The sequence below is a fragment of the Camelus bactrianus genome, chromosome 29 (assembly GCF_048773025.1).
Source record: "Camelus bactrianus isolate YW-2024 breed Bactrian camel chromosome 29, ASM4877302v1, whole genome shotgun sequence".
In the NCBI taxonomy this organism is placed as follows: domain Eukaryota; kingdom Metazoa; phylum Chordata; class Mammalia; order Artiodactyla; family Camelidae; genus Camelus; species Camelus bactrianus.
The window spans coordinates 30,188,676-30,260,563 of NC_133567.1; positions in this window are offsets into that span (position 1 = coordinate 30,188,676).

Consider the following 71,888-nt stretch of genomic DNA (forward strand, 5'->3'; position numbering starts at 1 on the left):
GTTCCCAACAAGCTAGGTGAAGGATGGCTTTCACACACACTTATCTCTCAGAACTGAGCAAGAGGAGAGACGTTCTTTCATCTAGCACCAAGGGAACGGGTTGCAGGAGACACTTTTTCTCTGCTTTCTCAGTCTGTTTCCTATTGCCGGTTTGAAGTTCCTGCAGTTTTCACTGTAAAAGCGAGTTGGAGCTAGTACATCCCCATATATATGTATGGAATGGAGTTTGCAACTGAAAAGAAACTTTGTGTTCCCAGCAAGCTAGTTGAAGTTCGGCTTTCACACACACTTATCTCTCAGAACTGAGCAAGTGGAGAGACGTTCGTTCATCTAGCACCAAAAGAACGGGTTGCAGGGGACACTTTTTCTTTGCTTTCTCAGTCTGTTCCTGGTGCCGGTTTGAAGTTCCTGCAGTTTACACTGTAAAACCGAGTTGGAGCTAGTACCTCCCCATATATATGTATGGAATGGAGTTTGCAACTGAAAAGAAACTTTTTGTTCCCAACAAGCTAGGTGAAGGACGGCTTTCACACACACTTTTCTCTCAGAAGTGAGCAAGTGGAGAGACGTTCGTTCATCTAGCACCAAGGGAACAGGTTGCAGGAGACACTTTTTATCTGCTTTCTCAGTCTGTTTCCTAGTGCCGGTTTGAAGTTCCTGCAGTTTTCACTGTAAATCAGAGTTGGAGCTTGTACCTCCCCATATATATATATATGGAATGGAGTTTGCAACTGAAAAGAAAGTTTGTGTTCCCAACAAGCTAGGTGAAGGATGGCTTTCACACACACTTATCTCTCAGAACTGAGCAAGAGGAGAGACGTTCTTTCATCTAGCACCAAGGGAACGGGTTGCAGGAGACACTTTTTCTCTGCTTTCTCAGTCTGTTTCCTAGTGCCGTTTTGAAGTTCCTGCAGTTTTCACTGTAAAACCGAGTTGGAACTAGTACCTCCCCATATATATGCATGGAATGGAGTTTGCAACTGAAAAGAAACTTTGTGTTCCCAACAAGCTAGGTGAAGGACGGCTTTCACACACACTTATCTCTCAGAAATGAGCAAGTGGAGAGATTTTCTTTCATCTATCACCAAGGGAACGGGTTGCAGGAGACACTTTTTCTCTGCTTTCTCAGTCTGTTTCCTAGTGCCGGTTTGAAGTTCCTGCAGTTTTCAATGTAAAAGCGAGTTGGAGCTAGTACCTCCCCATATATATGTATGGAATGGAGTTTGCAACTGAAAAGAAACTTTGTGTTCCCAACAAGCTAGGTGAAGGACGGTTTTCACACACACTTATCTCTCAGAACTGAGCAAGTGGAGAGACTTTCGTTCATCTAGCACCAAGGGAACGGGATGCAGGAGACACTTTTTCTCTGCTTTCTCAGTCTGTTTCCTAGTGCCGGTTTGAAGTTCCTGCAGTTTTCACTGTAAAACCGAGTTGGAAGTAGTACCTCCCCATATATATGCATGGAATGGAGTTTGCAACTGAAAAGAAACTTTGTGTTCCCAACAAGCTAGGTGAAGGACGGCTTTCACAAACACTTATCTCTCAGAACTGAGCAAGTGGAGAGACGTTCGTTCATCTAGCACCAAGGGAACGGGTTGCAGGGGACACTATTTCTCTGCTTTCTCAGTCTGTTTCCTAGTGCCGGTTTGAAGTTCCTGCAGTTTTCACTGTAAAAGCGAGTTGGAGATAGTACCTCCCCATATATATGTATTGAATGGAGTTTGCAAATGAAAAGAAACTTTGTGTTCCCAACAAGCTAGGTGAAGGACGGCTTTCACACACACTTATCTCTCAGAACTGAGCAAGTAGAGAGACGTTCGTTCATCTAGCACCAAGGGAACGGGGTGCAGGAGACACTTTTTCTCTGCTTTCTCAGTCTGTTTCCTAGTGCCGTTTTGAAGTTCCTGCAGTTTTCACTGTAAAACCGAGTTGGAGCTAGTACCTCCCCATATATATGTATGGAATCGAGTTTGCAACTGAAAAGAAACTTTGTATTCCCAACAAGCTACATGAAGGACGGCTTTCACACACACTTATCTTTGAGAACTGAGCAAGTGGAGAGACGTTCGTTCATCTAGCACCAAGGGAACGGGTTGCAGGAGACACTTTTTCTCTGCTTTCTCAGTCTGTTTCCTAGTGCCGGTTTGAAGTTCCTGCAGTTTTCACTGTAAAAGCGAGTTGGAGCTAGTACCTCCCCATATATATGTATGGAATGAAGTTTGCAAATGAAAAGAAACTTTGTGTTCCCAACAAGCTAGGTGAAGGACGGCTTTCACCCACACTTATCTCTCAGAAAGGAGCAAGTGGAGAGACGTTCGTTCATCTAGCACCAAGGGAACGGGTTGCAGGAGACACTTTTCCTCTGCTTTCTCAGTCTGTTTCCAAGTGCCGGTTTGAAGTTCCTGCAGTTTACACTGTAAAACCGAGTTGGAGCAAGTACCTCCCCATATATATGTATGGAATGGAGTTTGCTACTGAAAAGAAACTTTGTGTTCCCAACAAGCTAGGTGAAGGACGGCTTTCACACACACTTATCTCTCAGAACTGAGCAAGTAGAGAGACGTTCGTTCATCTAGCACCAAGGGAACGGGTTGCAGGAGACACTTTTTCTCTGCTTTCTCAGTCTGTTTCCTAGTGCCGGTTTGAAGTTCCTGCAGTTTACACTGTAAAAGCGAGTTGGAGCTAGTACCTCCCCATATATATGTATGGAATGGAGTTTGCAACTGAAAAGAAACTTTGTGTTCCCAGCAAGCTAGTTGAAGTTCGGCTTTCACACACACTTATCTCTCAGAACTGAGCAAGTGGAGAGACGTTCGTTCATCTAGCACCAAGGGAACGGGTTGCAGGAGACACTTTTCCTCTGCTTTCTCAGTCTGTTCCTGGTGCCGGTTTGAAGTTCCTGCAGTTTACACTGTAAAACCGAGTTGGAGCTAGTACCTCCCCATATATAGGTATGGAATGGAGTTTGCAACTGAAAAGAAATTTGTGTTCCCAACAAGCTAAGTGAAGGACGGCTTTCACACACACAGATCTCTCAGAACTGAGGAAGTGGAGAGACGTTCGTTCATCTAGCACCAAGGGAATGCGTTGCAGGAGACAATTTTTCTCTGCTTTCTCAGTCTGTTTCCTAGTGCCGGTATGAAGTTCCTGCAGTTTTCACTGTAAAAGAGAGTTGGAGCTTGTACCTCCCCATATATATATATATGGAATGGAGTTTGCAACTGAAAAGAAACTTTGTGTTCCCAACAAGCTAGGTGAAGGACGGCTTTCACACACACTTATCTCTCAGAACTGAGCAAGAGGAGAGACGTTCGTTCATCTAGCACCTAGGGAACGGGTTGCAGGAGACACTTTTCCTCTGCTTTCTCAGTCTGTTTCCTAGTGCCGTTTTGAAGTTCCTGCAGTTTTCACTGTAAAACCGAGTTGGAACTAGTACCTCCCCATATATATGCATGGAATGGTGTTTGCAACTGAAAAGAAACTTTGTGTTCCCAACGAGCTAGGTGAAGGACGGCTTTCACACACACTTATCTCTCAGAAATGAGCAAGTGGAGAGACTTTCGTTCATCTATCACCAAGGGAACGGGTTGCAGGAGACACTTTTTATCTGCTTTCTCAGTCTGTTTCCTAGTGCAGGTTTGAAGTTCCTGCAGTTTACACTGTAAAACCGAGTTGGAGCTAGTACCTACCCATATATATGTATGGAATGGAGTTTGCAACTGAAAAGAAACTTTGTGTTCCCAACAACCTAGGTGAAGGACTGCTTTCACACACACTTATCTCTCAGAACTGAGCAAGTGGAGAGACGTTCGTTCATCTAGAACCAAGGGAACAGGTTGCAGGAGACACTTTTTCTCTGCTTTCTCAGTCTGCTTCCTAGTGCCGGTTTGAAGTTCCTGCAGTTTTCACTGTAAAACCGAGTTGGAGCTAGTACCTCCCCATATATATGTATGGAGTGGAGTTGCAACTGAAAAGAAACTTTGTGTTCCCAACAAGCTAGGTGAAGGACGGCTTTCACACACACTTATCTCTCAGAACTGAGCAAGTGGATAGACGTTCGTTCATCTAGCACCAAGGGAACTTGTTGCAGGAGACACTTATTCTCTGCTTTCTCAGTCTGTTTCCTAGTGCCGGTTTGAAGTTCCTGCAGTTTTCACTGTAAAACCGAGTTGGAGCTAGTATCTCCCAATATATATGTATGGAATCGAGTTTGCAAATGAAAAGAAACTTTGTGTTCCCAACAAGCTAGGTGAAGGACGGCTTTCACACACACTTATCTCTCAGAACTGAGCAAGAGGGGAGACGTTCGTTCATCTAGCACCAAGGGAACGGGTTGCAGGAGACACTTTTTCTCTGCTTTCTCAGTCTGTTTCCTAGTGCCGGTTTGAAGTTCCTGCAGTTTTCACTGTAAAACCGAGTTGGAGCTAGTACCTCCCCATATATACGTATGGAATGGAGTTTGCTAATGAAAAGAAACTTTGTGTTCCCAACAAGCTAGGTGAAGGACGGCTTTCACACACACTTATCTCTCAGAACTGAGCAAGTGGAGAGACGTTCGTTCATCTAGAACCAAGGGAACGGGTTGCAGGAGACACTTTTTCTCTGCTTTCTCAGTCTTTTTCCTAGTGCCGTTTTGAAGTTCCTGCAGTTTTCACTGTAAAACCGAGTTGGAACTAGTACCTCCCCATATATATGCATGGAATGGAGTTTGCAACTGAAAAGAAACTTTGTGTTCCCAACAAGCTAGGTGAAGGACGGCTTTCACACACAATTATCTCTCAGAACTGAGCAAGTGGAGAGACGTTCGTTCATCTAGCACCAAGGGAACGGGTTGCAGGAGACAATTTTTCTATGATTTCTCAGTCTGTTTCTTAGTGCCGGTTTGAAGTTCCTGCAGTTTTCACTGTAAAACAGAGTTGGAGCTTGTACCTCCCCATATATGTATATGGAATGGAGTTTGCAACTGAAAAGAAACTTTTTGTTCCGAACAAGCTAGGTGAAGGACGGCTTTCACACACACTTATCTCTCAGAACTGAGCAAGAGGAGAGACGTTCGTTCATCTAGCACCAAGGGAACGGGTTGCAGGAGACACTTTTTCTCTGCTTTCTCAGTCTGTTTCCTAGTGCCGGTTTGAAGTTCCTGCAGTTTTCTCTGTAAAACCGAGTTGGAGCTAGTACCTCCCCATATATATGCATGGAATGGAATTTGTAACTGAAAAGAAACTTTGTGTTCCCAACAAGCTAGGTGAAGGACGGCTGTCACACACACTTATCTCTCAGAAATGAGCAAGTGGAGAGACTTTCGTTCATCTATCACCAAGGGAACGGGTTGCAGGAGACACTTTTTCTCTGCTTTCTCAGTCTGTTTCCTAGTGCCGGTTTGAAGTTCCTGCAGTTTTCAATGTAAAACCGAGTTGGAGCTAGTACCTCCCCATATATATGCATGGAATGGAGTTTGTAACTGAAAAGAAACTTTGTGTTCCCAACAAGCTAGGTGAAGGACGGCTTTCACACACACTTATCTCTCAGAAATGAGCAAGTGGAGAGACTTTCGTTCATCTATCACCAAGGGAACGGGTTGCAGGAGACACTATTTCTCTGCTTTCTCAGTCTGTTTCCTAGTGCAGGTTTGAAGTTCCTGCAGTTTTCAATGTAAAAGCGAGTTGGAGCTAGTACCTACCCATATATATGTATGGAATGGAGTTTGCAACTGAAAAGAAACTTTGTGTTCCCAACAAGCTAGGTGAAGGACTGCTTTCACACACACTTATCTCTCAGAACTGAGCAAGTGGAGAGACGTTCGTTCATCTAGAACCAAGGGAACAGGTTGCAGGAGACACTTTTTCTCTGCTTTCTCAGTCTGCTTCCTAGTGCCGGTTTTAAGTTCCTGCAGTTTTCACTGTAAAACCGAGTTGGAGCTAGTACCTCCACATATATATGTATGGAGTGGAGTTTGCAACTGAAAAGAAACTTTGTGTTCCCAACAAGCTAGGTGAAGGACGGCTTTCACACACACTTATCTCTCAGAACTGAGCAAGTGGATAGACGTTCGTTCATCTAGCACCAAGGGAACTTGTTGCAGGAGACACTTTTTTTCTGCTTTCTCAGTCTGTTTCCTAGTGCCGTTTTGAAGTTCCTGCAGTTTTCACTGTAAAACCGAGTTGGAGCTAGTACCTCCTCATATATATGTATGGAATGGAGTTTGCAACTGAAAAGAAACTTTGTGTTCCCAGCAAGCTAGGTGAAGGTCGGCTTTCACACACACTTATCTCTCAGAACTGAGCAAGTGGAGAGACGTTCGTTCATCTAGCACCAAGGGAACGTGTTGCAGGAGACACTTTTTCTCTGCTTTCTCAGTCTGTTTCCTAGTGCCGGTTTGAAGTTCCTGCAGTTTTCACTGTAAAACCGTGTTGGAGCTAGTACCTCCCCATATATATGCATGGAATGGAGTTTGCAACTGAAAAGAAACGTTTTGTTCCGAACAAGCTAGGTGAAGGACGGCTTTCACACACACTTATCTCTCAGAACTGAGCAAGAGGAGAGACTTTCGTTCATTTAGCACCAAGGGAACGTGTTGCAGGAGACACTTTTTCTCTGCTTTCTCAGTCTGTTTCCTAGTGCCGGTTTGAAGTTCCTGCAGTTTTCACTGTAAAACCGTGTTGGAGCTAGTACCTCCCCATATATATGCATGGAATGGAGTTTGCAACTGAAAAGAAACTTTGTGTTCCCAACAAGCTAGGTGAAGGACTGCTTTCACACACACTTATCTCTCAGAACTGAGCAAGTGGAGAGACGTTCGTTCATCTAGCACCAAGGGAACGGGTTGCAGGAGACACTTTATCTCTGCTTTCTCAGTCTGTTTCCTAGTGCCGGTTTGAAGTTCCTGCAGTTTTCACTGTAAAACAGAGTTGGAGCTTGTACCTCCCCATATATATATATGGAATGGAGTTTGCAACTGAAAAGAAACTTTGTGTTCCCAACAAGCTAGGTGAAGGACGGCTTTCACACACAATTATCTCTCAGAACTGAGCAAGTAGAGAGACGTTCGTTCATCTAGCACCAACGGAACAGGTTGCAGGAGACACTTTTCCTCTGCTTTCTCAGTATGTTTCCTAGTGCCGGTTTGAAGTTCCTGCAGTTTTCACTGTAAAACCGATTTGGAGCTAGTACCTCCCCATATATATGTATGGAATCGAGTTTGCAACTGAAAAGAAACTTTGTGTTCCCAACAAGCTAGGTGAAGGACGGCTTTCACACACACTTATCTCTCAGAACTGAGCAAGTGGAGAGACTTTCGTTCATCTAGCACCAAGGGAACGGGTTGCAGGAGACACTTTTTCTCTGCGTTCTCAGTCTGTTTCCTAGTGCCAGTTTGAAGTTCCTGCAGTTTTCACTGTAAAACAGAGTTGGAGCTTGTACCTCCCCATATATATATATGGAATGGAGTTTGCAACTGAAAAGAAACTTTGTGTTCCCAACAAGCTAAGTGAAGGACGGCTTTCACACACACTTATCTCTCAGAACTGAGCAAGAGGAGAGACGTTCGTTCATCTAGCACCAAGGGAACGGGTTGCAGGAGACACTTTTCTCTGCTTTCTCAGTCTGTTTCCTAGTGCCGGTTTGAAGTTCCTGCAGTTTTCACTGTAAAACCGAGTTGGAACTAGTACCTCCCCATATAAATTTATGGAATGGAGTTTGCAACTGAAAAGAAACTTTGTGTTCCCAACAAGCTAGGTGAAGGACGGCTTTCACACACACTTTTCTCTCAGAACTGAGCAAGTAGAGAGACGTTCGTTCATCTAGCACCAAGGGAACAGGTTGCAGGAGACACTTTTCCTCTGCTTTCTCAGTCTGTTTCCTAGTGCCGGTTTGAAGTTCCTGCAGTTTTCACTGTAAAACCGATTTGGAGCTAGTACCTCCCCATATATATGTATGGAATCGAGTTTGCAACTGAAAAGAAAGTTTGTGTTCCCAACAAGCTAGGTGAAGGACTGCTTTCACACACAATTATCTCTCAGAACTGAGCAAGTGGAGAGACGTTCGTTCATCTAGCACAAAGGGAACCGGTTGCAGGAGACACTTTTTCTCTGCTTTCTCAGTCTGTTTCCTAGTGCCGGTATGAAGTTCCTGCAGTTTTCACTGTAAAACAGAGTTGGAGCTTGTACCTCCCCGTATATATATATGGAATGGAGTTTGCAACTGAAAAGAATCTTTGTGTTCCCAACAAGCTAAGTGAAGGACGGCTTTCACACACACTTATCTCTCAGAACTGAGCAAGAGGAGAGACGTTCGTTCATATAGCACCAAGGGAACGGGTTGCAGGGGACACTTTTTCTCTGCTTTCTCAGTCTGTTTCCTAGTGCCGGTTTGAAGTTCCTGCAGTTTTCACTGTAAAAGCGAGTTGGAGCTAGTACCTCCCCATATATATGTATGGAATGGAGTTTGCAAATGAAAAGAAACTTTGTGTTCCCAACAAGCTAGGTGAAGGACGGCTTTCACACACACTTATCTCTCAGAACTGAGCAAGTGGAGAGACGTTCGTTCATCTAGCACCAAGGGAACGGGTTGCAGGAGAAACTTTTCCTCTGCTTTCTCAGTCTGTTTCCTAGTGCCGGTTTGAATTTCCTGCAGTTTTCACTGTAAAACCGAGTTGGAGCTAGTACCTCCCAATATATATGTATGGAATGGAGTTTGCAACTGAAAAGAAACTTTGTGTTCCCAACAAGCTTGTTGAAGGACGGCTTTCACACACACTTTTCTCTCAGAACTGAGCAAGTAGAGAGACGTTCGTTCATCTAGCACCAAGGGAACAGGTTGCAGGAGAAACTTTTTCTCTGCTTTCTCAGTCTGTTTCCTAGTGCCGTTTTGAAGTTCCTGCAGTTTTCACTGTAAAACCGAGTTGGAGCTAGTACCTCCCCATATATATGTATGGAATGGAGTTTGCAACTGAAAAGAAACTTTGTGTTCCCAACAAGCTAGTTGAAGGTCGGCTTTCAGACACACTTATCTCTCAGAACTGAGCAAGTGGAGAGACGTTCGTTCATCTAGCACCAAGGGAACGGGTTGCAGGAGACACTTTTTCTTTGCTTTCTCAGTCTGTTCCTGGTGCCGGTTTGAAGTTCCTGCAGTTTTCACTGTAAAACCGAGTTGGAACTAGTACCTCCCCATATATAGGTATGGAATGGAGTTTGCAACTGAAAAGAAACTTTGTGTTCCCAACAAGCTAGGTGAAGGACGGCTTTCACACACAATTATCTCTCAGAACTGAGGAAGTGGAGAGACGTTCGTTCATCTAGCACCAAGGGAACGCGTTGCAGGAGACAATTTTTCTCTGCTTTCTCAGTCTGTTTCCTAGTGCCGGTTTGAAGTTCCTGCAGTTTTCACTGTAAAACAGAGTTGGAGCTTGTACCTCCCCATATTTATATATATGGAATGGAGTTTGCAACTGAAAAGAAACTTTGTGTTCCCAACAAGCTAGGTGAAGGACGGCTTTCACACACACTTATCTCTCAGAACTGAGCAAGAGGAGAGACGTTCTTTCATCTAGCACCAAGGGAACGGGTTGCAGGAGACACTTTTTCTCTGCTTTCTCAGTCTGTTTCCTAGTGCCGTTTTGAAGTTCCTGCAGTTTCCACTGTAAAACCGAGTTGGAACTAGTACCTCCCCATATATATACATGGAATGGAGTTTGCAACTGAAAAGAAACTTTGTGTTCCCTACAAGCTAGGTGAAGGACGGCTTTCACACACACTTATCTCTCAGAACTGAGCAAGAGGAGAGACGTTCGTTCATCTAGCACCAAGGGAACGGGTTTCAGGAGACACTTTTTCTCTGCTTTCTCAGTCTGTTTCCTAGTGCCGGTTTGAAGTTCCTGCAGTTTACACTGTAAAACCGTGTTGGAACTAGTACCTCACCATATATATGTATGGAATAGAGTTTGCAACTGAAGAGAAACTTTGTGTTCCCAACAAGCTAGGTGAAGGACTGCTTTCACCCACACTTATCTCTCAGAACTGAGCAAGTGGAGAGACGTTCGTTCATCTAGCACCAAAGGAACAGGTTGCAGGAGACACTTTTTCTCTGCTTTCTGATTCTGTTTCCTAGTGCCGGTTTGAAGTTCCTGCAGTTTACACTGTAAAACCGAGTTGGAGCTAGTACCTCCCCATATATATTTATGGAATGGAGTTTGCAACTGAAAAGAAACTTTGTGTTCCCAACAAGCTAGGTGAAGGACGGCTTTCACACACACTTTTCTCTCAGAACTGAGCAAGTGGAGAGACGTTCGTTCATCTAGCACCAAGGGAACTTGTTGCAAGAGACACTTTTTCTCTGCTTTCTCAGTCTGTTTCCTAGTGCCGGTTTGAAGTTCCTGAAGTTTTCACTGTAAAACCGAGTTGGAGCTAGTACCTCCCCTTATATATGTATGGAATCGAGTTTGCAACTGAAAAGAAACTTTGTGTTCCCAACAACCTAGGTGAAGGACTGCTTTCACACACACTTATCTCTCAGAACTGAGCAAGTGGAGAGACTTTCGTTCATCTAGCACCAAGGGAACGGGTTGTAGGAGACACTTATTCTCTGCTTTCTCAGTCTGTTTCATAGTGCCGGTTTGAAATTCCTGCAGTTTTTACTGTAAAACCGACTTGGAGCTAGTACCTCCCCATATATATGTATGGAATCGAGTTTGCAACTGAAAAGAAACTTTGTGTTCCCAACAAGCTAAGTGAAGGACGGCTTTCACACACACTTATCTCTCAGAACTGAGCAAGAGGAGAGACGTTCGTTCATCTAGCACCAAGGGAACGGGTTGCAGGAGACACTTTTCTCTGCTTTCTCAGTCTGTTTCCTAGTGCCGGTTTGAAGTTCCTGCAGTTTTCACTGTAAAACCGAGTTGGAACTAGTACCTCCCCATATATATATATGGAATGGAGTTTGCAACTGAAAAGAAACTTTGTGTTCCCAACAAGCTAGGTGAAGGACGGCTTTCACACACACTTTTCTCTCAGAACTGAGCAAGTAGAGAGACGTTCGTTCATCTAGCACCAAGGGAACAGGTTGCAGGAGACACTTTTCCTCTGCTTTCTCAGTCTGTTTCCTAGTGCCGGTTTGAAGTTCCTGCAGTTTTCACTGTAAAACCGATTTGGAGCTTGTACCTCCCCATATATATGTATGGAATCGAGTTTGCAACTGAAAAGAAAGTTTGTGTTCCCAACAAGCTAGGTGAAGGACTGCTTTCACACACAATTATCTCTCAGAACTGAGCAAGTGGAGAGACGTTCGTTCATCTAGCACAAAGGGAACCGGTTGCAGGAGACACTTTTTCTCTGCTTTCTCAGTCTGTTTCCTAGTGCCGGTATGAAGTTCCTGCAGTTTTCACTGTAAAACAGAGTTGGAGCTTGTACCTCCCCATATATATATATGGAATGGAGTTTGCAACTGAAAAGAAACTTTGTGTTCCCAACAAGCTAAGTGAAGGACGGCTTTCACACACACTTATCTCTCAGAACTGAGCAAGTGGAGAGACGTTCGTTCATCTAGCACCAAGGGAACGGGTTGCAGGAGAAACTTTTCCTCTGCTTTCTCAGTCTGTTTCCTAGTGCCGGTTTGAATTTCCTGCAGTTTTCACTGTAAAACCGAGTTGGAGCTAGTACCTCCCCATATATATGTATGGAATGGAGTTTGCAACTGAAAAGAAACTTTGTGTTCCCAACAAGCTTGTTGAAGGACGGCTTTCACACACACTTTTCTCTCAGAACTGAGCAAGTACAGAGACGTTCGTTCATCTAGCACCAAGGGAACAGGTTGCAGGAGACACTTTTTCTCTGCTTTCTCAGTCTGTTTCCTAGTGCCGTTTTGAAGTTCCTGCAGTTTTCACTGTAAAACCGAGTTGGAGCTAGTACCTCCCCATATATATGTATGGAATGGAGTTTGCAACTGAAAAGAAACTTTGTGTTCCCAACAAGCTAGTTGAAGGTCGGCTTTCAGACACACTTATCTCTCAGAACTGAGCAAGTGGAGAGACGTTCGTTCATCTAGCACCAAGGGAACGGGTTGCAGGAGACACTTTTTCTTTGCTTTCTCAGTCTGTTCCTGGTGCCGGTTTGAAGTTCCTGCAGTTTACACTGTAAAACCGAGTTGGAACTAGTACCTCCCCATATATAGGTATGGAATGGAGTTTGCAACTGAAAAGAAACTTTGTGTTCCCAACAAGCTAGGTGAAGGACGGCTTTCACACACACTTTTCTCTCAGAACTGAGCAAGTGGAGAGACGTTCGTTCATCTAGCACCAAGGGAACAGGTTGCAGGAGACACTTTTTCTCTGCTTTCTCAGTCTGTTTCCTAGTGCCGGTTTGAAGTTCCTGCAGTTTTCACTGTAAAACCGAGTTGGAGCTAGTACCTCCCCTTATATATGTATGGAATCGAGTTTGCAAATGAAAAGAAACTTTGTGTTCCCAACAAGCTAGGTGAAGGACGGCTTTCACACACAATTATCTCTCAGAACTGAGCAAGTGGAGAGACGTTCGTTCATCTAGCACAAAGGGAACCGGTTGCAGGAGACACTTATTCTCTGCTTTCTCAGTCTGTTTCATAGTGCCGGTTTGAAATTCCTGCAGTTTTTACTGTAAAACCGAGTTGGAGCTAGTACCTCCCCATATATATGTATGGAATCGAGTTTGCAACTGAAAAGAAACTTTGTGTTCCCAACAAGCTAGGTGAATTACGGCTTTCACACACACAGATCTCTCAGAACTGAGGAAGTGGAGAGACGTTCGTTCATCTAGCACCAAGGGAACGCGTTGCAGGAGACAATTTTTCTCTGCTTTCTCAGTCTGTTTCCTAGTGCCGGTTTGAAGTTCCTGCAGTTTTCACTGTAAAACAGAGTTGGAGCTTGTACCTCCCCATATTTATATATATGGAATGGAGTTTGCAACTGAAAAGAAACTTTGTGTTCCCAACAAGCTAGGTGAAGGACGGCTTTCACACACACTTATCTCTCAGAACTGAGCAAGAGGAGAGACGTTCTTTCATCTAGCACCAAGGGAACGGGTTGCAGGAGACACTTTTTCTCTGCTTTCTCAGTCTGTTTCCTAGTGCCGTTTTGAAGTTCCTGCAGTTTCCACTGTAAAACCGAGTTGGAACTAGTACCTCCCCATATATATACATGGAATGGAGTTTGCAACTGAAAAGAAACTTTGTGTTCCCTACAAGCTAGGTGAAGGACGGCTTTCACACACACTTATCTCTCAGAACTGAGCAAGAGGAGAGACGTTCGTTCATCTAGCACCAAGGGAACGGGTTTCAGGAGACACTTTTTCTCTGCTTTCTCAGTCTGTTTCCTAGTGCCGGTTTGAAGTTCCTGCAGTTTACACTGTAAAACCGTGTTGGAACTAGTACCTCACCATATATATGTATGGAATAGAGTTTGCAACTGAAAAGAAACTTTGTGTTCCCAACAAGCTAGGTGAAGGACTGCTTTCACCCACACTTATCTCTCAGAACTGAGCAAGTGGAGAGACGTTCGTTCATCTAGCACCAAAGGAACAGGTTGCAGGAGACACTTTTTCTCTGCTTTCTGATTCTGTTTCCTAGTGCCGGTTTGAAGTTCCTGCAGTTTACACTGTAAAACCGAGTTGGAGCTAGTACCTCCCCATATATATTTATGGAATGGAGTTTGCAACTGAAAAGAAACTTTGTGTTCCCAACAAGCTAGGTGAAGGACGGCTTTCACACACACTTTTCTCTCAGAACTGAGCAAGTGGAGAGACGTTCGTTCATCTAGCACCAAGGGAACTTGTTGCAGGAGACACTTTTTCTCTGCTTTCTCAGTCTGTTTCCTAGTGCCGGTTTGAAGTTCCTGAAGTTTTCACTGTAAAACCGAGTTGGAGCTAGTACCTCCCCATATATATGTATGGAATCGAGTTTGCAACTGAAAAGAAACTTTGTGTTCCCAACAACCTAGGTGAAGGACTGCTTTCACACACACTTATCTCTCAGAACTGAGCAAGTGGAGAGACTTTCGTTCATCTAGCACCAAGGGAACGGGTTGCAGGAGACACTTATTCTCTGCTTTCTCAGTCTGTTTCATAGTGCCGGTTTGAAATTCCTGCAGTTTTTACTGTAAAACCGACTTGGAGCTAGTACCTCCCCATATATATGTATGGAATCGAGTTTGCAACTGAAAAGAAACTTTGTGTTCCCAACAAGCTAAGTGAAGGACGGCTTTCACACACACTTATCTCTCAGAACTGAGCAAGAGGAGAGACGTTCGTTCATCTAGCACCAAGGGAACGGGTTGCAGGAGACACTTTTTCTCTGCTTTCTCAGTCTGTTTCCTAGTGCCGGTTTGAAGTTCCTGCAGTTTTCACTGTAAAACCGAGTTGGAACTAGTACCTCCCCATATATATATATGGAATGGAGTTTGCAACTGAAAAGAAACTTTGTGTTCCCAACAAGCTAGGTGAAGGATGGCTTTCACACACACTTTTCTCTCAGAACTGAGCAAGTAGAGAGACGTTCGTTCATCTAGCACCAAGGGAACAGGTTGCAGGAGACACTTTTCCTCTGCTTTCTCAGACTGTTTCCTAGTGCCGGTTTGAAGTTCCTGCAGTTTTCACTGTAAAACCGATTTGGAGCTTGTACCTCCCCATATATATGTATGGAATCGAGTTTGCAACTGAAAAGAAAGTTTGTGTTCCCAACAAGCTAGGTGAAGGACTGCTTTCACACACAATTATCTCTCAGAACTGAGCAAGTGGAGAGACGTTCGTTCATCTAGCACAAAGGGAACCGGTTGCAGGAGACACTTTTTCTCTGCTTTCTCAGTCTGTTTCCTAGTGCCGGTATGAAGTTCCTGCAGTTTTCACTGTAAAACAGAGTTGGAGCTTGTACCTCCCCATATATATATATGGAATGGAGTTTGCAACTGAAAAGAAACTTTGTGTTCCCAACAAGCTAAGTGAAGGACGGCTTTCACACACACTTATCTCTCAGAACTGAGCAAGAGGAGAGACGTTCGTTCATATAGCACCAAGGGAACGGGTTGCAGGGGACAGTTTTTCTCTGCTTTCTCAGTCTGTTTCCTAGTGCCGGTTTGAAGTTCCTGCAGTTTTCACTGTAAAAGCGAGTTGGAGCTAGTACCTCCCCATATATATGTATGGAATGGAGTTTGCAACTGAAAAGAAACTTTGTGTTCCCAACAAGCTAGGTGAAGGACGGCTTTCACACACACTTATCTCTCAGAACTGAGCAAGTGGAGAGACGTTCGTTCATCTATCACCAATTGAACGGGTTGCAGGAGACACTTTTCCTCTGCTTTCTCAGTCTGTTTCCTAGTGCCGGTTTGAATTTCCTGCAGTTTTCACTGTAAAACCGAGTTGGAGCTAGTACCTCCCCATATATATGTATGGAATGGAGTTTGCAACTGAAAAGAAACTTTGTGTTCCCAACAAGCTTGTTGAAGGACGGCTTTCACACACACTTTTCTCTCAGAACTGAGCAAGTAGAGAGACGTTCGTTCATCTAGCACCAAGGGAACGGGTTGCAGGAGACACTTTTTCTCTGCTTTCTCAGTCTGTTTCCTAGTGCCGTTTTGAAGTTCCTGCAGTTTTCACTGTAAAACCGAGTTGGAGCTAGTACCTCCCCATATATATGTATGGAATGGAGTTTGCAACTGAAAAGAGACTTTGTGTTCCCAACAAGCTAGTTGAAGGTCGGCTTTCAGACACACTTATCTCTCAGAACTGAGCAAGTGGAGAGACGTTCGTTCATCTAGCACCAAGGGAACAGGTTGCATGAGACACTTTTTCTCTGCTTTCTCAGTCTGTTTCCTAGTGCCGGTTTGAAGTTCCTGCAGTTTTCACTGTAAAACCAAGTTGGAGCTAGTACCTCCCCTTATATATGTATGGAATCGAGTTTGCAAATGAAAAGAAACTTTGTGTTCCCAACAAGCTAGGTGAAGGACGGCTTTCACACACAATTATCTCTCAGAACTGAGCAAGTGGAGAGACGTTCGTTCATCTAGCACCAAGGGAACGGGGTGCAGGAGACACTTATTCTCTGCTTTCTCAGTCTGTTTCATAGTGCCGGTTTGAAATTCCTGCAGTTTTTACTGTAAAACCGAGTTGGAGCTAGTACCTCCCCATATATATGTATGGAATCGATTTTGCAACTGAAAAGAAACTTTGTGTTCCCAACAAGCTAGGTGAATTACGGCTTTCACACACACAGATCTCTCAGAACTGAGGAAGTGGAGAGACGTTCGTTCATCTAGCACCAAGGAAATGCGTTGCAGGAGACAATTTTTCTCTGCTTTCTCAGTCTGTTTCCTAGTGCCGGTTTGAAGTTCCTGCAGTTTTCACTGTAAAACAGAGTTGGAGCTTGTACCTCCCCATATTTATATATATGGAATGGAGTTTGCAACTGAAAAGAAACTTTGTGTTCCCAACAAGCTAGGTGAAGGACGGCTTTCACACACACATATCTCTCAGAACTGAGCAAGAGGAGAGACGTTCTTTCATCTAGCACCAAGGGAACGGGTTGCAGGAGACACTTTTTCTCTGCTTTCTCAGTCTGTTTCCTAGTGCCGTTTTGAAGTTCCTGCAGTTTTCACTGTAAAACCGAGTTGGAACTAGTACCTCCCCATATATATGCATGGAATGGAGTTTGCAACTGAAAAGAAACTTTGTGTTCCCTACAATCTAGGTGAAGGACGGCTTTCACACACACTTATCTCTCAGAACTGAGCAAGAGGAGAGACGTTCGTTCATCTAGCACCAAGGGAACGGGTTTCAGGAGACACTTTTTCTCTGCTTTCTCAGTCTGTTTCCTAGTGCCGGTTTGAAGTTCCTGCAGTTTACACTGTAAAACCGTGTTGGAACTAGTACCTCACCATATATATGTATGAAATAGAGTTTGCAACTGAAAAGAAACTTTGTGTTCCCAACAAGCTAGGTGAAGGACTGCTTTCACCCACACTTATCTCTCAGAACTGAGCAAGTGGGGAGACGTTCGTTCATCTAGCACCAAGGGAACTGGTTGCAGGAGACACTTTTTCTCTGCTTTCTGATTCTGTTTCCTAGTGCCGGTTTGAAGTTCCTGCAGTTTACACTGTAAAACCGAGTTGGAGCTAGTACCTCCCCATATATATTTATGGAATGGAGTTTGCAACTGAAAAGAAACTTTGTGTTCCCAACAAGCTAGGTGAAGGACGGCTTTCACACACACTTTTCTCTCAGAACTGAGCAAGTGGAGAGACGTTCGTTCATCTAGCACCAAGGGAACTTGTTGCAGGAGACACTTTTTCTCTGCATTCTCAGTCTGTTTCCTAGTGCCGGTTTGAAGTTCCTGAAGTTTTCACTGTAAAACCGAGTTGGAGCTAGTACCTCCCCTTATATATGTATGGAATCGAGTTTGCAAATGAAAAGAAACTTTGTGTTCCCAACAAGCTAGGTGAAGGACGGCTTTCACACAGAATTATCTCTCAGAACTGAGCAAGTGGAGAGACTTTCGTTCATCTAGCACCAAGGGAACGGGTTGCAGGAGACACTTTTTCTCTGCTTTCTCAGTCTGTTTCCTAGTGCCGTTTTGAAGTTCCTGCAGTTTTCACTGTAAAAGCGAGTTGGAGCTAGTACCTCCCCATATATATGTATGGAATGGAGTTTGCAACTGAAAGAAACTTTGTGTTCCCAACAAGCTAGGTGAAGGACGGCTTTCACACACACTTATCTCTCAGAACTGAGCAAGTGGAGAGACGTTCGTTCATCTAGCACCAAGGGAACGGGTTGCAGGAGACACTTTTTCTCTGCTTTCTCAGTCGGTTTCCTAGTGCCGTTTTGAAGTTCCTGCAGTTTTCACTGTAAAACCGAGTTGGAGCTAGTACCTCCCCATATATATGCATGGAATGGAGTTTGCAACTGAAAAGAAACTTTGTGTTCCCAACAAGCTAGGTGAAGGACGGCTTTCACACACAATTATCTCTCAGAACTGAGCAAGTGGAGAGACGTTCGTTCATCTAGCACCAAGGGAACGGGTTGCAGGAGACACTTATTCTCTGCTTTCTCAGTCTGTTTCATAGTGCCGGTTTGAAATTCCTGCAGTTTTTACTGTAAAACCGACTTGGAGCTAGTACCTCCCCATATATATGTATGGAATCGAGTTTGCAACTGAAAAGAAACTTTGTGTTCCCAACAAGCTAGTTGGAGGACGGCTTTCACACACACTGATCTCTCAGAACTGAGAAAGTGGAGAGACGTTCGTTCATCTAGCACCAAGGGAACGGGTTGCAGGGGACAATTTTTCTATGCTTTCTCAGTCTGTTTCTTAGTGCCGGTTTGATTTTCCTGCAGTTTTCACTGTAAAACAGAGTTGGAGCTTGTACCTCACCATATATGTATATGGAATGGAGTTTGCAACTGAAAAGAAACTTTGTGTTCCCAACAAGCTAGGTGAAGGACGGCTTTCACACACACATTTCTCTCAGAACTGAGCAAGAGGAGAGACGTTCGTTCATCTAGCACCAAGGGAACGGGTTGCAGGAGACACTTTTTCTCTGCTTTCTCAGTCTGTTTCCTAGTGCCGTTTTGAAGTTCCTGCAGTTTTCACTGTAAAACCGTGTTGGAACTAGCACCTCACCACATATATGTATGGAATGAAGTTTGCAACTGAAAAGAAACTTTGTGTTCCGAACAAGCTAGGTGAAGGACGGCTTTCACACACACTTATCTCTCAGAACTGAGCAAGAGGAGAGACGTTCGTTCATCTAGCACCAAGGGAACGGGTTGCAGGAGACACTTTTTCTCTGCTTTCTCAGTATGTTTCCTAGTGCCGTTTTGAATTTCCTGCAGTTTTCACTGTAAAACCGAGTTGGAGCTAGTACCTGCCCATATATATGCATGGAATGGAGTTTGTAACTGAAAAGAAACTTTGTGTTCCCAACAAGCAAGGTGAAGGACGGCTTTCACACACACTTATCTCTCAGAAATGAGCAAGTGGAGAGACGTTCGTTCATCTATTACCAAGGGAACGGTTTGCAGGAGACACTTTTTCTCTGCTTTCTCAGTCTGTTTCCTAGTGCCGGTTTGAAGTTCCTGCAGTTTTCAATGTAAAAGCGAGTTGGAGCTAGTACCTCCCCATATATATGTATGGAATGGAGTTTGCAAGTGAAAAGAAACTTTGTGTTCCCAACAAGCTAGGTGAAGGGCGGCTTTCACACACACTTATCTCTCAGAACTGAGCAAGTTTAGAGACGTTCGTTCATCTAGCACCAATGGAACGGTATGCAGGAGACACATTTTCTCTGCTTTCTCAGTCTGTTTCCTAGTGCCGGTTTGAAGTTCCTGCAGTTTTTACTGTAAAACCGAGTTGGAGCTAGTACCTCCCCATATATACGTATGGAATCGAGTTTGCAACTGAAAAGAAACTTTGTGTTCCCAACAAGCTAAGTGAAGGACGGCTTTCACACACACAGATCTCTCAGAACTGAGGAAGTGGAGAGACGTTCGTTCATCTAGCACCAAGGAAATGCGTTGCAGGAGACAATTTTTCTCTGCTTTCTCAGTCTGTTTCCTAGTGCCGGTATGAAGTTCCTGCAGTTTTCACTGTAAAACAGAGTTGGAGCTTGTACCTCCCCATATATATATATATGGAATGGAGTTTGCAACTGAAAAGAAACTTTGTGTTCCCAACAAGCTAGGTGAAGGACGGCTTTCACACACACTTATCTCTCAGAACTGAGCAAGAGGAGAGACGTTCGTTCATCTAGCACCAAGGGAACGGGTTGCAGGAGACACTTTTTCTCTGCTTTCTCAGTCTGTTTCCTAGTGCCGGTTTGACGTTCCTGCAGTTTTCACTGTAAAAGCGAGTTGGAGCTAGTACCTCCCCATATATACGTATGGAATGGAGTTTGCTAATGAAAAGAAACTTTGTGTTCCCAACAAGCTAGGTGAAGGACGGCTTTCACACACACTTATCTCTCAGAACTGAGCAAGTGGAGAGACGTTCGTTCATCTAGCACCAAGGGAACGTGTTGCAGGAGACACTTTTTCTCTGCTTTCTCAGTCTTTTTCCTAGTGCCGTTTTGAAGTTCCTGCAGTTTTCACTGTAAAACCGAGTTGGAACTAGTACCTCCCCATATATATGCATGGAATGGAGTTTGCAACTGAAAAGAAACTTTGTGTTCCCAACAAGCTAGGTGAAGGACGGCTTTCACACACACTTATCTCTCAGAACTGAGCAAGTGGAGAGACGTTCGTTCATCTAGCACCAAGGGAACGGGTTGCAGGAGACACTTTTCCTCTGCTTTCTCAGTCTGTTTCCTAGTGCCGGTTTGAAGTTCCTGCAGTTTTCACTGTAAAACCGAGTTGGAGCTAGTACCTCCCCATATATATGTATGGAATGGAGTTTGCAACTGAAAAGAAACTTTGTGTTCCCAACAAGCTAGGTGAAGGACGGCTTTCACACAAAATTATCTCTCAGAAATGAGCAAGTGGAGAGACGTTCGTTCATCTATCACCAAGGGAACGGTTTGCAGGAGACACTTTTTCTCTGCTTTCTCAGTCTGTTTCCTAGTGCCGGTTTGAAGTTCCTGCAGTTTTCAATGTAAAAGCGATTTGGAGCTAGTACCTCCCCATATATATGTATGGAATGGAGTTTGCAAGTGAAAAGAAACTTTGTGTTCCCAACAAGCTAGGTGAAGGGCGGCTTTCACACACACATATCTCTCAGAACTGAGCAAGTGGAGAGACGTTCGTTCATCTAGCACCAATTGAACGGGATGCAGGAGACACTTTTTCTCTGCTTTCTCAGTCTGTTTCCTAGTGCCGGTTTGAAGTTCCTGCAGTTTTTACTGTAAAACCGAGTTGGAGCTAGTACCTCCCCATATATATATATATGGAATGGAGTTTGCAACTGAAAAGAAACTTTGTGTTCCCAACAAGCTAGGTGAAGGACGGCTTTCACACACACTTATCTCTCAGAACTGAGCAAGAGGAGAGACGTTCGTTCATCTAGCACCTAAGGAACGGGTTGCAGGAGACACTTTTCCTCTGCTTTCTCAGTCTGTTTCCTAGTGCCGTTTTGAAGTTCCTGCATTTTTCACTGTAAAACCGAGTTGGAACTAGTACCTCCCCATATATATGCATGGAATGGTGTTTGCAACTGAAAAGAAACTTTGTGTTCCCAACGAGCTAGGTGAAGGACGGCTTTCACACACACTTATCTCTCAGAAATGAGCAAGTGGAGAGACTTTCGTTCATCTATCACCAAGGGAACGGGTTGCAGGAGACACTATTTCTCTGCTTTCTCAGTCTGTTTCCTAGTGCAGGTTTGAAGTTCCTGCAGTTTACACTGTAAAACCTAGTTGGAGCTAGTACCTACCCATATATATGTATGGAATGGAGTTTGCAACTGAAAAGAAACTTTGTGTTCCCAACAAGCTAGGTGAAGGACTGCTTTCACACACACTTATCTCTCAGAACTGAGCAAGTGGAGAGACGTTCGTTCATCTAGCACCAAGGGAACAGGTTGCAGGAGTCACTTTTTCTCTGCTTTCTCAGTCTGTTTCCTAGTGCCGGTTTGAAGTTCCTGCAGTTTTCACTGTAAAACCGAGTTGGAGCTAGTACCTCCCCATATATATGTATGGAGTGGAGTTTGCAACTGAAAAGAAACTTTGTGTTCCCAACAAGCTAGGTGAAGGACGGCTTTCACACACACTTATCTCTCAGAACTGAGCAAGAGGAGAGACGTTCGTTCATCTAGCACCAAGGGAACGGGTTGCAGGAGACACTTTTTCTCTGCTTTCTCAGTCTGTTTCCTAGTGCCGGTTTGAAGTTCCTGCAGTTTTCACTGTAAAAGCGAGTTGGAGCTAGTACCTCCCCATATATACGTATGGAATGGAGTTTGCTAATGAAAAGAAACTTTGTGTTCCCAACAAGCTAGGTGAAGGACGGCTTTCACACACACTTATCTCTCAGAACTGAGCAAGTGGAGAGACGTTCGTTCATCTAGCACCAAGGGAACGGGTTGCAGGAGACACTTTTTCTCTGCTTTCTCAGTCTTTTTCCTAGTGCCGTTTTGAAGTTCCTGCAGTTTTCACTGTAAAACCGAGTTGGAACTAGTACCTCCCCATATATATGCATGGAATGGAGTTTGCAACTGAAAAGAAACTTTGTGTTCCCAACAAGCTAGGTGAAGGACGGCTTTCACACACAATTATCTCTCAGAACTGAGCAAGTGGAGAGACGTTCGTTCATCTAGCACCAAGGGAACGGGTTGCAGGAGACAATTTTTCTATGATTTCTCAGTCTGTTTCTTAGTGCCGGTTTGAAGTTCCTGCAGTTTTCACTGTAAAACAGAGTTGGAGCTTGTACCTCCCCATATATGTATATGGAATGGAGTTTGCAACTGAAAAGAAACTTTTTGTTCCCAACAAGCTAGGTGAAGGACGGCTTTCACACACACTTATCTCTCAGAACTGAGCAAGAGGAGAGACGTTCGTTCATCTAGCACCAAGGGAACGGGTTGCAGGAGACACTTTTTCTCTGCTTTCTCAGTCTGTTTCCTAGTGCCGTTTTGAAGTTCCTGCAGTTTTCACTGTAAAACCGTTTTGGAACTAGTACCTCACCATTTATATGTATGGAATGGAGTTTGCAACTGAAAAGAAACTTTGTGTTCCGAACAAGCTAGGTGAAGGACGGCTTTCACACACACTTATCTCTCAGAACTGAGCAAGAGGAGAGACGTTCGTTCATCTAGCACCAAGGGAACGGGTTGCAGGAGACACTTTTTCTCTGCTTTCTCAGTCTGTTTCCTAGTGCCGGTTTGAAGTTCCTGCAGTTTTCACTGTAAAACCGAGTTGGAGCTAGTACCTCCCCATATATATGCATGGAATGGAATTTGTAACTGAAAAGAAACTTTGTGTTCCCAACAAGCTAGGTGAAGGACGGCTGTCACACACACTTATCTCTCAGAAATGAGCAAGTGGAGAGACTTTCTTTCATCTATCACCAAGGGAACGGATTGCAGGAGACACTTTTTCTCTGCTTTCTCAGTCTGTTTCCTAGTGCCGGTTTGAAGTTCCTGCAGTTTTCAATGTAAAACCGAGTTGGAGCTAGTACCTCCCCATATATATGCAAGGATGGAGTTTGTAACTGAAAAGAAACTTTGTGTTCCCAACAAGCTAGGTGAAGGACGGCTTTCACACACACTTATCTCTCAGAACTGAGCATGTGGAGAGACGTTCGTTCATCTAGCACCAAGGGAACGGGTTGCAGGAGACACTTTTTCTCTGCTTTCTCAGTCTGTTTCCTAGTGCCGGTTTGAAGATCCTGCAGTTTTCACTGTGAAACCGAGTTGGAACTAGTACCTCCCCATATATATGCATGGAATATAGTTTGCAACTGAAAAGAAACTTTGTGTTCCCAACAAGCTAGGTGAAGGACGGCTTTCACACACACTTATCTCTCAGAACTGAGCAAGTGGAGAGACGTTCGTTCATCTAGCACCAATGGAACGGGTTGCAGGGGACACTTTTTCTCTGCTTTCTCAGTCTGTTTCCTAGTGCCGGTTTGAAGTTCCTGCAGTTTTCACTGTAAAAGCGAGTTGGAGCTAGTACCTCCCCATATATATGTATGGAATGGAGTTTGCAACTGAAAAGAAACTTTGTGTTCCCAACAAGCTAGGTGAAGGACCGCTTTCACACACACTTATCTCTCAGAACTGAGCAAGTGGAGAGACGTTCGTTCATCTAGCACCAAGGGAACGGGTTGCAGGAGACACTTATTCTCTGCTTCTCAGTCTGTTTCCTAGTGCCGGTTTGAAGTTCCTGCAGTTTTCACTGTAAAACCGAGTTGGAGCTAGTACCTCCCCATATATATGTATGGAATGGAGTTTGCAACTGAAAAGAAACTTTGTGTTCCCAACAAGCTAGGTGAAGGACGGCTTTCACACACACTTTTCTCTCAGAACTGAGCAAGTAGAGAGACGTTCGTTCATCTAGCACCAAGGGAACAGGTTGCAGGAGACACTTTTTCTCTGCTTTCTCAGTCTGTTTCCTAGTGCCGTTTTGAAGTTCCTGCAGTTTTCACTGTAAAACCGAGTTGGAGCTAGTACCTCCCCATATATATGTATGGAATCGAGTTTGCAACTGAAAAGAAACTTTGTGTTCCCAACAAGCTAGGTGAAGGACGGCTTTCACACACACTTATCTTTCAGAACTGAGCAACTGGAGAGACGTTCGTTCATCTAGCACCAAGGGAACGGGTTGCAGGAGCCACTTTTTCTCTGCTTTCTCAGTCTGTTTCCTAGTGCCGGTTTGAAGTTCCTGCAGTTTTCACTGTAAAAGCGAGTTGGAGCTAGTACCTCCTCATATATATGTATGGAATGGAGTTTGCATCTGAAAAGAAACTTTGTGTTCCCAGCAAGCTAGGTGAAGGTCGGCTTTCACACACACTTATCTCTCAGAACTGAGCAAGTGGAGAGACGTTCGTTCATCTAGCACCAAGGGAACGGGTTGCAGGAGACACTTTTTCTCTGCTTTCTCAGTCTGTTTCCTAGTGCCGGTTTGAAGTTCCTGCAGTTTTCACTGTAAAACCGAGTTGGAACTAGTACCTCCCATATATATGCATGGAATGGAGTTTGCAACTGAAAAGAAACTTTGTGTTCCCAACAAGCTAGGTGAAGGACGGTTTTCACACACACTTATCTCTCAGAACTGAGCAAGTGGAGAGACTTTCGTTCATTTAGCACCAAGGGAACGTGTTGCAGGAGACACTTTTTCTCTGCTTTCTCAGTCTGTTTCCTAGTGCCGGTTTGAAGTTCCTGCAGTTTTCACTGTAAAACCGTGTTGGAGCTAGTACCTCCCCATATATATGCATGGAATGGAGTTTGCAACTGAAAAGAAACTTTGTGTTCCCAACAAGCTAGGTGAAGGACTGCTTTCACACACACTTATCTCTCAGAACTGAGCAAGTGGAGAGACGTTCGTTCATCTAGCACCAAGGGAACGGGTTGCAGGAGAAACTTTTTCTCTGCTTTCTCAGTCTGTTTCCTAGTGCCGGTTTGAAGTTCCTGCAGTTTTCACTGTAAAATAGAGTTGGAGCTAGTACCTCCCCATATATATGTATGGAATGGAGTTTGCAACTGAAAAGAAACTTTGTGTTCCCAACAAGCTAGGTGAAGGACGGCTTTCACACACACTTTACTCTCAGAACTGAGCAAGTAGAGAGACGTTCGTTCATCTAGCACCAAGGGAACAGGTTGCAGGAGACACTTTTTCTCTGCTTTCTCAGTCTGTTTCCTAGTGCCGTTTTGAAGTTCCTGCAGTTTTCACTGTAAAACCGAGTTGGAGCTAGTACCTCCCCATATATATGTATGGAATCGAGTTTGCAACTGAAAAGAAACTTTGTGTTCCCAACAAGCTAGGTGAAGGACGGCTTTCACACACACTTTTCTTTCAGAACTGAGCAAGTGGAGAGACGTTCGTTCATCTAGCACCAAGGGAACGGGTTGCAGGAGACACTTTTTCTCTGCTTTCTCAGTCTGTTTCCTATTGCCGGTTTGAAGTTCCTGCAGTTTTCACTGTAAAAGCGAGTTGGAGCTAGTACCTCCTCATATATATGTATGGAATGGAGTTTGCAACTGAAAAGAAACTTTGTGTTCCCAGCAAGCTAGGTGAAGGTCGGCTTTCACACACACTTATCTCTCAGAACTGAGCAAGTGGAGAGACGTTCGTTCATCTAGCACCAAGGGAACGGGTTGCAGGAGACACTTTTTCTCTGCTTTCTCAGTCTGTTTCCTAGTGCCGGTTTGAAGTTCCTGCAGTTTTCACTGTAAAACAGAGTTGGAACTAGTACCTCTCCATATATATGCATGGAATGGAGTTTGCAACTGAAAAGAAACTTTGTGTTCCCAACAAGCTAGGTGAAGGACGGTTTTCACACACACTTATCTCTCAGAACTGAGCAAGTGGAGAGACGTTCGTTCATCTAGCACCAAGGGAACGGGTTGCAGGAGACACTTTTTCTCTGCTTTCTCAGTCTGTTTCCTAGTGCCGGTTTGAAGTTCCTGCAGTTTTCACTGTAAAACAGAGTTGGAGCTTGTACCTCCCCATATATATATATGGAATGGAGTTTGCAACTGAAAAGAAACTTTGTGTTCCCAACAAGCTAGGTGAAGGACGGCTTTCACACACACTTTTCTCTCAGAACTGAGCAAGTAGAGAGACGTTCGTTCATCTAGCACCAAGGGAACAGGTTGCAGGAGACACTTTTCCTCTGCTTTCTCAGTTTGTTTCCTAGTGCCGGTTTGAAGTTCCTGCAGTTTTCACTGTAAAACCGAGTTGGAGCTAGTACCTCCCCATATATATGTATGGAATGGGGTTTGCTACTGAAAAGAAACTTTGTGTTCCCAACAAGCTAGGTGAAGGACGGCTTTCACACACACATATCTCTCAGAACTGAGCAAATGGAGAGACGGTCGTTCATCTAGCACCAATGGACCGGGATGAAGGAGACACTTTTTCTCTGCTTTCTCAGTCTGTTTCCTACTGCCGGTTTGATGTTCCTGCAGTTTTTACTGTAAAAACGTGTTGGAATTAGTACCTCCCCATATATATGTACGGAGTGGAGTTTGCAACTGAAAAGAAACTTTGTGTTCCCAACAAGCTAGGTGAAGGACGGCTTTCACACACACTTATCTCTCAGAACTGAGCAAGTGGAGAGAATTTCGTTCATCTAGCACCAAGGGAACGGGTTGCAGGAGACACTTTTTCTCTCCTTTCTCAGTCTGTTTCATAGTGCCGGTTTGAAGTTCCTGCAGTTTTCACTGTAAAATCGAGTTGGAGCTTGTACCTCCCCTTATATATGTATGGAATGGAGTTTGCAACTGAAAAGAAACTTTGAGTTCCCAACATGCTAGGTGAAGGTTGGCTTTCACACACACTTTTCTCTCAGAACTTATCAAGTGGAGAGACGTTCGTTCATCTAGCACCAATGGAACAGGTTGCAGGAGACACTTTTCCTCTGCTTTCTCAGTCTGTTTCCTAGTGCCGGTTTAAAGTTCCTGCAGTTTTCACTGTAAAACCGATTTGGAGCTAGTACCTCCCCATATATATGTATGGAATCGAGTTTGCAACTGAAAAGAAAGTTTGTGTTCCCAACAAGCTAGGTGAAGGACTGCTTTCACACACACTTATCTCTCAGAACTGAGCAAGTGGAGAGACGTTCGTTCATCTAGCACCAAGGGAACGGGTTGCAGGAGACACTTTTTCTCTGCTTTCTCAGTCTGTTTCCTAGTGCCGGTTTGAAGTTCCTGCAGTTTTCACTGTAAAACAGAGTTGGAACTAGTACCTCCCCATATATATGCATGGAATGGAGTTTGCAACTGAAAAGAAACTTTGTGTTCCCAACAAGCTAGGTGAAGGATGGTTTTCACACACACTTATCTCTCAGAACTGAGCAAGTGGAGAGACGTTCGTTCATCTAGCACCAAGGGAACGGGTTGCAGGAGACACTTTTTCTCTGCTTTCTCAGTCTGTTTCCTAGTGCCGGTTTGAAGTTCCTGCAGTTTTCACTGTAAAACAGAGTTGGAGCTTGTACCTCCCCATATATATATATGGAATGGATTTTGCAACTGAAAAGAAACTTTGTGTTCCCAACAAGCTAGGTGAAGGACGGCTTTCACACACACTTTTCTCTCAGAACTGAGCAAGTAGAGAGACGTTCGTTCATCTAGCACCAAGGGAACAGGTTGCAGGAGACACTTTTCCTCTGCTTTCTCAGTTTGTTTCCTAGTGCCGGTTTGAAGTTCCTGCAGTTTTCACTGTAAAACCGAGTTGGAGCTAGTACCTCCCCATATATATGTATGGAATGGGGTTTGCTACTGAAAAGAAACTTTGTGTTCCCAACAAGCTTGGTGAAGGACGGCTTTCACACACACATATCTCTCAGAACTGAGCAAAAGGAGAGACGGTCGTTCATCTAGCACCAATGGACCGGGATGAAGGAGACACTTTTTCTCTGCTTTCTCAGTCTGTTTCCTACTGCCGGTTTGATGTTCCTGCAGTTTTCACTGTAAAACCGTGTTGGAACTAGTACCTCCCCATATATATGTACGGAGTGGAGTTTGCAACTGAAAAGAAACTTTGTGTTCCCAACAAGCTAGGTGAAGGACGGCTTTCACACACACTTATCTCTCAGAACTGAGCAAGTGGAGAGACTTTCGTTCATCTAGCACCAAGGGAACGGGTTGCAGGAGACACTTTTTCTCTCCTTTCTCAGTCTGTTTCATAGTGCCGGTTTGTAGTTCCTGCAGTTTTCACTGTAAAATCGAGTTGGAGCTTGTACCTCCCCTTATATATGTATGGAATGGAGTTTGCAACTGAAAAGAAACTTTGTGTTCCCAACAAGCTAGGTGAAGGACGGCTTTCACACACAATTATCTCTCAGAACTGAGCAAGTGGAGAGACGTTCGTTCATCTAGCACCAAGGGAACGGGTTGCAGGAGACACTTTTCCTCTGCTTTCTCAGTCTGTTTCCTAGTGCCGGTTTGAATTTCCTGCAGTTTTCACTGTAAAACCGAGTTGGAGCTAGTACCTCCCCATATATATGTATGGAATGGAGTTTGCAACTGAAAAGAAACTTTGTGTTCCCAACAAGCTAGGTGAAGGACGGCTTTCACACACACTTTTCTCTCAGAACTGAGCAAGTAGAGAGACGTTCGTTCATCTAGCACCAAGGGAACAGGTTGCAGGAGACACTTTTTCTCTGCTTTCTCAGTCTGTTTCCTAGTGCCGTTTTGAAGTTCCTGCAGTTTTCACTGTAAAACCGAGTTGGAGCTAGTACCTCCCCATATATATGTATGGAATCGAGTTTGCAACTGAAAAGAAACTTTGTGTTCCCAACAAGCTAGGTGAAGGACGGCTTTCACACACACTTTTCTTTCAGAACTGAGCAAGTGGAGAGACGTTCGTTCATCTAGCACCAAGGGAACGGGTTGCAGGAGACACTTTTTCTCTGCTTTCTCAGTCTGTTTCCTATTGCCGGTTTGAAGTTCCTGCAGTTTTCACTGTAAAAGCGAGTTGGAGCTAGTACCTCCTCATATATATGTATGGAATGGAGTTTGCAACTGAAAAGAAACTTTGTGTTCCCAGCAAGCTAGGTGAAGGTCGGCTTTCACACACACTTATCTCTCAGAACTGAGCAAGTGGAGAGACGTTCGTTCATCTAGCACCAAGGGAACGGGTTGCAGGAGACACTTTTTCTCTGCTTTCTCAGTCTGTTTCCTAGTGCCGGTTTGAAGTTCCTGCAGTTTTCACTGTAAAACAGAGTTGGAACTAGTACCTCTCCATATATATGCATGGAATGGAGTTTGCAACTGAAAAGAAACTTTGTGTTCCCAACAAGCTAGGTGAAGGACGGTTTTCACACACACTTATCTCTCAGAACTGAGCAAGTGGAGAGACGTTCGTTCATCTAGCACCAAGGGAACGGGTTGCAGGAGACACTTTTTCTCTGCTTTCTCAGTCTGTTTCCTAGTGCCGGTTTGAAGTTCCTGCAGTTTTCACTGTAAAACAGAGTTGGAGCTTGTACCTCCCCATATATATATATGGAATGGAGTTTGCAACTGAAAAGAAACTTTGTGTTCCCAACAAGCTAGGTGAAGGACGGCTTTCACACACACTTTTCTCTCAGAACTGAGCAAGTAGAGAGACGTTCGTTCATCTAGCACCAAGGGAACAGGTTGCAGGAGACACTTTTCCTCTGCTTTCTCAGTTTGTTTCCTAGTGCCGGTTTGAAGTTCCTGCAGTTTTCACTGTAAAACCGAGTTGGAGCTAGTACCTCCCCATATATATGTATGGAATGGGGTTTGCTACTGAAAAGAAACTTTGTGTTCCCAACAAGCTAGGTGAAGGACGGCTTTCACACACACATATCTCTCAGAACTGAGCAAATGGAGAGACGGTCGTTCATCTAGCACCAATGGACCGGGATGAAGGAGACACTTTTTCTCTGCTTTCTCAGTCTGTTTCCTACTGCCGGTTTGATGTTCCTGCAGTTTTCACCGTAAAACCGTGTTGGAATTAGTACCTCCCCATATATATGTACGGAGTGGAGTTTGCAACTGAAAAGAAACTTTGTGTTCCCAACAAGCTAGGTGAAGGACGGCTTTCACACACACTTATCTCTCAGAACTGAGCAAGTGGAGAGAATTTCGTTCATCTAGCACCAAGGGAACGGGTTGCAGGAGACACTTTTTCTCTCCTTTCTCAGTCTGTTTCATAGTGCCGGTTTGAAGTTCCTGCAGTTTTCACTGTAAAATCGAGTTGGAGCTAGTACCTCCCCATATATATGTATGGAATGGAGTTTGCAACTGAAAAGAAACTTTGTGTTCCCAACAAGCTAGGTGAAGGACGGCTTTCACACACACTTTTCTCTCAGAACTGAGCAAGTAGAGAGACGTTCGTTCATCTAGCACCAAGGGAACAGGTTGCAGGAGACACTTTTTCTCTGCTTTCTCAGTCTGTTTCCTAGTGCCGTTTTGAAGTTCCTGCAGTTTTCACTGTAAAACCGAGTTGGAGCTAGTACCTCCCCATATATATGTATGGAATCGAGTTTGCAACTGAAAAGAAACTTTGTGCTCCCAACAAGCTAGGTGAAGGACGGCTTTCACACACACTTATCTTTCAGAACTGAGCAAGTGGAGAGACGTTCGTTCATCTAGCACCAAGGGAACGGGTTGCAGGAGACACTTTTTCTCTGCTTTCTCAGTCTATTTCCTATTGCCGGTTTGAAGTTCCGGCAGTTTTCACTGTAAAAGCGAGTTGGAGCTAGTACCTCCTCATATATATGTATGGAATGGAGTTTGCAACTGAAAAGAAACTTTGTGTTCCCAGCAAGCTAGGTGAAGGTCGGCTTTCACACACACTTATCTCTCAGAACTGAGCAAGTGGAGAGACGTTCGTTCATCTAGCACCAAGGGAACGGGTTGCAGGAGACACTTTTCCTCTGCTTTCTCAGTCTGTTTCCTAGTGCCGGTTTGAAGTTCCTGCAGTTTTCACTGTAAAACAGAGTTGGAACTAGTACCTCCCCATATATATGCATGGAATGGAGTTTGCAACTGAAAAGAAACTTTGTGTTCCCAACAAGCTAGGTGAAGGACGGTTTTCACACACACTTATCTCTCAGAACTGAGCAAGTGGAGAGACGTTCGTTCATCTAGCACCAAGGGAACGGGTTGCAGGAGACACTTTTTCTCTGCTTTCTCAGTCTGTTTCCTAGTGCCGGTTAGAAGTTCCTGCAGTTTTCACTGTAAAACAGAGTTGGAGCTAGTACCTCCCCATATATATATATGGAATGGAGTTTGCAACTGAAAAGAAACTTTGTGTTCCCAACAAGCTAGGTGAAGGACGGCTTTCACACACACTTTTCTCTCAGAACTGAGCAAGTAGAGAGACTTTCGTTCATCTAGCACCAAGGGAACAGGTTGCAGGAGACACTTTTCCTCTGCTTTCTCAGTCTGTTTCCTAGTGCCGGTTTAAAGTTCCTGCAGTTTTCACTGTAAAACCGATTTGGAGCTAGTACCTCCCCATATATATGTATGGAATGGAGTTTGCAACTGAAAAGAAACTTTGTGTTCCCAACAAGCTAGGTGAAGGACGGCTTTCACACACAATTATCTCTCAGAACTGAGCAAGTGGAGAGACGTTCGTTCATCTAGCACCAAGGGAACGGGTTGCAGGAGACACTTTTCCTCTGCTTTCTCAGTCTGTTTCCTAGTGCCGGTTTGAATTTCCTGCAGTTTTCACTGTAAAACCGAGTTGGAGCTAGTACCTCCCCATATATATGTATGGAATGGAGTTTGCAACTGAAAAGAAACTTTGTGTTCCCAACAAGCTAGGTGAAGGACGGCTTTCACACACACTTTTCTCTCAGAACTGAGCAAGTAGAGAGACGTTCGTTCATCTAGCACCAAGGGAACAGGTTGCAGGAGACACTTTTTCTCTGCTTTCTCAGTCTGTTTCCTAGTGCCGTTTTGAAGTTCCTGCAGTTTTCACTGTAAAACCGAGTTGGAGCTAGTACCTCCCCATATATATGTATGGAATCGAGTTTGCAACTGAAAAGAAACTTTGTGTTCCCAACAAGCTAGGTGAAGGACGGCTTTCACACACACTTTTCTTTCAGAACTGAGCAAGTGGAGAGACGTTCGTTCATCTAGCACCAAGGGAACGGGTTGCAGGAGACACTTTTTCTCTGCTTTCTCAGTCTGTTTCCTATTGCCGGTTTGAAGTTCCTGCAGTTTTCACTGTAAAAGCGAGTTGGAGCTAGTACCTCCTCATATATATGTATGGAATGGAGTTTGCAACTGAAAAGAAACTTTGTGTTCCCAGCAAGCTAGGTGAAGGTCGGCTTTCACACACACTTATCTCTCAGAACTGAGCAAGTGGAGAGACGTTCGTTCATCTAGCACCAAGGGAACGGGTTGCAGGAGACACTTTTTCTCTGCTTTCTCAGTCTGTTTCCTAGTGCCGGTTTGAAGTTCCTGCAGTTTTCACTGTAAAACAGAGTTGGAACTAGTACCTCTCCATATATATGCATGGAATGGAGTTTGCAACTGAAAAGAAACTTTGTGTTCCCAACAAGCTAGGTGAAGGACGGTTTTCACACACACTTATCTCTCAGAACTGAGCAAGTGGAGAGACGTTCGTTCATCTAGCACCAAGGGAACGGGTTGCAGGAGACACTTTTTCTCTGCTTTCTCAGTCTGTTTCCTAGTGCCGGTTTGAAGTTCCTGCAGTTTTCACTGTAAAACAGAGTTGGAGCTTGTACCTCCCCATATATATATATGGAATGGAGTTTGCAACTGAAAAGAAACTTTGTGTTCCCAACAAGCTAGGTGAAGGACGGCTTTCACACACACTTTTCTCTCAGAACTGAGCAAGTAGAGAGACGTTCGTTCATCTAGCACCAAGGGAACAGGTTGCAGGAGACACTTTTCCTCTGCTTTCTCAGTTTGTTTCCTAGTGCCGGTTTGAAGTTCCTGCAGTTTTCACTGTAAAACCGAGTTGGAGCTAGTACCTCCCCATATATATGTATGGAATGGGGTTTGCTACTGAAAAGAAACTTTGTGTTCCCAACAAGCTAGGTGAAGGACGGCTTTCACACACACATATCTCTCAGAACTGAGCAAATGGAGAGACGGTCGTTCATCTAGCACCAATGGACCGGGATGAAGGAGACACTTTTTCTCTGCTTTCTCAGTCTGTTTCCTACTGCCGGTTTGATGTTCCTGCAGTTTTCACCGTAAAACCGTGTTGGAATTAGTACCTCCCCATATATATGTACGGAGTGGAGTTTGCAACTGAAAAGAAACTTTGTGTTCCCAACAAGCTAGGTGAAGGACGGCTTTCACACACACTTATCTCTCAGAACTGAGCAAGTGGAGAGAATTTCGTTCATCTAGCACCAAGGGAACGGGTTGCAGGAGACACTTTTTCTCTCCTTTCTCAGTCTGTTTCATAGTGCCGGTTTGAAGTTCCTGCAGTTTTCACTGTAAAATCGAGTTGGAGCTAGTACCTCCCCATATATATGTATGGAATGGAGTTTGCAACTGAAAAGAAACTTTGTGTTCCCAACAAGCTAGGTGAAGGACGGCTTTCACACACACTTTTCTCTCAGAACTGAGCAAGTAGAGAGACGTTCGTTCATCTAGCACCAAGGGAACAGGTTGCAGGAGACACTTTTTCTCTGCTTTCTCAGTCTGTTTCCTAGTGCCGTTTTGAAGTTCCTGCAGTTTTCACTGTAAAACCGAGTTGGAGCTAGTACCTCCCCATATATATGTATGGAATCGAGTTTGCAACTGAAAAGAAACTTTGTGCTCCCAACAAGCTAGGTGAAGGACGGCTTTCACACACACTTATCTTTCAGAACTGAGCAAGTGGAGAGACGTTCGTTCATCTAGCACCAAGGGAACGGGTTGCAGGAGACACTTTTTCTCTGCTTTCTCAGTCTATTTCCTATTGCCGGTTTGAAGTTCCGGCAGTTTTCACTGTAAAAGCGAGTTGGAGCTAGTACCTCCTCATATATATGTATGGAATGGAGTTTGCAACTGAAAAGAAACTTTGTGTTCCCAGCAAGCTAGGTGAAGGTCGGCTTTCACACACACTTATCTCTCAGAACTGAGCAAGTGGAGAGACGTTCGTTCATCTAGCACCAAGGGAACGGGTTGCAGGAGACACTTTTCCTCTGCTTTCTCAGTCTGTTTCCTAGTGCCGGTTTGAAGTTCCTGCAGTTTTCACTGTAAAACAGAGTTGGAACTAGTACCTCCCCATATATATGCATGGAATGGAGTTTGCAACTGAAAAGAAACTTTGTGTTCCCAACAAGCTAGGTGAAGGACGGTTTTCACACACACTTATCTCTCAGAACTGAGCAAGTGGAGAGACGTTCGTTCATCTAGCACCAAGGGAACGGGTTGCAGGAGACACTTTTTCTCTGCTTTCTCAGTCTGTTTCCTAGTGCCGGTTAGAAGTTCCTGCAGTTTTCACTGTAAAACAGAGTTGGAGCTAGTACCTCCCCATATATATATATGGAATGGAGTTTGCAACTGAAAAGAAACTTTGTGTTCCCAACAAGCTAGGTGAAGGACGGCTTTCACACACACTTTTCTCTCAGAACTGAGCAAGTAGAGAGACTTTCGTTCATCTAGCACCAAGGGAACAGGTTGCAGGAGACACTTTTCCTCTGCTTTCTCAGTCTGTTTCCTAGTGCCGGTTTAAAGTTCCTGCAGTTTTCACTGTAAAACCGATTTGGAGCTAGTACCTCCCCATATATATGTATGGAATCGAGTTTGCAACTGAAAAGAAAGTTTGTGTTCCCAACAAGCTAGGTGAAGGACTGCTTTCACACACACTTATCTCTCAGAACTGAGCAAGTGGAGAGACGTTCGTTCATCTAGCACCAAGGGAACGGGTTGCAGGAGACACTTTTCTCTGCTTTCTCAGTCTGTTTCCTAGTGCCGGTATGAAGTTCCTGCAGTTTTCACTGTAAAACAGAGTTGGAGCTTGTACCACCCCATATATATATATGGAATGGAGTTTGCAACTGAAAAGAAACTTTGTGTTCCCAACAAGCTAAGTGAAGGACGGCTTTCACACACACTTATCTCTCAGAACTGAGCAAGAGGAGAGACGTTCGTTCATCTAGCACCAAGGGAACGGGTTGCAGGGGACAGTTTTTCTCTGCTTTCTCAGTCTGTTTCCTAGTGCCGGTTTGAAGTTCCTGCAGTTTACACTGTAAAAGAGAGTTGGAGCTAGTACCTCCCCATATATATGTATGGAATGGAGTTTGCAAATGAAAAGAAACTTTGTGTTCCCAACAAGATAGGTGAAGGACGGCTTTCACACACACCTATCTCTCAGAACTGAGCAAGTGGTGAGACGTTCGTTCATCTAGCACCAAGGGAACGGGTTGCAGGAGACACTTTTCCTCTGCTTTCTCAGTCTGTTTCCTAGTGCCGGTTTGAATTTCCTGCAGTTTTCACTGTAAAACCGAGTTGGAGCTAGTACCTCCCCATATATATGTATGGAATGGAGTTTGCAACTGAAAAGAAACTTTGTGTTCCCAACAAGCTAGGTGAAGGACGGCTTTCACACACACTTTTCTCTCAGAACTGAGCAAGTAGAGAGACGTTCGTTCATCTAGCACCAAGGGAACAGGTTGCAGGAGACACTTTTTCTCTGCTTTCTCAGTCTGTTTCCTAGTGCCGTTTTGAAGTTCCTGCAGTTTTCACTGTAAAACCGAGTTGGAGCTAGTACCTCCCCATATATATGTATGGAATCGAGTTTGCAACTGAAAAGAAACTTTGTGCTCCCAACAAGCTAGGTGAAGGACGGCTTTCACACACACTTATCTTTCAGAACTGAGCAAGTGGAGAGACGTTCGTTCATCTAGCACCAAGGGAACGGGTTGCAGGAGACACTTTTTCTCTGCTTTCTCAGTCTATTTCCTATTGCCGGTTTGAAGTTCCGGCAGTTTTCACTGTAAAAGCGAGTTGGAGCTAGTACCTCCTCATATATATGTATGGAATGGAGTTTGCAACTGAAAAGAAACTTTGTGTTCCCAGCAAGCTAGGTGAAGGTCGGCTTTCACACACACTTATCTCTCAGAACTGAGCAAGTGGAGAGACTTTCGTTCATCTAGCACCAAGGGAACGGGTTGCAGGAGACACTTTTCCTCTGCTTTCTCAGTCTGTTTCCTAGTGCCGGTTTGAAGTTCCTGCAGTTTTCACTGTAAAACAGAGTTGGAACTAGTACCTCCCCATATATATGCATGGAATGGAGTTTGCAACTGAAAAGAAACTTTGTGTTCCCAACAAGCTAGGTGAAGGACGGTTTTCACACACACTTATCTCTCAGAACTGAGCAAGTGGAGAGACGTTCGTTCATCTAGCACCAAGGGAACGGGTTGCAGGAGACACTTTTTCTCTGCTTTCTCAGTCTGTTTCCTAGTGCCGGTTAGAAGTTCCTGCAGTTTTCACTGTAAAACAGAGTTGGAACTAGTACCTCCCCATATATATGCATGGAATGGAGTTTGCAACTGAAAAGAAACTTTGTGTTCCCAACAAGCTAGGTGAAGGACGGCTTTCACACACACTTTTCTCTCAGAACTGAGCAAGTAGAGAGACTTTCGTTCATCTAGCACCAAGGGAACAGGTTGCAGGAGACACTTTTCCTCTGCTTTCTCAGTTTGTTTCCTAGTGCCAGTTTGAAGTTCCTGCAGTTTTCAATGTAAAACCGATTTGGAGCTAGTACCTCCCCATATATATGTATGGAATCGAGTTTGCAACTGAAAAGAAACTTTGTGTTCCCAACAAGCTAGGTGAAGGACTGCTTTCACACACACTTATCTCTCAGAACTGAGCAAGTGGAGAGACGTTCGTTCATCTAGCACCAAGGGAACGGGTTGCAGGAGACACTTTTTCTCTGCTTTCTCAGTCTGTTTCCTAGTGCCGGTTTGAAGTTCCTGCAGTTTTCACTGTAAAACAGAGTTGGATCTTGTACCTCCCGATATATTTATATGGAATGGAGTTTGCAACTGAAAAGAAACTTTGTGTTCCCAACAAGCTGGGTGAAGGACGGCTTTCACATACACTTATCTCTCAGAACTGAGCAAGAGGAGAGACGTTCGTTCATCTAGCACCAAGGGAACGGGTTGCAGGAGACACTTTTCTCTGCTTTCTCAGTCTGTTTCCTAGTGCCGGTTTGAAGTTCCTGCAGTTTTCACTGTAAAACCGTGTTGGAGCTAGTACCTCCCCATATATATGTATGGAATGGAGTTTGCAACTGAAAAGAAACTTTGTGTTCCCAACAAGCTAGGTGAAGGACGGCTTTCACACACACTTATCTCTCACAACTGAGCAAGAGGAGAGACGTTCGTTCATCTAGCACCAAGGGAACGGGTTGCAGGAGACACTTTTTTTCTGCTTTCTCAGTCTGTTTCCTAGTGCCGGTTTGAAGTTCCTGCAGTTTTCACTGTAAAACAGAGTTGGAGCTAGTACCTCCCCATATATATGCATGGAATGGAGTTTGTAACTGAAAAGAAACTTTGTGTTCCCAACAAGCTAGGTGAAGGTCGGCTTTCACACACACTTATCTCTCAGAACCGAGCAAGTGGAGAGACGTTCGTTCATCTAGCACCAAGGGAACGGGTTGCAGGAGACACTTTTTCTCTGCTTTCTCAGTCTGTTTCCTAGTGCCGGTTTGAAGTTCCTGCAGTTTTCACTGTAAAACCGATTTGGAACTAGTACCTTCCCATATATATGCATGGAATGGAGTTTGCAACTGAAAAGAAACTTTGTGTTCCCAACAAGCTAGGTGAAGGACGGCTTTCACACACACTTATCTCTCAGAACTGAGCAAGAGGAGAGACGTTCGTTCATCTAGCACCAAGGGAACGGGTTGCAGGAGACACTTTTTCTCTGCTTTCTCAGTCTGTTTCCTAGTGCCGGTTTGAAGTTCCTGCAGTTTTCACTGTAAAACCGAGTTGGAGCTAGTACCTCCCCATATATATGCATGGAATGGTGTTTGTAACTGAAAAGAAACTTTGTGTTCCCAACAAGCTAGGTGAAGGACGGCTTTCACACACACTTATCTCTCAGAACTGAGCAAGTGGAGAGACGTTCGTTCATCTAGAACCAAGGGAACGGGTTGCAGGAGACACTTTTTCTCTGCTTTCTCAGTCTGTTTCCTAGTGCCGGTTTGAAGTTCCTGCAGTTTTCACTGTAAAAGCGATTTGGAGCTAGTACCTCCCCATATATATGTATGGAATGGAGTTTGCAACTGAAAAGAAACTTTGTGTTCCCAACAAGCTAGGTGAAGGACGGCTTTCACACACACTTATCTTTCAGAACTGAGCAAGTGGAGAGACGTTCGTTCATCTAGCACCAAGGGAACGGGTTGCAGGGGACACTTTTTCTCTGCTTTCTCAGTCTGTTTCCTATTGCCGGTTTGAAGTTCCTGCAGTTTTCACTGTAAAAGCGAGTTGGAGCTAGTACCTCCCCATATATATGTATGGAATGGGGTTGGCAACTGAAAAGAAACTTTGTGTTCCCAACAAGCTAGGTGAAGGACCGCTTTCACACACACTTATCTCTCAGAACTGAGCAAGTGGAGAGACGTTCGTTCATCTAGCACCAAGGGAACGGGTTGCAGGAGACACTTTTCCTCTGCTTTCTCAGTCTGTTTCCTAGTGCCGGTTTGACGTTCCTGCAGTTTTCACTGTAAAACCGAGTTGGAGCTAGAACCTCCCCATATATATGCATGGAATGGAGTTTGCAACTGAAAAGTAACTTTGTGTTCCCAACAAGCTAGGTGAAGGACTGCTTTCACACACACTTATCTCTCAGAACTGAGCAAGTGGAGAGACGTTCGTTCATCTAGCACCAAGGGAACGGGTTGCAGGAGACACTTTTTCTCTGCTTTCTCAGTCTGTTTCCTAGTGCCGGCTTGACGTTCCTGCAGTTTTCACTGTAAAACCGAGTTGGAGCTAGAACCTCCCCATATATATGCATGGAATGGAGTTTGCAACTGAAAAGAAACTTTGTGTTCCCAACAAGCTAGGTGAAGGACTGCTTTCACACACACTTATCTCTCAGAACTGAGCAAGTGGAGAGACGTTCGTTCATCTAGCACCAAGGGAACGGGTTGCAGGAGACACTTTTTCTCTGCTTTCTCAGTCTGTTTCCTAGTGCCGGTTTGAAGTTCCTGCAGTTTTCACTGTAAAATAGAGTTGGAGCTTGTACCTCCCCATATATATATATGGAATGGAGTTTGCAACTGAAAAGAAACTTTGTGTTCACAACAAGCTAGGTGAAGGACGGCTTTCACACACGCTTATCTCTCAGAACTGAGCAAGTAGAGAGACGTTCGTTCATCTAGCACCAAGGGAACAGGTTGCAGGAGACACTTTTCCTCTGCTTTCTCAGTCTGTTTCCTAGTGCCGGTTTGATGTTCCTGCAGTTTTCACTGTAAAACCGATTTGGAGCTAGTACCTCCCCATATATATGTATGGAATCGAGTTTGCAACTGAAAAGAAACTTTGTGTTCCCAACAACCTAGGTGAAGGACTGCTTTCACACACACTTATCTCTCAGAACTGAGCAAGTGGAGAGACGTTCGTTCATCTAGCACCAAGGGAACGGGTTGCAGGAGACACTTTTTCTCTGCTTTCTCAGTCTGTTTCCTAGTGCCGGTTTGAAGTTCCTGCAGTTTTCACTGTAAAATAGAGTTGGAGCTTGTACCTCCCCATATATATATATGGAATGGAGTTTGCAACTGAAAAGAAACTTTGTGTTCCCAACAAGCTAAGTGAAGGACGGCTTTCACACACACTTATCTCTCAGAACTGAGCAAGAGGAGAGACGTTCGTTCATCTAGCACCAAGGGAACGGGTTGCAGGGGAGAGTTTTTCTCTGCTTTCTCAGTCTGTTTCCTAGTGCCGGTTTGAAGTTCCTGCAGTTTTCACTGTAAAAGCGAGTTGGAGCTAGTACCTCCCCATATATATGTATGGAATGGAGTTTGCAAATGAAAAGAAACTTTGTGTTCCCAACAAGCTAGGTGAAGGACGGCTTTCACACACACTTATCTCTCAGAACTGAGCAAGTGGAGAGACGTTCGTTCATCTAGCACCAAGGGAACGGGTTGCAGGAGACACTTTTCCTCTGCTTTCTCAGTCTGTTTCCTAGTGCCGGTTTGAATTTCCTGCAGTATTCACTGTAAAACCGAGTTGGAGCTAGTACCTCCCCATATATATGTATGGAATGGAGTTTGCAACTGAAAAGAAACTTTGTGTTCCCAACAAGCTAGGTGAAGGACGGCTTTCACACACACTTTTCTCTCAGAACTGAGCAAGTAGAGAGACGTTCGTTCATCTAGCACCAAGGGAACAGGTTGCAGGAGACACTTTTTCTCTGCTTTCTCAGTCTGTTTCCTAGTGCCGTTTTGAAGTTCCTGCAGTTTTCACTGTAAAACCGAGTTGGAGCTAGTACCTCCCCATATATATGTATGGAATCGAGTTTGCAACTGAAAAGAAACTTTGTGTTCCCAACAAGCTAGGTGAAGGACGGCTTTCACACACACTTATCTTTCAGAACTGAGCAAGTGGAGAGACGTTCGTTCATCTAGCACCAAGGGAACGGGTTGCAGGAGACACTTTTTCTCTGCTTTCTCAGTCTGTTTCCTATTGCCGGTTTGAAGTTCCTGCAGTTTTCACTGTAAAATAGAGTTGGAGCTTGTACCTCCCCATATATATATATGGAATGGAGTTTGCAACTGAAAAGAAACTTTGTGTTCCCAACAAGCTAAGTGAAGGACGGCTTTCACACACACTTATCTCTCAGAACTGAGCAAGAGGAGAGACGTTCGTTCATCTAGCACCAAGGGAACGGGTTGCAGGGGAGAGTATTTCTCTGCTTTCTCAGTCTGTTTCCTAGTGCCGGTTTGAAGTTCCTGCAGTTTTCACTGTAAAAGCGAGTTGGAGCTAGTACCTCCCCATATATATGTATGGAATGGAGTTTGCAAATGAAAAGAAACTTTGTGTTCCCAACAAGCTAGGTGAAGGACGGCTTTCACACACACTTATCTCTCAGAACTGAGCAAGTGGAGAGACGTTCGTTCATCTAGCACCAAGGGAACGGGTTGCAGGAGACACTTTTCCTCTGCTTTCTCAGTCTGTTTCCTAGTGCCGGTTTGAATTTCCTGCAGTATTCACTGTAAAACCGAGTTGGAGCTAGTACCTCCCCATATATATGTATGGAATGGAGTTTGCAACTGAAAAGAAACTTTGTGTTCCCAACAAGCTAGGTGAAGGACGGCTTTCACACACACTTTTCTCTCAGAACTGAGCAAGTAGAGAGACGTTCGTTCATCTAGCACCAAGGGAACAGGTTGCAGGAGACACTTTTTCTCTGCTTTCTCAGTCTGTTTCCTAGTGCCGTTTTGAAGTTCCTGCAGTTTTCACTGTAAAACCGAGTTGGAGCTAGTACCTCCCCATATATATGTATGGAATCGAGTTTGCAACTGAAAAGAAACTTTGTGTTCCCAACAAGCTAGGTGAAGGACGGCTTTCACACACACTTATCTTTCAGAACTGAGCAAGTGGAGAGACGTTCGTTCATCTAGCACCAAGGGAACGGGTTGCAGGAGACACTTTTTCTCTGCTTTCTCAGTCTGTTTCCTATTGCCGGTTTGAAGTTCCTGCAGTTTTCACTGTAAAAGCGAGTTGGAGCTAGTACCTCCTCATATATATGTATGGAATGGAGTTTGCAACTGAAAAGAAACTTTGTGTTCCCAGCAAGCTAGGTGAAGGTCGGCTTTCACACACACTTATCTCTCAGAACTCAGCAAGTGGAGAGACGTTCGTTCATCTAGCACCAAGGGAACGGGTTGCAGGAGACACTTATTCTCTGCTTTCTCAGTCTGTTTCCTAGTGCCGGTTTGAAGTTCCTGCAGTTTTCACTGTAAAACCGAGTTGGAGTTAGTACCTCCCCATATATATGCATGGAATGGAGTTTGCAACTGAAAAGAAACTTTGTGTTCCCAACAAGCTAGGTGAAGGACGGTTTTCACACACACTTATCTCTCAGAACTGAGCAAGTGGAGAGACGTTCGTTCATCTAGCACCAAGGGAACGGGTTGCAGGAGACACTTTTTCTCTGCTTTCTCAGTCTGTTTCCTAGTGCCGGTTTGAAGTTCCTGCAGTTTTCACTGTAAAACAGAGTTGGAGCTTGTACCTCCCCATATATATATATGGAATGGATTTTGCAACTGAAAAGAAACTTTGTGTTCCCAACAAGCTAGGTGAAGGACGGCTTTCACACACACTTTTCTCTCAGAACTGAGCAAGTAGAGAGACGTTCGTTCATCTAGCACCAAGGGAACAGGTTGCAGGAGACACTTTTCCTCTGCTTTCTCAGTTTGTTTCCTAGTGCCGGTTTGAAGTTCCTGCAGTTTTCACTGTAAAACCGAGTTGGAGCTAGTACCTCCCCATATATATGTATGGAATGGGGTTTGCTACTGAAAAGAAACTTTGTGTTCCCAACAAGCTTGGTGAAGGACGGCTTTCACACACACATATCTCTCAGAACTGAGCAAAAGGAGAGACGGTCGTTCATCTAGCACCAATGGACCGGGATGAAGGAGACACTTTTTCTCTGCTTTCTCAGTCTGTTTCCTACTGCCGGTTTGATGTTCCTGCAGTTTTCACTGTAAAACCGTGTTGGAACTAGTACCTCCCCATATATATGTACGGAGTGGAGTTTGCAACTGAAAAGAAACTTTGTGTTCCCAACAAGCTAGGTGAAGGACGGCTTTCACACACACTTATCTCTCAGAACTGAGCAAGTGGAGAGACTTTCGTTCATCTAGCACCAAGGGAACGGGTTGCAGGAGACACTTTTTCTCTCCTTTCTCAGTCTGTTTCATAGTGCCGGTTTGAAGTTCCTGCAGTTTTCACTGTAAAATCGAGTTGGAGCTTGTACCTCCCCTTATATATGTATGGAATGGAGTTTGCAACTGAAAAGAAACTTTGTGTTCCCAACAAGCTAGGTGAAGGACGGCTTTCACACACAATTATCTCTCAGAACTGAGCAAGTGGAGAGACGTTCGTTCATCTAGCACCAAGGGAACGGGTTGCAGGAGACACTTTTCCTCTGCTTTCTCAGTCTGTTTCCTAGTGCCGGTTTGAATTTCCTGCAGTTTTCACTGTAAAACCGAGTTGGAGCTAGTACCTCCCCATATATATGTATGGAATGGAGTTTGCAACTGAAAAGAAACTTTGTGTTCCCAACAAGCTAGGTGAAGGACGGCTTTCACACACACTTTTCTCTCAGAACTGAGCAAGTAGAGAGACGTTCGTTCATCTAGCACCAAGGGAACAGGTTGCAGGATACACTTTTTCTCTGCTTTCTCAGTCTGTTTCCTAGTGCCGTTTTGAAGTTCCTGCAGTTTTCACTGTAAAACCGAGTTGGAGCTAGTACCTCCCCATATATATGTATGGAATCGAGTTTGCAACTGAAAAGAAACTTTGTGTTCCCAACAAGCTAGGTGAAGGACGGCTTTCACACACACTTTTCTTTCAGAACTGAGCAAGTGGAGAGACGTTCGTTCATCTAGCACCAAGGGAACGGGTTGCAGGAGACACTTTTTCTCTGCTTTCACAGTCTGTTTCCTATTGCCGGTTTGAAGTTCCTGCAGTTTTCACTGTAAAAGCGAGTTGGAGCTAGTACCTCCTCATATATATGTATGGAATGGAGTTTGCAACTGAAAAGAAACTTTGTGTTCCCAGCAAGCTAGGTGAAGGTCGGCTTTCACACACACTTATCTCTCAGAACTGAGCAAGTGGAGAGACGTTCGTTCATCTAGCACCAAGGGAACGGGTTGCAGGAGACACTTTTTCTCTGCTTTCTCAGTCTGTTTCCTAGTGCCGGTTTGAAGTTCCTGCAGTTTTCACTGTAAAACAGAGTTGGAACTAGTACCTCTCCATATATATGCATGGAATGGAGTTTGCAACTGAAAAGAAACTTTGTGTTCCCAACAAGCTAGGTGAAGGACGGTTTTCACACACACTTATCTCTCAGAACTGAGCAAGTGGAGAGACGTTCGTTCATCTAGCACCAAGGGAACGGGTTGCAGGAGACACTTTTTCTCTGCTTTCTCAGTCTGTTTCCTAGTGCCGGTTTGAAGTTCCTGCAGTTTTCACTGTAAAACAGAGTTGGAGCTTGTACCTCCCCATATATATATATGGAATGGAGTTTGCAACTGAAAAGAAACTTTGTGTTCCCAACAAGCTAGGTGAAGGACGGCTTTCACACACACTTTTCTCTCAGAACTGAGCAAGTAGAGAGACGTTCGTTCATCTAGCACCAAGGGAACAGGTTGCAGGAGACACTTTTCCTCTGCTTTCTCAGTTTGTTTCCTAGTGCCGGTTTGAAGTTCCTGCAGTTTTCACTGTAAAACCGAGTTGGAGCTAGTACCTCCCCATATATATGTATGGAATGGGGTTTGCTACTGAAAAGAAACTTTGTGTTCCCAACAAGCTAGGTGAAGGACGGCTTTCACACACACATATCTCTCAGAACTGAGCAAATGGAGAGACGGTCGTTCATCTAGCACCAATGGACCGGGATGAAGGAGACACTTTTTCTCTGCTTTCTCAGTCTGTTTCCTACTGCCGGTTTGATGTTCCTGCAGTTTTCACTGTAAAACCGTGTTGGAACTAGTACCTCCCCATATATATGTACGGAGTGGAGTTTGCAACTGAAAAGAAACTTTGTGTTCCCAACAAGCTAGGTGAAGGACGGCTTTCACACACACTTATCTCTCAGAACTGAGCAAGTGGAGAGAATTTCGTTCATCTAGCACCAAGGGAACGGGTTGCAGGAGACACTTTTTCTCTCCTTTCTCAGTCTGTTTCATAGTGCCGGTTTGAAGTTCCTGCAGTTTTCACTGTAAAATCGAGTTGGAGCTTGTACCTCCCCTTATATATGTATGGAATGGAGTTTGCAACTGAAAAGAAACTTTGAGTTCCCAACATGCTAGGTGAAGGTTGGCTTTCACACACACATTTCTCTCAGAACTTATCAAGTGGAGAGACGTTCGTTCATCTAGCACCAATGGAACAGGTTGCAGGAGACACTTTTATTCTGCTTTCTCAGTCTGTTTCCTAGTGCCGGTTTAAAGTTCCTGCAGTTTTCACTGTAAAACCGATTTGGAGCTAGTACCTCCCCATATATATGTATGGAATCGAGTTTGCAACTGAAAAGAAAGTTTGTGTTCCCAACAAGCTAGGTGAAGGACTGCTTTCACACACACTTATCTCTCAGAACTGAGCAAGTGGAGAGACGTTCGTTCATCTAGCACCAAGGGAACGGGTTGCAGGAGACACTTTTCTCTGCTTTCTCAGTCTGTTTCCTAGTGCCGGTATGAAGTTCCTGCAGTTTTCACTGTAAAACAGAGTTGGAGCTTGTACCTCCCCATATATATATATGGAATGGAGTTTGCAACTGAAAAGAAACTTTGTGTTCCCAACAAGCTAAGTGAAGGACGGCTTTCACACACACTTATCTCTCAGAACTGAGCAAGAGGAGAGACGTTCGTTCATCTAGCACCAAGGGAACGGGTTGCAGGGGACAGTTTTTCTCTGCTTTCTCAGTCTGTTTCCTAGTGCCGGTTTGAAGTTCCTGCAGTTTACACTGTAAAAGAGAGTTGGAGCTAGTACCTCCCCATATATATGTATGGAATGGAGTTTGCAACTGAAAAGAAACTTTGTGTTCCCAACAAGCTAGGTGAAGGACGGCTTTCACACACACTTATCTCTCAGAACTGAGCAAGTGGTGAGACGTTCGTTCATCTAGCACCAAGGGAACGGGTTGCAGGAGACACTTTTCCTCTGCTTTCTCAGTCTGTTTCCTAGTGCCGGTTTGAATTTCCTGCAGTTTTCACTGTAAAACCGAGTTGGAGCTAGTACCTCCCCATATATATGTATGGAATGGAGTTTGCAACTGAAAAGAAACTTTGTGTTCCCAACAAGCTAGGTGAAGGACGGCTTTCACACACACTTTTCTTCAGAACTGAGTAAGTAGAGAGACGTTCGTTCATCTAGCACCAAGGGAACAGGTTGCAGGAGACACTTTTTCTCTGCTTTCTCAGTCTGTTTCCTAGTGCCGTTTTGAAGTTCCTGCAGTTTTCACTGTAAAACCGAGTTGGAGCTAGTACCTCCCCATATATATGTATGGAATCGAGTTTGCAACTAAAAAGAAACTTTGTGTTCCCAACAAGCTAGGTGAAGGACGGCTTTCACACACACTTATCTTTCAGAACTGAGCAAGTGGAGAGACGTTCGTTCATCTAGCACCAAGGGAACGGGTTGCAGGAGACACTTTTTCTCTGCTTTCTCAGTCTATTTCCTATTGCCGGTTTGAAGTTCCGGCAGTTTTCACTGTAAAAGCGGGTTGGAGCTAGTACCTCCTCATATATATGTATGGAATGGAGTTTGCAACTGAAAAGAAACTTTGTGTTCCCAGCAAGCTAGGTGAAGGTCGGCTTTCACACACACTTATCTCTCAGAACTGAGCAAGTGGAGAGACGTTCGTTCATCTAGCACCAAGGGAACGGGTTGCAGGAGACACTTTTCCTCTGCTTTCTCAGTCTGTTTCCTAGTGCCGGTTTGAAGTTCCTGCAGTTTTCACTGTAAAACAGAGTTGGAACTAGTACCTCCCCATATATATGCATGGAATGGAGTTTGCAACTGAAAAGAAACTTTGTGTTCCCAACAAGCTAGGTGAAGGACGGTTTTCACACACACTTATCTCTCAGAACTGAGCAAGTGGAGAGACGTTCGTTCATCTAGCACCAAGGGAACGGGTTGCAGGAGACACTTTTTCTCTGCTTTCTCAGTCTGTTTCCTAGTGCCGGTTAGAAGTTCCTGCAGTTTTCACTGTAAAACAGAGTTGGAGCTAGTACCTCCCCATATATATATATGGAATGGAGTTTGCAACTGAAAAGAAACTTTGTGTTCCCAACAAGCTATGTGAAGGACGGCTTTCACACACACTTTTCTCTCAGAACTGAGCAAGTAGAGAGACTTTCGTTCATCTAGCAACAAGGGAACAGGTTGCAGGAGACACTTTTCCTCTGCTTTCTCAGTTTGTTTCCTAGTGCCGGTTTGAAGTTCCTGCAGTTTTCAATGTAAAACCGATTTGGAGCTAGTACCTCCCCATATATATGTATGGAATCGAGTTTGCAACTGAAAAGAAACTTTGTGTTCCCAACAAGCTAGGTGAAGGACTGCTTTCACACACACTTATCTCTCAGAACTGAGCAAGTGGAGAGACGTTCGTTCATCTAGCACCAAGGGAACGGGTTGCAGGAGACACTTTTTCTCTGCTTTCTCAGTCTGTTTCCTAGTGCCGGTTTGAAGTTCCTGCAGTTTTCACTGTAAAACAGAGTTGGAGCTTGTACCTCCCCATATATTTATATGGAATGGAGTTTGCAACTGAAAAGAAACTTTGTGTTCCCAACAAGCTAGGTGAAGGACGGCTTTCACATACACTTATCTCTCAGAACTGAGCAAGAGGAGAGACGTTCGTTCATCTAGCACCAAGGGAACGGGTTGCAGGAGACACTTTTCTCTGCTTTCTCAGTCTGTTTCCTAGTGCCGGTTTGAAGTTCCTGCAGTTTTCACTGTAAAACCGTGTTGGAGCTAGTACCTCCCCATATATATGTATGGAATGGAGTTTGCAACTGAAAGGAAACTTTGTGTTCCCAACAAGCTAGGTGAAGGACGGCTTTCACACACACTTATCTCTCACAACTGAGCAAGAGGAGAGACGTTCGTTCATCTAGCACCAAGGGAACGGGTTGCAGGAGACACTTTTTTTCTGCTTTCTCAGTCTGTTTCCTAGTGCCGGTTTGAAGTTCCTGCAGTTTTCTCTGTAAAACAGAGTTGGAGCTAGTACCTCCCCATATATATGCATGGAATGGAGTTTGTAACTGAAAAGAAACTTTGTGTTCCCAACAAGCTAGGTGAAGGTCGGCTTTCACACACACTTATCTCTCAGAACCGAGCAAGTGGAGAGACGTTCGTTCATCTAGCACCAAGGGAACGGGTTGCAGGAGACACTTTTTCTCTGCTTTCTCAGTCTGTTTCCTAGTGCCGGTTTGAAGTTCCTGCAGTTTTCACTGTAAAACCGATTTGGAACTAGTACCTTCCCATATATATGCATGGAATGGAGTTTGCAACTGAAAAGAAACTTTGTGTTCCCAACAAGCTAGGTGAAGGACGGCTTTCACACACACTTATCTCTCAGAACTGAGCAAGAGGAGAGACGTTTGTTCATCTAGCACCAAGGGAACGGGTTGCAGGAGACACTTTTTCTCTGCTTTCTCAGTCTGTTTCCTAGTGCCGGTTTGAAGTTCCTGCAGTTTTCACTGTAAAACCGAGTTGGAGCTAGTACCTCCCCATATATATGCATGGAGTGGTGTTTGTAACTGAAAAGAAACTTTGTGTTCCCAACAAGCTAGGTGAAGGACGGCTTTCACACACACTTATCTCTCAGAACTGAGCAAGTGGAGAGACGTTCGTTCATCTAGAACCAAGGGAACGGGTTGCAGGAGACACTTTTTCTCTGCTTTCTCAGTCTGTTTCCTAGTGCCGGTTTGAAGTTCCTGCAGTTTTCACTGTAAAAGCGATTTGGAGCTAGTACCTCCCCATATATATGTATGGAATGGAGTTTGCAACTGAAAAGAAACTTTGTGTTCCCAACAAGCTAGGTGAAGGACGGCTTTCACACACACTTATCTTTCAGAACTGAGCAAGTGGAGAGACGTTCGTTCATCTAGCACCAAGGGAACGGGTTGCAGGAGACAATTTTTCTCTGCTTTCTCAGTCTGTTTCCTATTGCCGGTTTGAAGTTCCTGCAGTTTTCACTGTAAAAGCGAGTTGGAGCTAGTACCTCCTCATATATATGTATGGAATGGAGTTTGCAACTGAAAAGAAACTTTGTGTTCCCAGCAAGCTAGGTGAAGGTCGGCTTTCACACACACTTATCTCTCAGAACTGAGCAAGTGGAGAGACGTTCGTTCATCTAGCACCAAGGGAACGGGTTGCAGGAGACACTTTTCCTCTGCTTTCTCTATCTGTTTCCTAGTGCCGGTTTGAAGTTCCTGCAGTTTTCACTGTAAAACCGAGTTGGAACTAGTACCTCCCCATATATATGCATGGAATGGAGTTTGCAACTGAAAAGAAACTTTGTGTTCCCAACAAGCTAGGTGAAGGACGGTTTTCACACACACTTATCTCTCAGAACTGAGCAAGTGGAGAGACGTTCGTTCATCTAGCACCAAGGGAAAGGGTTGCAGGAGACACTTTTTCTCTGCTTTCTCAGTCTGTTTCCTAGTGCCGGTTAGAAGTTCCTGCAGTTTTCACTGTAAAACAGAGTTGGAGCTAGTACCTCCCCATATATATATATGGAATGGAGTTTGCAACTGAAAAGAAACTTTGTGTTCCCAACAAGCTAGGTGAAGGACGGCTTTCACACACACTTTTCTCTCAGAACTGAGCAAGTAGAGAGACGTTCGTTCATCTAGCACCAAGTGAACAGGTTGCAGGAGACACTTTTCCTCTGCTTTCTCAGTTTGTTTCCTAGTGCCGGTTTGAAGTTCCTGCAGTTTTCAATGTAAAACCGATTTGGAGCTAGTACCTCCCCATATATATGTATGGAATCGAGTTTGCAACTGAAAAGAAACTTTGTGTTCCCAACAAGCTAGGTGAAGGACTGCTTTCACACACACTTATCTCTCAGAACTGAGCAAGTGGAGAGACGTTCGTTCATCTAGCACCAAGGGAACGGGTTGCAGGAGACACTTTTTCTCTGCTTTCTCAGTCTGTTTCCTAGTGCCGGTTTGAAATTCCTGCAGTTTTCACTGTAAAACAGAGTTGGAGCTTGTACCTCCCCATATATATGTATGGAGTGGAGTTTGCAACTGAAAAGAAACTTTGTGTTCCCAACAAGCTAAGTGAAGGACGGCTTTCACACACACTTATCTCTCAGAACTGAGCAAGAGGAGAGACGTTCGTTCATCTAGCACCAAGGGAACGGGTTGCAGGAGACACTTTTCTCTGCTTTCTCAGTCTGTTTCCTAGTGCCGGTTTGAAGTTCCTGCAGTTTTCACTGTAAAACCGAGTTGGAACTAGTACCTCCCCATATATATGTATGGAATCGAGTTTGCAACTGAAAAGAAACTTTGTGTTCCCAACAAGCTAGGTGAAGGACGGCTTTCACACACACTTATCTCTCAGAACTGAGCAAGTGGAGAGACGTTCGTTCATTTAGCACCAAGGAAACGGGTTGCAGGAGACACTTTTTCTCTGCTTTCTCAGTCTGTTTCCTAGTGCCGGTTTGAAGTTCCTGCAGTTTTCACTGTTAAACAATGTTGGAGCTTGTACCTCCCCATATATATATATGGAATGGAGTTTGCAACTGAAAAGAAACTTTGTGTTCCCAACAAGCTAAGTGAAGGACGGCTTTCACATACACTTATCTCTCAGAACTGAGCAAGAGGAGAGACGTTCGTTCATTTAGCACCAAGGGAACGGGTTGCAGGAGACACTTTTCTCTGCTTTCTCAGTCTGTTTCCTAGTGCCGGTTTGAAGTTCCTGCAGTTTTCACTGTAAAACCGAGTTGGAACTAGTACCTCCCCATATATATGTATGGAATGGAGTTTGCAACTGAAAAGAAACTTTGTGTTCCCAAAAAGCTAGGTGAAGGACGGCTTTCACACACACTTATCTCTCACAACTGAGCAAGAGGAGAGACGTTCGTTCATCTAGCACCAAGGGAACGGGTTGCAGGAGACACTTTTTTTCTGCTTTCTCAGTCTGTTTCCTAGTGCCGGTTTGAAGTTCCTGCAGTTTTCACTGTAAAACAGAGTTGGAGCTAGTACCTCCCCATATATATGCATGGAATGGAGTTTGTAACTGAAAAGAAACTTTGTGTTCCCAACAAGCTAGGTGAAGGTCGGCTTTCACACACACTTATCTCTCAGAACCGAGCAAGTGGAGAGACGTTCGTTCATCTAGCACCAAGGGAACGGGTTGCAGGAGACACTTTTTCTCTGCTTTCTCAGTCTGTTTCCTAGTGCCGGTTTGAAGTTCCTGCAGTTTTCACTGTAAAACCGATTTGGAACTAGTACCTTCCCATATATATGCATGGAATGGAGTTTGCAACTGAAAAGAAACTTTGTGTTCCCAACAAGCTAGTTGAAGGACGGCTTTCACACACACTTATCTCTCAGAACTGAGCAAGAGGAGAGACGTTCGTTCATCTAGCACCAAGGGAACGGGTTGCAGGAGACACTTTTTCTCTGCTTTCTCAGTCTGTTTCCTAGTGCCGATTTGAAGTTCCTGCAGTTTTCACTGTAAAACCGTGTTGGAGCTAGTACCTCCCCATATATATGCATGGAATGGAGTTTGTAACTGAAAAGAAACTTTGTGTTCCCAACAAGCTAGGTGAAGGACGGCTTTCACACACACTTATCTCTCAGAACTGAGCAAGTGGAGAGACGTTCGTTCATCTAGAACCAAGGGAACGGGTTGCAGGAGACACTTTTTCTCTGCTTTCTCAGTCTGTTTCCTAGTGCCGGTTTGAAGTTCCTGCAGTTTTCACTGTAAAAGCGATTTGGAGCTAGTACCTCCCCATATATATGTATGGAATGGAGTTTGCAACTGAAAAGAAACTTTGTGTTCCCAACAAGCTAGGTGAAGGACGGCTTTCACACACACTTATCTTTCAGAACTGAGCAAGTGGAGAGACGTTCGTTCATCTAGCACCAAGGGAACGGGTTGCAGGAGACACTTTTTCTCTGCTTTCTCAGTCTGTTTCCTATTGCCGGTTTGAAGTTCCTGCAGTTTTCACTGTAAAAGCGAGTTGGAGCTAGTACCTCCTCATATATATGTATGGAATGGAGTTTGCAACTGAAAAGAAACTTTGTGTTCCCAGCAAGCTAGGTGAAGGTCGGCTTTCACACACACTTATCTCTCAGAACCGAGCAAGTGGAGAGACGTTCGTTCATCTAGCACCAAGGGAACGGGTTGCAGGAGACACTTTTTCTCTGCTTTCTCAGTCTGTTTCCTAGTGCCGGTTTGAAGTTCCTGCAGTTTTCACTGTAAAACAGAGTTGGAACTAGTACCTCCCCATATATATGCATGGAATGGAGTTTGCAACTGAAAAGAAACTTTGTGTTCCCAACAAGCTAGGTGAAGGACGGTTTTCACACACACTTATCTCTCAGAACTGAGCAAGTGGAGAGACGTTCGTTCATCTAGCACCAAGGGAACGGGTTGCAGGAGACACTTTTTCTCTGCTTTCTCAGTCTGTTTCCTAGTGCCGGTTTGAAGTTCCTGCAGTTTTCACTGTAAAACAGAGTTGGAGCTAGTACCTCCCCATATATATATATGGAATGGAGTTTGCAACTGAAAAGAAACATTGTGTTCCCAACAAGCTAGGTGAAGGACGGCTTTCACACACACTTTTCTCTCAGAACTGAGCAAGTAGAGAGACGTTCGTTCATCTAGCACCAAGGGAACAGGTTGCAGGAGACACTTTTCCTCTGCTTTCTCAGTTTGTTTCCTAGTGCCGGTTTGAAGTTCCTGCAGTTTTCAATGTAAAACCGATTTGGAGCTAGTACCTCCCCATATATATGTATGGAATCGAGTTTGCAACTGAAAAGAAACTTTGTGTTCCCAACAAGCTAGGTGAAGTACTGCTTTCACACACACTTATCTCTCAGAACTGAGCAAGAGGAGAGACGTTCGTTCATCTAGCACCAAGGGAACGGGTTGCAGGAGACACTTTTTTTCTGCTTTCTCAGTCTGTTTCCTAGTGCCGGTTTGAAGTTCCTGCAGTTTTCACTGTAAAACAGAGTTGGAGCTAGTACCTCCCCATATATATGCATGGAATGGAGTTTGCAACTGAAAAGAAACTTTGTGTTCCCAACAAGCTAGGTGAAGGTCGGCTTTCACACACACTTATCTCTCAGAACCGAGCAAGTGGAGAGACGTTCGTTCATCTAGCACCAAGGGAACGGGTTGCAGGAGACACTTTTTCTCTGCTTTCTCAGTCTGTTTCCTAGTGCCGGTTTGAAGTTCCTGCAGTTTTCACTGTAAAACCGATTTGGAACTAGTACCTTCCCATATATATGCATGGAATGGAGTTTGCAACTGAAAAGAAACTTTGTGTTCCCAACAAGCTATGTGAAGGAGGGCTTTCACACACACTTATCTCTCAGAAGTGAGCAAGAGGAGAGACGTTCGTTCATCTAGCACCAAGGGAACGGGTTGCAGGAGACACTTTTTCTCTGCTTTCTCAGTCTGTTTCCTAGTGCCGGTTTGAAGTTCCTGCAGTTTTCACTGTAAAACCGAGTTGGAGCTAGTACCTCCACATATATATGCATGGAATGGAGTTTGTAACTGAAAAGAAACTTTGTGTTCCCAACAAGCTAGGTGAAGGACGGCTTTCACACACACTTATCTCTCAGAACTGAGCAAGTGGAGAGACGTTCGTTCATCTAGAACCAAGGGAACGGGTTGCAGGGGACACTTTATCTCTGCTTTCTCAGTCTGTTTCCTAGTGCCGGTTTGAAGTTCCTGCAGTTTTCACTGTAAAGCGATTTGGAGCTAGTACCTCCCCATATATATGTATGGAATGGAGTTTGCAACTGAAAAGAAACTTTGTGTTCCCAACAAGCTAGGTGAAGGACGGCTTTCACACACACTTATCTCTCAGAACTGAGCAAGTGGAGAGACGTTCGTTCATCTAGCACCAAGGGAACGGGTTGCAGGAGACATTTTTTCTCTGCTTTCTCAGTCTGTTTCCTAGTGCCGGTTTGAAGTTCCTGCAGTTTTCACTGTAAAACCGATTTGGAACTAGTACCTTCCCATATATATGCATGGAATGGAGTTTGCAACTGAAAAGAAACTTTGTTTTCCCAACAAGCTAGGTGAAGGACGGCTTTCACACACACTTATCTCTCAGAACTGAGCAAGAGGAGAGACGTTCGTTCATCTAGCACCAAGGGAACGTGTTGCAGGAGACACTTTTTCTCTGCTTTCTCAGTCTGTTTCCTAGTGCCGGTTTGAAGTTCCTGCAGTTTTCACTGTAAAACCGAGTTGGAGCTAGTACCTCACCATATATATGTATGGAATGGAGTTTGCAACTGAAAAGAAACTTTGTGTTCCCAACAAGCTAGGTGAAGGACGGCTTTCACACACACTTATCTCTCAGAACTGAGGAAGTGGAGAGACGTTCGTTCATCTAGCACCAAGGGAACGGGTTGCAGGAGACACTTTTTCTTTGCTTTCGCAGTCTGTTCCTAGTGCCGGTTTGAAGTTCCTGCAGTTTACAATGTAAAACCGAGTTGGAGCTAGTACCTCAACATATAAATGTATGGAATGGAGTTTGCAACTGAAAAGAAATTTTGTGTTCCCAACAAGCTAGGTGAAGTACGGCTTTCACACACACTTATCTCTCAGAACTGAGCAAGTGGAGAGACGTTCGTTCATCTAGAACCAAGCTAACGGTTTGCAGGAGACACTTTTTCTCTGCTTTCTCAGTCTGTTTCCTAGTGCCGGTTTGAAGTTCCTGCAGTTTTCACTGTAAAAGCGAGTTGGAGCTAGTACCTCACCATATATATGTATGGAATGGAGTTTGCAACTGAAAAGAAACTTTGTGTTCCCAACAAGCTAGGTGAAGGACGGCTTTCACACACACTTATCTCTCAGAACTGAGCAAGTGGAGAGACGTTCGTTCATCTAGCACCAAGGGAACGGGTTGCAGGAGACACTTTTTCTCTGCTTTCTCAGTCTGTTTCCTAGTGCCGGTTTGAAGTTCCTGCAGTTTTCACTGTAAAACCGAGTTGGAGCTAGTACCTCCCCATATATATGCATGGAATGGAGTTTGCAACTGAAAAGAAACTTTGTGTTCCCAACAAGCTAGGTGAAGGACGGCTTTCACACACACTTATCTCTCAGAACTGAGGAAGTGGAGAGACGTTCGTTCATCTAGCACCAAGGGAACGGGTTGCAGGAGACACTTTTTCTTTGCTTTCCCAGTCTGTTCCTAGTGTCGGTTTGAAGTTCCTGCAGTTTACAATGTAAAACCGAGTTGGAGCTAGTACCTCCACATATATATGTATGGAATGGAGTTTGCAACTGAAAAGAAATTTTGTGTTCCCAACAAGCTAGGTGAAGGACGGCTTTCACACACACTTTTCTCTCAGAACTGAGCAAGTGGAGAGACGTTCGTTCATCTAGCAACAAGGGAACGGGATGCAGGAGACACTTTTTCTCTGCTTTCTCAGTCTGTTTCCTAGTGCCGGTTTGAAGTTCCTGGAGTTTTCACTGTAAAACCGAGTTGGAGCCAATAACTCCCCATATATATGTATGGAATGGAGTTTGCAACTGAAAAGAAACTTTGTGTTCCCAACAAGCTAGGAGAAGGATGGCTTTCACACACACATATCTCTCAGAACTGAGGAAGTGGAGAGACGTTCGTTCATCTAGCACCAAGGGAACGGGTTGCAGGGGACACTATTTCTCTGCTTTCTCATTCTGTTTCCTAGTGCCGGTTTGAAGTTCCTGCAGTTTTCACTGTAAAACCGAGTTGGAGCTAGTATCTCCCCATATGTATGTATGGAATGGAGTTTGAAAATGAAAAGAAACTTTGTGTTCCCAACAAGCTAGGTGAAGGACGGCTTTCACACACACTTATCTCTCAGAACTGAGCAAGTGGAGAGACGTTCGTTCATCTAGCACCAAGGGAACGGATTGCAGGAGACACTTTTCCTCTGCTTTCTCAGTCTGTTTCCTAGTGCCGGTTTGAAGTTCCTGCAGTTTTCACTGTAAAACCGAGTTGGAGCTAGTACCTCCCCATATGTATGTATGGAATGGAGTTTGCAACTGAAAAGAAACTTTGTGTTCCCAACAAGCTAGGTGAAGGACGGCTTTCACACACACTTTTCTCTCAGAACTGAGCGAGAAGAGAGACGTTCGTTCATCTAGCACCAAGGGAACAGGTTGCAGGGGACACTTTTTCTCTGCTTTCTCAGTCTGTTTCCTAGTGCCGGTTTGAAGTTCCTGCAGTTTTCACTCTAAAACCGAGTTGGAGCTAGTACCTCCCCATATATATGTATGGAATGGAGTTTGCAACTGAAAAGAAACTTTGTGTTCCCAACAAGCTAGGTTAAGTACGGCTTTCACACACACTTATCTCTCAGAACTGAGCAAGTGGAGAGACGTTCGTTCATCGAGCACCAAGGGAACGGGTTGCAGGAGACACTATTTCTCTGCTTTCTCAGTCTGTTTCCTAGTGCCGGTTTGAAGTTCCTTCAGTTTACACTGTAAAACCGAGTTGGAGCTAGTACCTCCCCATATATATGTATGGAATGAAGTTTGCAACTGAAAAGAAACTTTGTGTTCCCAAAGAGCTAGGTGAAGGACGGCTTTCACACACACTTTTCTCTCAGAACTGAGCAAGTGGACAGACGTTCGTTCATCTAGCAACAAGGGAACGGGTTGCAGGAGACAATTTTTCTCTGCTTTCTCAGTCTGTTTCCTAGTGCCGGTTTGAAGTTCCTGCAGTTTTCACTGTAAAACCGAGTTGGAGCTAGTATCTCCCCATATGTATGTATGGAATGGAGTTTGAAAATGAAAAGAAACTTTGTGTTCCCAACAAGCTAGGTGAAGGACGGCTTTCACACACACTTATCTCTCAGAACTGAGCAAGTGGAGAGACGTTCGTTCATCTAGCACCAAGGGAACGGGTTGCAGGAGACACTTTTCCTCTGCTTTCTCAGTCTGTTTCCTAGTGCCGGTTTGAAGTTCCTGCAGTTTTCACTGTAAAACCGAGTTGGAGCTAGTACCTCCCCATATGTATGTATGGAATGGAGTTTGCAACTGAAAAGAAACTTTGTGTTCCCAACAAGCTAGGTGAAGGACGGCTTTCACACACAATTTTCTCTCAGAACTGAGCGAGTAGAGAGACGTTCGTTCATCTAGCACCAAGGGAACAGGTTGCAGGGGACACTTTTTCTCTGCTTTCTCAGTCTGTTTCCTAGTGCCGGTTTGAAGTTCCTGCAGTTTTCACTCTAAAACCGAGTTGGAGCAAGTACCTCCCCATATATATGTATGGAATGGAGTTTGCAACTGAAAAGAAACTTTGTGTTCCCAACAAGCTAGGTTAAGTACGGCTTTCACACACACTTATCTCTCAGAACTGAGCAAGTAGAGAGACGTTCGTTCATCTAGCACCAAGGGAACGGGTTGCAGGAGACACTATTTCTCTGCTTTCTTAGTCTGTTTCCTAGTGCCGGTTTGAAGTTCCTTCACTTTACACTGTAAAAACGAGTTGGAGCTAGTACCTCCCCATATATATGTATGGAATGGAGTTTGCAACTGAAAAGAAACTTTGTGTTCCCAAAGAGCTAAGTGAAGGACGGCTTTCACACACACTTTTCTCTCAGAACTGAGCAAGTGGACAGACGTTCGTTCATCTAGCAACAAGGGAACGGGTTGCAGGAGACAATTTTTCTCTGCTTTCTCAGTCTGTTTCCTAGTGCCGGTTTGAAGTTCCTGCAGTTTTCACTGTAAAACCGAGTTGGAGCCAATACCTCCCCGTATATATGTATGGAACGGAGTTTGCAACTGAAAAGAAACTTTGTGTTCCCAACAAGCTAGGTGAAGGACAGCTTTCACACACACTTATCTCTCAGAACTGAGCAAGTGGAGAGACGTTCGTTCATCTAGCACCAAGGGAACGGGTTGCAGGGGACACTTTTTCTCTGCTTTCTCATTCTGTTTCCTAGTGCCGGTTTGAAGTTCCTGCAGTTTTCACTGTAAAACCGTGTTGGAGCTAGTACCTCCCCATATATATGTATGGAATGGAGTTTGCAACTGAAAAGAAACTTTGTGTTCCCAACAAGCTAGGTGAAGGACGGCTTTCACACACACTTTTCTCTCAGAACTGAGCAAGTAGAGAGACGTTCGTTCATCTAGCACCAAGGGAACAGGTTGCAGGAGACACTTTTTCTCTGCTTTCTCAGTCTGTTTCCTAGTGCCGGTTTGAAGTTCCTGCAGTTTTCACTCTAAAACCGAGTTGGAACTAGTACCTCCCCATATATATGCATGGAATGGAGTTTGCAACTGAAAAGAAACTTTGTGTTCCCAACAAGCTATGTGAAGGACGGTTTTCACACACACTTATCTCTCAGAACTGAGCAAGTGGAGAGACGTTCGTTCATCTAGCACCAAGGGAACGGGTTGCAGGGGACACTTTTTCTCTGCTTTCTCATTCTGTTTCCTAGTGCCGGTTTGAAGTTCCTGCAGTTTTCACTGTAAAACCGTGTTGGAGCTAGTACCTCCCCATATATATGCATGGAATGGAGTTTGCAACTGAAAAGAAACTTTGTGTTCCCAACAAGCTATGTGAAGGACGGTTTTCACACACACTTATCTTTCAGAACTGAGCAAGTGGAGAGACTTTCGTTCATTTAGCACCAAGGGAACGTGTTGCAGGAGACACTTTTTCTCTGCTTTCTCAGTCTGTTTCCTAGTGCCGGTTTGAATTTCCTGCAGTTTTCACTGTAAAACCGAGTTGGAGCTAGTACCTCCCCATATATATGTATGGAATGGAGTTTGCAACTGAAAAGAAACTTTGTGTTCCCAACAAGCTAGGTGAAGGACGGTTTTCACACACACTTATCTCTCAGAACTGAGCAAGTGGAGAGACGTTCGTTCATCTAGCACCAAGGGAACGGGTTGCAGGAGACACTTTTCCTCTGCTTTCTCAGTCTGTTTCCTAGTGCCGGTTTGAATTTCCTGCAGTTTTCACTGTAAAACCGAGTTGGAGCTAGTACCTCCCCATATATATGTATGGAATGGAGTTTGCAACTGAAAAGAAACTTTGTGTTCCCAACAAGCTAGGTGAAGGACGGCTTTCACACACAATTTCCTCTCAGAACTGAGCAAGTAGAGAGACGTTCGTTCATCTAGCACCAAGGGAACAGGTTGCAGGAGACACTTTTTCTCTGCTTTCTCAGTCTGTTTCCTAGTGCCGGTTTGAAGTTCCTGCAGTTTTCACTCTAAAACCGAGTTGGAACTAGTACCTCCCCATATATATGCATGGAATGGAGTTTGCAACTGAAAAGAAACTTTGTGTTCCCAACAAGCTAGGTGAAGGACGGTTTTCACACACACTTATCTCTCAGAACTGAGCAAGTGGAGAGACGTTCGTTCATCTAGCACCAAGGGAACGGGTTGCAGGAGACACTTTTTCTCTGCTTTCTCAGTCTGTTTCCTAGTGCCGGTTTGAAGTTCCTGCAGTTTTCACTGTAAAACCGAGTTGGAGCTAGTACCTCCCCATATGTATGTATGGAATGGAGTTTGCAACTGAAAAGAAACTTTGTGTTCCCAACAAGCTAAGTGAAGGACGGCTTTCACACACAATTTTCTCTCAGAACTGAGCGAGTAGAGAGACGTTCGTTCATCTAGCACCAAGGGAACAGGTTGCAGGGGACACTTTTTCTCTGCTTTCTCAGTCTGTTTCCTAGTGCCGGTTTGAAGTTCCTGCAGTTTTCACTCTAAAACCGAGTTGGAGCTAGTACCTCCCCATATATATGTATGGAATGGAGTTTGCAACTGAAAAGAAACTTTGTGTTCCCAACAAGCTAGGTTAAGTACGGCTTTCACACACACTTATCTCTCAGAACTGAGCAAGTAGAGAGACGTTCGTTCATCTAGCACCAAGGGAACGGGTTGCAGGAGACACTATTTCTCTGCTTTCTTAGTCTGTTTCCTAGTGCCGGTTTGAAGTTCCTTCAGTTTACACTGTAAAAACGAGTTGGAGCTAGTACCTCCCCATATATATGTATGGAATGGAGTTTGCAACTGAAAAGAAACTTTGTGTTCCCAAAGAGCTAAGTGAAGGACGGCTTTCACACACACTTTTCTCTCAGAACTGAGCAAGTGGACAGACGTTCGTTCATCTAGCAACAAGGGAACGGGTTGCAGGAGACAATTTTTCTCTGCTTTCTCAGTCTGTTTCCTAGTGCCGGTTTGAAGTTCCTGCAGTTTTCACTGTAAAACCGAGTTGGAGCCAATACCTCCCCGTATATATGTATGGAACGGAGTTTGCAACTGAAAAGAAACTTTGTGTTCCCAACAAGCTAGGTGAAGGACAGCTTTCACACACACTTATCTCTCAGAACTGAGCAAGTGGAGAGACGTTCGTTCATCTAGCACCAAGGGAACGGGTTGCAGGGGACACTTTTTCTCTGCTTTCTCATTCTGTTTCCTAGTGCCGGTTTGAAGTTCCTGCAGTTTTCACTGTAAAACCGTGTTGGAGCTAGTACCTCCCCATATATATGTATGGAATGGAGTTTGCAACTGAAAAGAAACTTTGTGTTCCCAACAAGCTAAGTGAAGGACGGCTTTCACACACACTTATCTCTCAGAACTGAGCAAGAGGAGAGACGTTCGTTCATCTAGCACAAAGGGAACGGGTTGCAGGAGACACTTTTCTCTGCTTTCTCAGTCTGTTTCCTAGTGCCGGTTTGAAGTTCCTGCAGTTTTCATTGTAAAACCGAGTTGGAACTAGTACCTCCCCATATATATATATGGAATGGAGTTTGCAACTGAAAAGAAACTTTGTGTTCCCAACAAGCTAGGTGAAGGACGGCTTTCACACACACTTTTCTCTCAGAACTGAGCAAGTGGAGAGACGTTCGTTCATCTAGCACCAAGGGAACGGGTTGCAGGAGACACTTTTTCTCTGCTTTCTCAGTCTGTTTCCTAGTGCCAGTTTGAAGTTCCTGCAGTTTTCACTGTAAAAGAGAGTTGGAGCTTGTACCTCCCCATATATATATATGGAATGGAGTTTGCAACTGAAAAGAAACTTTGTGTTCCCAACAAGCTAAGTGAAGGACGGCTTTCACACACACTTATCTCTCAGAACTGAGCAAGAGGAGAGACGTTCGTTCATCTAGCACCAAGGGAACGGGTTGCAGGAGACACTTTTTCTCTGCTTTCTCAGTCTGTTTCCTAGTGCCTGTTTGAAGTTCCTGCAGTTTTCACTGTAAAAGCGAGTTGGAGCTAGTACCTCCCCATATATATGTATGGAATGGAGTTTGCAAATGAAAAGAAACTTTGTGTTCCCAACAAGCTAGGTGAAGGACGGTTTTCACACACACTTATCTCTCAGAACTGAGCAAGTGGAGAGACGTTCGTTCATCTAGCACCAAGGGAACGGGTTGCAGGAGACAATTTTTCTCTGCTTTCTCAGTCTGTTTCCTAGTGCCGGTTTGAAGTTCCTGCAGTTTTCACTGTAAAACCGAGTTGGAGCCAATACCTCCCCGTATATATGTATGGAACGGAGTTTGCAACTGAAAAGAAACTTTGTGTTCCCAACAAGCTAGGTGAAGGACAGCTTTCACACACACTTATCTCTCAGAACTGAGCAAGTGGAGAGACGTTCGTTCATCTAGCACCAAGGGAACGGGTTGCAGGGGACACTTTTTCTCTGCTTTCTCATTCTGTTTCCTAGTGCCGGTTTGAAGTTCCTGCAGTTTTCACTGTAAAACCGTGTTGGAGCTAGTACCTCCCCATATATATGTATGGAATGGAGTTTGCAACTGAAAAGAAACTTTGTGTTCCCAACAAGCTAAGTGAAGGACGGCTTTCACACACACTTATCTCTCAGAACTGAGCAAGAGGAGAGACGTTCGTTCATCTAGCACCAAGGGAACGGGTTGCAGGAGACACTTTTCTCTGCTTTCTCAGTCTGTTTCCTAGTGCCGGTTTGAAGTTCCTGCAGTTTTCATTGTAAAACCGAGTTGGAACTAGTACCTCCCCATATATATATATGGAATGGAGTTTGCAACTGAAAAGAAACTTTGTGTTCCCAACAAGCTAGGTGAAGGACGGCTTTCACACACACCTTTCTCTCAGAACTGAGCAAGTGGAGAGACGTTCGTTCATCTAGCACCAAGGGAACGGGTTGCAGGAGACACTTTTTCTCTGCTTTCTCAGTCTGTTTCCTAGTGCCGGTTTGAAGTTCCTGCAGTTTTCACTGTAAAAGAGAGTTGGAGCTTGTACCTCCCCATATATATATATGGAATGGAGTTTGCAACTGAAAAGAAACTTTGTGTTCCCAACAAGCTAAGTGAAGGACGGCTTTCACACACACTTATCTCTCAGAACTGAGCAAGAGGAGAGACGTTCGTTCATCTAGCACCAAGGGAACGGGTTGCAGGAGACACTTTTTCTCTGCTTTCTCAGTCTGTTTCCTAGTGCCTGTTTGAAGTTCCTGCAGTTTTCACTGTAAAAGCGAGTTGGAGCTAGTACCTCCCCATATATATGTATGGAATGGAGTTTGCAAATGAAAAGAAACTTTGTGTTCCCAACAAGCTAGGTGAAGGACGGTTTTCACACACACTTATCTCTCAGAACTGAGCAAGTGGAGAGACGTTCGTTCATCTAGCACCAAGGGAACGGGTTGCAGGAGACACTTTTCCTCTGCTTTCTCAGTCTGTTTCCTAGTGCCGGTTTGAATTTCCTGCAGTTTTCACTGTAAAACCGAGTTGGAGGTAGTACCTCCCCATATATATGCATGGAATGGAGTTTGCAACTGAAAAGAAACTTTGTGTTCCCAACAAGCTAGGTGAAGGACGGCTTTCACACACACTTTTCTCTCAGAACTGAGCAAGTAGAGAGACGTTCGTTCATCTAGCACCAAGGGAACAGGTTGCAGGAGACACTTTTTCTCTGCTTTCTCAGTCTGTTTCCTAGTGCCGTTTTGAAGTTCCTGCAGTTTTCACTGTAAAACCGAGTTGGAGCTAGTACCTCCCCATATATATGTATGGAATCGAGTTTGGAACTGAAAAGAAACTTTGTGTTCCCAACAAGCTAGGTGAAGGACGGCTTTCACACACACTTATCTTTCAGAACTGAGCAAGTGGAGAGACGTTCGTTCATCTAGCACCAAGGGAACGGGTTGCAGGAGACACTATTTCTCTGCTTTCTCAGTCTGTTTCCTAGTGCCGGTTTGAAGTTCCTGCAGTTTTCACTGTAAAACCGTGTTGGAGCTAGTACCTCCCCATATATATGCATGGAATGGAGTTTGCAACTGAAAAGAAACTTTGTGTTCCCAACAAGCTAGATGAAAGACTGCTTTCACACACACTTATCTCTCAGAACTGAGCAAGTGGAGAGACGTTCGTTCATCTAGCACCAAGGGAACGGGTTGCAGGAGACACTTTTTCTCTGCTTTCTCAGTCTGTTTCCTAGTGCCGGTTTGAAGTTCCTGCAGTTTTCACTGTAAAACAGAGTTGGAGCTTGTACCTCCCCATATATATATATGGAATGGAGTTTGCAACTGAAAAGCAACTTTGTGTTCCCAACAAGCTAAGTGAAGGACGGCTTTCACACACACTTATCTCTCAGAACTGAGCAAGAGGAGAGACGTTCGTTCATCTAGCACCAAGGGAACGGGTTGCAGGGGACACTTTTTCTCTGCTTTCTCAGTCTGTTTCCTAGTGCCGGTTTGAATTTCCTGCAGTTTTCACTGTAAAAGCGAGTTGGAGCTAGTACCTCCCCATATATATGTATGGAATGGAGTTTGCAAATGAAAAGAAACTTTGTGTTCCCAACAAGCTAGGTGAAGGACGGTTTTGACACACACTTATCTCTCAGAACTGAGCAAGTGGAGAGACGTTCGTTCATCTAGCACCAAGGGAACGGGTTGCAGGAGACACTTTTCCTCTGCTTTCTCAGTCTGTTTCCTAGTGCCGGTTTGAATTTCCTGCAGTTTTCACTGTAAAACCGAGTTGGAGCTAGTACCTCCCCATATATATGTATGGAATGGAGTTTGCAACTGAAAAGAAACTTTGTGTTCCCAACAAGCTAGGTGAAGGACGGCTTTCACACACACTTTTCTCTCAGAACTGAGCAAGTAGAGAGACGTTCGTTCATCTAGCACCAAGGGAACAGGTTGCAGGAGACACTTTTTCTCTGCTTTCTCAGTCTGTTTCCTAGTGCCGGTTTGAAGTTCCTGCAGTTTTCACTGTAAAACCGAGTTGGAACTAGTACCTCCCCATATATATGCATGGAATGGAGTTTGCAACTGAAAAGAAACTTTGTGTTCCCAACAAGCTATGTGAAGGACGGTTTTCACACACACTTATCTCTCAGAACTGAGCAAGTGGAGAGACTTTCGTTCATTTAGCACCAAGGGAACGTGTTGCAGGAGACACTTTTTCTCTGCTTTCTCAGTCTGTTTCCTAGTGCCGGTTTGAATTTCCTGCAGTTTTCACTGTAAAACCGAGTTGGAGCTAGTACCTCCCCATATATATGTATGGAATGGAGTTTGCAACTGAAAAGAAACTTTGTGTTCCCAACAAGCTAGGTGAAGGACGGTTTTCACACACACTTATCTCTCAGAACTGAGCAAGTGGAGAGACGTTCGTTCATCTAGCACCAAGGGAACGGGTTGCAGGAGACACTTTTCCTCTGCTTTCTCAGTCTGTTTCCTAGTGCCGGTTTGAATTTCCTGCAGTTTTCACTGTAAAACCGAGTTGGAGCTAGTACCTCCCCATATATATGTATGGAATGGAGTTTGCAACTGAAAAGAAACTTTGTGTTCCCAACAAGCTAGGTGAAGGACGGCTTTCACACACACTTTTCTCTCAGAACTGAGCAAGTAGAGAGACGTTCGTTCATCTAGCACCAAGGGAACAGGTTGCAGGAGACACTTTTTCTCTGCTTTCTCAGTCTGTTTCCTAGTGCCGGTTTGAATTTCCTGCAGTTTTCACTGTAAAACCGAGTTGGAGCTAGTACCTCCCCATATATATGTATGGAATGGAGTTTGCAACTGAAAAGAAACTTTGTGTTCCCAACAAGCTAGGTGAAGGACAGCTTTCACACACACTTATCCCTCAGAACTGAGCAAGTGGAGAGACGTTCGTTCATCTAGCACCAAGGGAACGGGTTGCAGGGGACACTTTTTCTCTGCTTTCTCATTCTGTTTCCTAGTGCCGGTTTGAAGTTCCTGCAGTTTTCACTGTAAAACCGAGTTGGAGCTAGTATCTCCCCATATGTATGTATGGAATGGAGTTTGAAAATGAAAAGAAACTTTGTGTTCCCAACAAGCTAGGTGAAGGACGGCTTTCACACACACTTATCTCTCAGAACTGAGCAAGTGGAGAGACGTTCGTTCATCTAGCACCAAGGGAACGGGTTGCAGGAGACACTTTTTCTCTGCTTTCTCAGTCTGTTTCCTAGTGCCGGTTTGAAGTTCCTGCAGTTTTCACTGTAAAAGCGAGTTGGAGCTAGTACCTCCCCATATGTATGCATGGAATGGAGTTTGCAACTGAAAAGAAACTTTGTGTTCCCAACAAGCTAGGTGAAGGACGGCTTTCACACACAATTTTCTCTCAGAACTGAGCGAGTAGAGAGACGTTCGTTCATCTAGCACCAAGGGAACAGGTTGCAGGGGACACTTTTTCTCTGCTTTCTCAGTCTGTTTCCTAGTGCCGGTTTGAAGTTCCTGCAGTTTTCACTCTAAAACCGAGTTGGAGCTAGTACCTCCCCATATATATGTATGGAATGGAATTTGCAACTGAAAAGAAACTTTGTGTTCCCAACAAGCTAGGTTAAGTACGGCTTTCACACACACTTATCTCTCAGAACTGAGCAAGAAGAGAGACGTTCGTTCATCTAGCACCAAGGGAACGGGTTGCAGGAGACACTATTTCTCTGCTTTCTTAGTCTGTTTCCTAGTGCCGGTTTGAAGTTCCTTCAGTTTACACTGTAAAAACGAGTTGGAGCTAGTACCTCCCCATATATATGTATGGAATGGAGTTTGCAACTGAAAAGAAACTTTGTGTTCCCAAAGAGCTAAGTGAAGGACGGCTTTCACACACACTTTTCTCTCAGAACTGAGCAAGTGGACAGACGTTCGTTCATCTAGCAACAAGGGAACAGGTTGCAGGAGACAATTTTTCTCTGCTTTCTCAGTCTGTTTCCTAGTGCCGGTTTGAAGTTCCTGCAGTTTTCACTGTAAAACCGAGTTGGAGCCAATACCTCCCCGTATATATGTATGGAACGGAGTTTGCAACTGAAAAGAAACTTTGTGTTCCCAACAAGCTAGGTGAAGGACAGCTTTCACACACACTTATCTCTCAGAACTGAGCAAGTGGAGAGACGTTCGTTCATCTAGCACCAAGGGAACGGGTTGCAGGGGACACTTTTTCTCTGCTTTCTCATTCTGTTTCCTAGTGCCGGTTTGAAGTTCCTGCAGTTTTCACTGTAAAACCGTGTTGGAGCTAGTACCTCCCCATATATATGTATGGAATGGAGTTTGCAACTGAAAAGAAACTTTGTGTTCCCAACAAGCTAAGTGAAGGACGGCTTTCACACACACTTATCTCTCAGAACTGAGCAAGAGGAGAGACGTTCGTTCATCTAGCACCAAGAGAACGGGTTGCAGGAGACACTTTTCTCTGCTTTCTCAGTCTGTTTCCTAGTGCCGGTTTGAAGTTCCTGCAGTTTTCATTGTAAAACCGAGTTGGAACTAGTACCTCCCCATATATATATATGGAAAGGAGTTTGCAACTGAAAAGAAACTTTGTGTTCCCAACAAGCTAGGTGAAGGACGGCTTTCACACACACTTTTCTCTCAGAACTGAGCAAGTAGAGAGACGTTCGTTCATCTAGAACCAAGGGAACAGGTTGCAGGAGACACTTTTCCTCTGCTTTCTCAGTCTGTTTCCTAGTGCCGGTTTGAAGTTCCTGCAGTTTTCACTGTAAAACCGATTTGGAGCTAGTACCTCCCCATATATATGTATGGAATCGAGTTTGCAACTGAAAAGAAAGTTTGTGTTCCCAACAAGCTAGGTGAAGGACTGCTTTCACACACACTTATCTCTCAGAACTGAGCAAGTGGAGAGACGTTCGTTCATCTAGCACAAAGGGAACGGGTTGCAGGAGACACTTTTTCTCTGCTTTCTCAGTCTGTTTCCTAGTGCCGGTTTGAAGTTCCTGCAGTTTTCACTGTAAAAGAGAGTTGGAGCTTGTACCTCCCCATATATATATATGGAATGGAGTTTGCAACTGAAAAGAAACTTTGTGTTCCCAACAAGCTAAGTGAAGGACGGCTTTCACACACACTTATCTCTCAGAACTGAGCAAGAGGAGAGACGTTCGTTCATCTAGCACCAAGGGAACGGGTTGCAGGAGACACTTTTTCTCTGCTTTCTCAGTCTGTTTCCTAGTGCCTGTTTGAAGTTCCTGCAGTTTTCACTGTAAAAGCGAGTTGGAGCTAGTACCTCCCCATATATATGTATGGAATGGAGTTTGCAAATGAAAAGAAACTTTGTGTTCCCAACAAGCTAGGTGAAGGACGGCTTTCACACACACTTATCTCTCAGAACTGAGCAAGTGGAGAGACGTTCGTTCATCTAGCACCAAGGGAACGGGTTGCAGGAGACACTTTTCCTCTGCTTTCTCAGTCTGTTTCCTAGTGCCGGTTTGAATTTCCTGCAGTTTTCACTGTAAAACCGAGTTGGAGCTAGTACCTCCCCATATATATGTATGGAATGGAGTTTGCAACTGAAAAGAAACTTTGTGTTCCCAACAAGCTAGGTGAAGGACGGCTTTCACACACACTTTTCTCTCAGAACTGAGCAAGTAGAGAGACGTTCGTTCATCTAGCACCAAGGGAACAGGTTGCAGGAGACACTTTTTCTCTGCTTTCTCAGTCTGTTTCCTAGTGCCGTTTTGAAGTTCCTGCAGTTTTCACTGTAAAACCGAGTTGGAGCTAGTACCTCCCCATATATATGTATGGAATCGAGTTTGGAACTGAAAAGAAACTTTGTGTTCCCAACAAGCTAGGTGAAGGACGGCTTTCACACACACTTATCTTTCAGAACTGAGCAAGTGGAGAGACGTTCGTTCATCTAGCACCAAGGGAACGGGTTGCAGGAGACACTATTTCTCTGCTTTCTCAGTCTGTTTCCTAGTGCCGGTTTGAAGTTCCTGCAGTTTTCACTGTAAAAGCGAGTTGGAGCTAGTACCACTTCATATATATGTATGGAATGGAGTTTGCAACTGAAAAGAAACTTTGTGTTCCCAGCAAGCTAGGTGAAGGTAGGCTTTCACACACACTTATCTCTCATAACTGAGCAAGAGGAGAGACGTTCGTTCATCTAGCACCAAGGGAACGGGTTGCAGGGGACACTTTTTCTCTGCTTTCTCAGTCTCTTTCCTAGTGCCGGTTTGAAGTTCCTGCAGTTTTCACTGTAAAACCGAGTTGGAACTAGTACCTCCCCATATATATGCATGGAATGGAGTTTGCAACTGAAAAGAAACTTTGTGTTCCCAACAAGCTAGGTGAAGGACGGTTTTCACACACACTTATCTCTCAGAACTGAGCAAGTGGAGAGACTTTCGTTCATTTAGCACCAAGGGAACGTGTTGCCGGAGACAATTTTTCTCTGCTTTCTCAGTCTGTTTCCTAGTGCCGGTTTGAAGTTCCTGCAGTTTTCACTGTAAAACCGTGTTGGAGCTAGTACCTCCCCATATATATGCATGGAATGGAGTTTGCAACTGAAAAGAAACTTTGTGTTCCCAACAAGCTAGATGAAAGACTGCTTTCACACACACTTATCTCTCAGAACTGAGCAAGTGGAGAGACGTTCGTTCATCTAGCACCAAGGGAACGGGTTGCAGGAGACACTTTTTCTCTGCTTTCTCAGTCTGTTTCCTAGTGCCGGTTTGAAGTTCCTGCAGTTTTCACTGTAAAACAGAGTTGGAGCTTGTACCTCCCCATATATATATATGGAATGGAGTTTGCAACTGAAAAGAAACTTTGTGTTCCCAACAAGCTAAGTGAAGGACGGCTTTCACACACACTTATCTCTCAGAACTGAGCAAGAGGAGAGACGTTCGTTCATCTAGCACCAAGGGAACGGGTTGCAGGGGACACTTTTTCTCTGCTTTCTCAGTCTGTTTCCTAGTGCCGGTTTGAATTTCCTGCAGTTTTCACTGTAAAAGCGAGTTGGAGCTAGTACCTCCCCATATATATGTATGGAATGGAGTTTGCAAATGAAAAGAAACTTTGTGTTCCCAACAAGCTAGGTGAAGGACGGTTTTCACACACACTTATCTCTCAGAACTGAGCAAGTGGAGAGACGTTCGTTCATCTAGCACCAAGGGAACGGGTTGCAGGAGACACTTTTCCTCTGCTTTCTCAGTCTGTTTCCTAGTGCCGGTTTGAATTTCCTGCAGTTTTCACTGTAAAACCGAGTTGGAGCTAGTACCTCCCCATATATATGTATGGAATGGAGTTTGCAACTGAAAAGAAACTTTGTGTTCCCAACAAGCTAGGTGAAGGACGGCTTTCACACACACTTATCTCTCAGAACTGAGCAAGTAGAGAGACGTTCGTTCATCTAGCACCAAGGGAACAGGTTGCAGGAGACACTTTTTCTCTGCTTTCTCAGTCTGTTTCCTAGTGCCGGTTTGAAGTTCCTGCAGTTTTCACTCTAAAACCGAGTTGGAACTAGTACCTCCCCATATATATGCATGGAATGGAGTTTGCAACTGAAAAGAAACTTTGTGTTCCCAACAAGCTAGCTGAAGGACGGTTTTCACACACACTTATCTCTCAGAACTGAGCAAGTGGAGAGACTTTCGTTCATTTAGCACCAAGGGAACGTGTTGCAGGAGACACTTTTTCTCTGCTTTCTCAGTCTGTTTCCTAGTGCCGGTTTGAAGTTCCTGCAGTTTTCACTGTAAAACCGTGTTGGAGCTAGTACCTCCCATATATATGCATGGAATGAAGTTTGCAACTGAAAAGAAACTTTGTGTTCCCAACAAGCTAGGTGAAGGACTGCTTTCACACACACTTATCTCTCAGAACTGAGCAAGTGGAGAGACGTTCGTTCATCTAGCACCAAGGGAACGGGTTGCAGGAGACACTTTTTCTCTGCTTTCTCAGTCTGTTTCCTAGTGCCGGTTTGAAGTTCCTGCAGTTTTCACTGTAAAACAGAGTTGGAGCTTGTACCTCCCCATATATATATATGGAATGGAGTTTGCAACTGAAAAGAAACTTTGTGTTCCCAACAAGCTAGGTGAAGGACGGCTTTCACACACACTTTTCTCTCAGAACTGAGCAAGTAGAGAGACGTTCGTTCATCTAGCACCAAGGGAACAGGTTGCAGGAGACACTTTTCCTCTTCTTTCTCAGTTTGTTTCCTAGTGCCGTTTTGAAGTTCCTGCAGTTTTCACTGTAAAAGCGAGTTGGAGCTAGTACCTCCCCATATATATGTATGGAATCGAGTTTGCAACTGAAAAGAAACTTTGTGTTCCCAACAAGCTAGGTGAAGTACTGCTTTCACACACACTTATCTCTCAGAACTGAGCAAGTGGAGAGACGTTCGTTCATCTAGCACCAAGGGAACGGGTTGCAGGAGACACTTTTTCTCTGCTTTCTCAGTCTGTTTCCTAGTGCCGGTTTGAAGTTCCTGCAGTTTTCACTGTAAAACCGAGTTGGAACTAGTACCTCCCCATATATATGCATGGAATGGAGTTTGCAACTGAAAAGAAACTTTGTGTTCCCAACAAGCTAGGTGAAGGACGGTTTTCACACACACTTATCTCTCAGAACTGAGCAAGTGGAGAGACTTTCGTTCATTTAGCACCAAGGGAACGTGTTGCAGGAGACACTTTTTCTCTGCTTTCTCAGTCTGTTTCCTAGTGCCGGTTTGAAGTTCCTGCAGTTTTCACTGTAAAACCGTGTTGGAGCTAGTACCTCCCCATATAAATGCATGGAATGGAGTTTGCAACTGAAAAGAATCTTTGTGTTCCCAGCAAGCTAGATGAAGGACTGCTTTCACACACACTTATCTCTCAGAACTGAGCAAGTGGAGAGACGTTCGTTCATCTAGCACCAAGGGAACGGGTTGCAGGAGACACTTTTTCTCTGCTTTCTCAGTCTGTTTCCTAGTGCCGGTTTGAAGTTCCTGCAGTTTTCACTGTAAAACAGAGTTGGAGCTTGTACCTCCCCATATATATATATGGAATGGAGTTTGCAACTGAAAAGAAACTTTGTGTTCCCAACAAGCTAAGTGAAGGATGGCTTTCACACACACTTATCTCTCAGAACTGAGCAAGAGGAGAGACGTTCGTTCATCTAGCACCAAGGGAACGGGTTGCAGGAGACACTTTTCTATGCTTTCTCAGTCTGTTTCCTAGTGCCGGTTTGAAGTTCCTGCAGTTTTCACTGTAAAACCGATTTGGAACTAGTACCTCCCCATATATATGTATGGAATCGAGTTTGCAACTGAAAAGAAACTTTGTGTTCCCAACAAGCTAGGTGAAGGACTGCTTTCACACACACTTATCTCTCAGAACTTAGCAAGTGGAGAGACGTTCGTTCATTTAGCACCAAGGGAACGGGTTGCAGGAGACACTTTTTCTCTGCTTTCTCAGTCTGTTTCCTAGTGCCGGTTTGATGTTCCTGCAGTTTTCACTGTAAAACAATGTTGGAGCTTGTACCTCCCCATATATATATATGGAATGGAGTTTGCAACTGAAAAGAAACTTTGTGTTCCCAACAAGCTAAGTGAAGGACGGCTTTCACACACCCTTATCTCTCAGAACTGAGCAAGAGGAGAGACGTTCGTTCATCTAGCACCAAGGGAACGGGTTGCAGGAGACACTTTTCTCTGCTTTCTCAGTCTGTTTCCTAGTGCCGGTTTGAAGTTCCTGCAGTTTTCACTGTAAAACCGAGTTGGA